Below are 60,958 nucleotides of genomic sequence, written 5' to 3'. Positions count from 1 at the left end.
AGAAAATGAGCAACACCTGGACCGGTGATCAGTCCTAGGTACGTGAATCTAATGAGTCCGGGTAGGAACGTTAAAACTCGGGCGAAGGTTCCCGCTGATGCCGGTCAGAGAGAGCCACTGAGGAGCGGCGCACGACATTACCTTAATTCTGGTCTCCTCTCATTCCTCAGCAATTACTCCCTATACCTCCACAGTCAAACATAGTGATCTTCTGATTTGTACATTGGTCCAAATAGACAGAAAGGAAGAACTATATTTGTAGTTATACAACCCGTTACATTAAAATTATGTGAATGTTTTTGAGAAAGGCAAAAGCAAAAAAAGGTAAAGAGAGGTTTGATCAAAGAAATGAGGGATTAAACAATTATATGAATTCCTAATTTTACTTCCAATAAGGGAAAAAATCATATCATTCACATTTATTACAAAATGTATTCACATTTACTCTTTTAATGCAAAGGATTTCATTGTCACTGAAAACTGTTAAATCCTTAGTGAGAAACAATAAAGAGGCGTTCTCAAATAAAGAATCCTTTAATTAACTAGATGAAGCAGTATAACGGTACAGCGCATGCAGAACAGGAAAAAAGGACGAGTCCGACGTCTCGCTTACACCTTGTACCCACTTACACTTAGTACATACTACTGCCGCCACCTATTGGCCAATATGTACAAAAGAACTAAACACAACATAAACTATAGACGAAAATCAACAGGCTTGCCTATATGTTTTAAAAAATACCATAGCAACAACAACCTTTGTTTAACCTCTTATTCTTTTAAGATATATATTTTGTTAAAATAGCATAAGTAATAACATTAATTAACGGCAATTTCCTTTTTCTGTTGATCAGATGGTGTGTATAAGGGAAGCTTCCTCCTGCTGTTGTCTTCTCTGCTCTTCTACTTCCTGTTTCAGTGAATCAGATTCAACAGCTGCAGCAGAAACTGAATATCACACGTTTCTATTCTTCAGTAAATAAATAAAGCTTGTCAGTCATGAAAATGTGTTTTTTTTTTTTTTTAATTGTTCAATTAGCAAGGTTAACCAATCAAAGTATTGAAAAGCTCAGAAACAATATACTATAAACCACAACAAGACAACTCACAGTTGTCATCATCTGTTTTTTGAGTGATTGCAATGTAATCTAAATATAAACGTGTTCTGTCGATCAGCATCATTTCTGGGCAGATCATTCAGTGGTTTATTACGAGTTTAAAAGAGCGACGCTTTGAATTGGAGTGTACAATGAAACACATCACGTCGGGAGCTGACTATCAAAATAGCTACAAAAGTAAAAGCAAAAAAGTTTGTATTTAAAGTCAAAGAGCAAACAGACTAGAATATGTTTTATAAAGATGTGTGTGTCTGTGACAGTGTCATGTATGTGAATGGCAAATTCAAAGTATTTTCGTTTTTCTCAACAAATACCAGCACTTCATGTAACAAAAACAAATAAAGTAACAATCTGATTGTGTATTTTCAGCAGGACTCTTTACTGATTCAATTCCAGGTATGGTTCAGGATCACCAAGAGTATCACAGACACAAGTCGACAACTTTTAAATGTGTATTCGGACAACGGACAATGTAAAAAAACAAACACACAAACAAACAAACAAGAAGATCAAACAAGCCCTTGCGTTCAGGCAATAAAGATCGAATGTAGTTGTTAATTTGTATTAACAGGCTCCGGTGTCATGGCCATTACCACTTCAGAAGTGCATCATTTCTCTAATAATTTTAAGGGCCTGGAGTGACCATCACACCTCAATACATCGTGTAGATGATTTATTTTAAGACATCTGTAATGTTTCCGTCCTGTTTGTTGAGCTGCATCTGTGCGTCTTTCAGCAGTGTCCAGCAGCGTCTACCATAGATTGGAAGTAACGAAGTACAAATACTTCGTTACTGTACCTGAGTGGATTTTTTTGGTATACATTTTCAGCTGAACTAACCAACAAACTAGCTAACTAACACCATCAACATAAAAATAAATAAATAAATAAATAAATAATAGCAAACCATTTTTCTGTACTACAACACTGGTTATCTTTAACATTTTGTGAAGAGCATTATTCATTTTTATTTTTGTGCAGTGATGTAGTGTACAATAGTGAAACAGAAAGGTAAATATGCATTGCACAATAAGGAGCTTTATTTTTATAAGAATTATTTTGTATTTTATCTGAAATGTCATATATTCTTTCTTCTGTTGAGTTCATGTTATCTGTTATACAGATACATTTACATTTCATTTAATTATCAGATGCTTTTATTCAAAGAGACTTACAACTGAGGACAATAGAAACAATCAAAACTGACAAAAGAGCAACAATATGCAAGTGTTGTGATAATAGTTAGCCTAACACAGTACAGTTTTTAAATAAACAAATAAACAAATTAATTAATTAATAATCAAATAAACAAAATAAAAAGTAGATAGAAAAGAGATCAATGTACATCTGAGTAAATGAGACATGGGCATTAAAAAGTTAATTTAAACAAACCTAGAGCTGCAGGGAAATTACAATGACAAGAACAAACTCAAAGTCTTATTACTGACCATCACAGACAACAGACAAGACATTTATCTGTTTTTATTTTAATCAAATGACCGTCACACTTCTAAGATCCACCAAAAAACATCAGAAATTAAACTCTATTTATGATTATTGATTTAAAAGCACATTTTTAAAAGCACACATATTTCTCAGTGGCTGCCAGTGATGCAATTACATATTTATGTACAGTTCTAGACCTGACGTGACACATTTTACACATGACATTTATAGCTCAGTCTGATGACTGACCTCAAATCATTATGTGTTAAATACACATTCTATTTTAAATAACATTTTCACAACATTGTGTACTAATATTGTAAGTGTTTTTCAGTATCACTGTCAAATTCAAATTTATGTATGTGAAGGAATTTAGACATTTCTAAAATAAACAGTGCAATATTCCTCTTTATCCAGTTAGATTTGGGCCTGTATTCACAAAATATTTTATCTCACCAGTAAGAGCTCTCCTAAGTAGCAGTAAAAGTTTTTAGCTAAGAGTTTTCTCTTAAACCTATTCACAAAGCTGCTTAGACTTTCCTTTTCCTAAGGAACAGAGAGACGTCTTAAGCTCAGAGTAAGTGTGGGGTTCACCTCATTGCTATGGATGATGTCAGTATTACTAACTATGCACACTGTGAAAATAAGGTTTAAAAATAAAAATGTTGCCACATTCAAATAAAGATTTTAAAATGCAGTAATTAAACAAGTACATGTTCAGCTAATTGTCAGACTCTTACATGTGTGCTTCTTGAAAACAGCAGATATGCATGTAAACATGGCTGATAGTAAGACATGCAAACGTAAAAGAAAACCAAACTGGATGTAAGAACAGCACTTCTTGCCCAATTTGTTAATCCTTGTTAAAACAAAACCAAAAAAGATGGGAAAACACATGTGCAAATAAATGCAGCGTTCACTCTGAGGCAGATTGCCTGTGTTCTGACACCATTTGTGGTTTGGTCTTAGTGACTAAGGAGCCCTCTTACGTTTGACAGATTTAGGAGTTCGTTTTAGCACTAAGATGCCTAAAATTTAGTCACACCCATTATTTTTAAGATTTTCTCCTAAATTGGCAAGTTATGAGCTACTTGTAGACTTAATATTTTGTGAAGACGGGCCCTGAGCTCCTGTGATACAGTGCTGTGTGGCCCTCTACAGGTGATCATCACAATAACAGCATTTAAAACACAGCTATGAAAATTCTGCACACCCAATTTCACTGGCCTTTTCTTAATGCAGTCAGAGGTGTTTGGGCTCCCAAGAGCGACCCCTAGTGTCATACACTCGACACAATGTCTCCATCAGGGAACGAGGGTTACCCTACTGCATGCTTTCTTTTATAGTGATGTTTAAGTGGTTTATCAAACTTCTTGATGTCAAAGATCTTTAAATATGATGATCTTCTTGTGAGGGAATCTCTTCCTAAAATATAAAGACAGGACAAGAACATCTCAAAATCAACACATCTGCTGTGCTGAAACTGTTGTTGACCTTGTTATTTAGAGATTGTGATCAAATTAAATATATTTAACTCCAAATTAAAAATCTGATGTAAAACTATTTGCAAAGAGCAAAACACTACAAATTTACAGCACAAATATTTGTGAACTTGTAGAACTTTTATATTATCATTAACACAAATTGCAGTGGACAATAAAATAAAATACTGAAAACAATTTTTCATGTAAATGACCACCAGGTGGCGAAATTAGATTATAACTGCAAACTCAAAAGCCTTTAGTTCAGAGACAGCATGATGATGATGATGATTTGATAATAAGAGATCTGATATGAAGACAAACAATAAAGTGACTCTAATTATGTTATTATTAAGTATTCTTATGTTATTCACAAGTTATATATAACTAGTGATAACTAGTTATATATACATATTACCTACATAAGCTATATATATTTCAAACTATAATGTGTCCAAAATGTTGACGGTACTATACATGCATGCTAATCAAACTTTATCTAAAGTAATCTCTTTATTGTTTGTTGAGGATGTTATTATAGCTGTGACATTATTATTATTATTATTATTATTATTATTATTATTATGCAGTCATTTTTTCAGTAATTTATTCACAGTTCCTAAATACCACTTCATTCCCCCTTCATTTCTGAATATCCCCTCCCATTCAGATATTAACTACAGATATTGTCATATTGACCAATTTCAGCTGCAGCTTCAGCATCTATTTATAGGAGGGTGGGACGCTTACATTTTTAAAATTACTTGATTAGTATTTTGACAATCGAGTGGTACATTTTTTAAAACTTAGTACTAATCTCACAACAGATGATCAAAAATTCCAAAGTATCCTTTTCATTAGTCTATGTGTTTCATCCGTAAACTATAAACCTCACAATGAATAACTGTCAGTTTTATAATGACTGCTTTCCTGAAATAAGGAAATAAAGATCACACTGGTAAAAAGGTTCTCAAATCCCAAGTGTTTTGCTGCTCTAATGTCACTGTATTATTTGAAATAAAGCACTATCAATCATAATGTGTGAGCAGTGTCAATCTGTAAATTGTCTTTTAAGCCACTGTAACATAAAATGATGTAATAAATTGTGTGTATTAACAGTATGGTGGAATTTTTTCACAAATCCATTTTGCTCAAATGAGACCAGATTTGCTAAAATTTCTAATTTCTTTCAGTTTGTAACAGTAAATGTCGTAGGACCTCACAAAGTTTCTTCAGTTAACCTGCCCCTTTCTGAACAGACATAAGAAGAAACGAAAGCATCGTTTTTTTTCATTCTGTTCCTGTTCCTGACACACGATGGATCTGCACATCTCTGTTGTTCTTCTTCTCATTTTTCTCACTGGAGGTACAAAAAAAATAGCAAGTATTTAATAATGTATTATCTGGTATATATAGAGAGGTCACTAAATGTCTGTTTGTGTGTTTAAGGACACTCTCTCAAGTGTTACACATGCTATACTGTTCTGACGGGTTCCTGTGATGGCACAGTGGAGATGTGTAGATATGGACATTCCAAATGTAAAAGCATGACAGGAGAACAATCCTTTGGTAAGTCCAGTATGATGAGGAAATCTACAGTCATTACTGAAAATAATAATATACAGTACAAGCATGTTCATCTCATTTTTCTTATTTACAGGTTCCGCTAAGTTAACTGTCACAAGTAAACAGTGTGCAAGTACATGTGAACCTGGAATCCAGTAAAAGTCCACTGCTGTGACCCTGACTGGAGCAGCAGGATTGAGTAAAAGTCCACTGCTGTGACACTGACTGTTCATCTAGCCCTATATAGCTCTATACAGCCTTAAACAGGCAGTTTTGTCTCTCTGTTTATTTGCAGCTCCGACTGGAGAGACATTAACCGACCAAACTGGAGGGAGCAGGTATTGTGCTTTATATGATCATGTGCTAATTTACATTTGCATGCCCCCTCAATGACTACTACAATAATATAAAGACTGTTCATAAAAAGCTAAATTTTAAATTTCAGTAGTTAAAAGTCAAGTGCTCTCCTTTTTGTACAGAACTGATTGATTTAGAGTTAATACAAATTTAAATACTATTACTATTAATTAACAGCAATTTCCTTATTCTGTTGATCAGATGGTGTGTATAAGGGAAGCTTCCTCCTGCTGTTATCTTCTCGGCTCTTCTACTTCCTGTTTCAGTGAATCAGATTCAACAGCTGCAGCAGAAACTGAATATCACACATGTTTCTATTCTTCAATAAATAAATAAATAAAGCTTGTCATTAATGAAAATGTGTTTTTGGTTATTCAACTAGCAAGGTTAACCAATCAAAGTATTGAAATGCTTAAATTCAATTTAACTATAAACAACAACAAGACAACTTACAAGATAAGCATGTTCATTTGATACTCAAGTGATACTCACACAACCACAGGCACACACCACACACGCACACGCACACACACACACACACGTTCTGTTTCCATGTTTTATGGGGACATTCCATAGGCGTAATGGTTTTAATACTGTACATACCATATTTTCTATCACCCTACACCTACCTTATACCTAAACCTAGCCCTCACAGGAGTCTGTGCACACTTTTACTTTCTCAAAAAAAAACTCATTCTGCATGATTTATAAGTCTGTATCCTCATGGGGACCTCACAAATGTCCCCACAAGGTGGAAATTTACTGGTATTAATATCCTTGTGGGGATATTTGGTTCCCATAACGTGATAAATACCAGGTGCACACACACACACACACACACACACACACACAACATAACTGATGTAACAGAAGTACGTGTTCTGAGAAATCATGTGTTTGTGACAAATTTGTATTGGTAATGTTTCAGACAGCGGCAGCATCTCTACTGCCTCACTTGAATTGAAATGACTCAAAATAATGATCTGAAATTAAGATGCAAAGTATGATTAGTGGCTCCTCAGTTTAATAAGATTAAAGCTGCACCGTTTGGCCTGAGATCATCATAACACATAATACAAATATCCAGACCAAAAAAAAAAAAAAAAAAAAAAAGAGAGAGAGAAGAAATGGCAGCAATTTACAATAAAGTCCCATTAGTTAACATTAGATAATGCTTTAAATAAATTAATTTAAAATAAATCTTTGTTAATGTCAGTTAGTAAAATATGACTGATCATAGTTTGTGTAAGCTCAGGTCCGTTAAATAATATTTACAGATACAACTTTTGATTTTAATCATGTAAATGTCGAAATTAATATTAAATAAGATTAATAAAATGTATAAATATTGTCAAAAAACTGAATATCACTGTAAAGTGAAATACAAAATTAAGAGACGATAAATAAAAGATATAATAAATGTGCTTACTGTAGTATTAAAGTTACTTCTGAAGCAATGATCATTTAAAAATATTCAAAAACATAGTCATAAATATAATCAACATATACATTTTACATGTTTATTATGAAGTAAATGCTGTTCCATGTGTTTTTAACTCAGAAACAACAAGCTGAAATAGAACATAAAATGCACCAGGACTGCAAAAAGAAGAAAAAAGTCACTTTTTCAAAAATCTTCTCCTAAGTTTGTCACAGCAGTTCATTTCTCATCAAAAAAACACAAAAAATTCAAATTCTTCCAAACAAATGTTATATCACTATTGATTTTATACAAATGCGTAAGTTAGATTTTTAAGTGAACAAACGTTTACCAAAGTGATGTTTCTCTATCAGTATTTAATATTTAGTCATATTTGTTCTGTATTTATACATTTGAACACTATTATACCCTATATTCATATGCTTTATCTCATATGAAACACACACTACATGGCCAAATGCATGTAAACACCTGACCACTCATGTTCCTGTGTCTGCTTAATGCTTATATTAAAGCAGCACCACAAGTGCTTTGCTGTTAACAGCTTCCAGTCATCTAAGGTTTTCCAATAGATCAGGTCTGAGCTTCTCGAGTCCGGTCTCGAGTACAATTTTTAGGCGACTCGGACTTGTCACGGACTCGGATGCATTTTTACTCGGACTTGACTCGGACTCAAGCCTTTCGGACTCGGAAAATATCCCGAGTCCGTCCGAGTCCAGAGACAGTTGACGGAAATGTCACTGACTCGATGCATTATCACGAAAGTCTTGTCCAGTAGCTACTTGAAAGCCGACGGGTTTATGTGCGCACTAGAGATGCGCGGATGAGCTCAAACGTCACCCGAATCCGCAGCTTCAAATAAATTATCCGCCCGCCACCCACCCGCACCTGTATTTTTCTCTGATTTAGATAACCGCACCCGATCGTCGTTTACGATTATTCTAATTCTTAGTTTTGCATGATGATATGATGAATGGATGGTTCATTTTTAACAGCAGATTGATTCAGCTGATCTGCACATCGCTGCACACTTATATAAGCTTAATCGTTCGTGCTTTTAAGCCAAAGCCACGCTAAAAAGAATAACGTTAACTGACATCTGGACGTGACTCTCCGCAATCTCTGATGAAATCAGTTGGGTGTTTGAACGTCTACTGGATCCTTGGACAAAAGATTACAGGGGTTCACCCAGTTTAAGAAATTTCAGATCATAAAAATCTAATTCTTTTCATTTTTAAGGTATTGTTTTCGTTATAATGTACTGATTCAAATTAGTAATCAATAATAATTGTTAATTTTACTACTCGGCAAATCTGGTGCTGGCGCGGACGGAGCGGGCGCGGGCGCGTGTCAGGCGCAATCATCAAACATATTTCAAAGGAAGCCGGCGCCACATTCCCTACCGTCTTTACTATGTGTTTTGAGCGAATATTTGCATTTATTCACATACGATTGAATTAGAAATGGTGGCCTGTCATGATTTTGGCTAATGCAGGACACTACTGAATGATGCGCATCAGAGGGAATTTAGAAGTGGGTATACGCAAAGCCGACGGATTAAAAAATGGGTATCCGCAGGTACTGCACTACACCACTAAATATTACCCTACTCAATAGCATTAACACAGGCGTAACTCCCTTCAAACTTGATCTGGAATGTCTTTTTTTCTGTCACAACTTCTCGAACAGGTGAACACACAGACACACACAAAAATGAAATCGTTTGCCTGAAAAAAAGTATTTAGAACAGGTTCATATTTTAGAAAATGTAGTTAATATTTGCCTCATTATTGATTCATCTCATCCACCCGCGACCCACCCGCAAATAATCAGAATGCATTTTTTTTTTTTTTTTATTACCCGACCCCCCGACCCGCGGATATAACCGCCATCCGCGCACACTCAAAGCGCGATCACAGAACGCGCCTCTCAGTCAGTGTGCGAATACAGAGTTCTCTTTCGCTTTTAATAGGTTCTGTTATTGCTACACACATGCTCGTATTGGAGACTATTCATGTAAATGAAGTCGGTTTTGTCTTAAGTAAACCTGAACAGCTGGGAGAAATACTGATGCGTCAAAATATTTGATCTGTGCGTCAGATCTTAAAGCGACAGCAGCGTAAACCTGCAGCAGCCGACCACGTCAAACAATAATCAAACAACAAAAGAAAAGAGAAAATCACTCACTGTTCTTGACTGAATCACTTATTAACTGTAATAAGAATTATCTTTAATGTATACAGTGAAGATTTTGCAGTGTTTTATTTTAACATTTATTACTTCATGAAATGTCTGTAGTCTATTTCTGTAATAGCCTTTATATAGACCTACATAAAAAAAAAAAAAAAAAAAAAAAAAAAAAAAAAAAAACCTACAATTCTATTTTAAAAAAAGATTCTATTTTAAAAAATATTATTTCATTTGTATTTTTGATTAATATATGTATTAATACTTTTGCTTGTAAGTAATACTTGGAGTGTTTACTTGCCTTGAGCTCGAGAATGTTTTACTTACATTAGTTGATTAGTTTTTTCTGTATTGAAATTATTATTATTTAAACATGGTGGCAGTTTCTAGCTTGAAAGAAAAATATTTTTCTAACATCTTTGCAGCAACAGTTTTTATGGGTCCAAAACCATCTTGGGTGTGCATGATTTTCTAATAATTAAATGGCCCATCATCAATTATTCCTTATATAATGTAATTTATTGTAATTAATGTAACTATAAATGCATTCAAAAATAAAACAGGTGTGAGTTTGCTGTGACTTATGGAAAGTATATGTAGGGCTTTATACACAGTGTGTGCCATTGTAAAGACTAGGTTTATCCCTCACAACCTCATTTTCATTCAAAAAAAAAAGTCATATAAAACCCAAAACACACACAGCCACAATCAGAAATAAAAGAGGTGCATTTTCTGCTCTTAAGGTCCCATTCACCAAGATACCTACTCCTTTACCCCCACCCTTGAATTTATACATTTACTACATTGATGAATAAAGTCAAGTCCCGCCCTATAATTTTTCACATTCTAAAACCTGTTTCACTCTAAAATATGTCACATTACATAGATCAGCCATAACTTCTGTCACATGACTTTAAGTTTGCTAAGCAGAGCATGGACACTAATTATGAGATGTTGTGAAATCAAAAATCAAAATGGCAAGATCCACTAGAGGTTTGCTTTTCTTACATTTCAACTGACATTGCATTTTTCTAGTTGTAAAGGTTAAAATCAGGGGTGCCCAAACTCAGTCCTGGTCCTTGGTTTAGCTCCAACTTGCCTCAACACACCTGCCAGGGGGTTTCTAGTATGCCTAGTAAGAGCTTGATTAGCTGGTTCAGGTGTGTTTAATTGGGGCTGGAGCTAAAATCTAGGACACACCTCCCTCCAGGACCGAGTTTGGGCACCCCTGGATTAAAACAATGTTAAGATACTGACAAACAGTAGTGTTTCCTTGGACTCGGACGGACTCGACTCGGACTCGGCCCTTTGGGACTCGGACTTGAGTCCGACTTGGCCCATTTTGGACTCGGACTCGACTCGGACTCGACTTAGGTGGACTCGAACCCAACACTATCTGTATGTAGGTAAACACCTGAACCAGCTCGGACTCGAACTCTCCGGACTCGACTAACTATTTGAAAATCTGGAATCTGAGGGTGCAAAAATAAATCAGTCAATAAATAAAATAAAGTATTGAGAAAATTGCCTTTAAATTTGTCCAAAGAAGTTCTTGAAGTTTTGATATATTTACAATAGGAAATTTACAAAATATCATGATCTTTACACAATATCCTAATGATTTGTGGCATCATTTTAAGAAAAATGTGTAATTTTGACCAAAACAATGTATTTTTGGCTCTTGCTACAACTTTACCCACACTATTTAAGACTGGTTTTGTGGTCCAGGGTCACAAAAATGTAAAGAAACAGCAAGACTTAATAAGGTCACATAGTAAATGCATTAACATTAACTGAGCAATACATTTGCTGCAGAATTGATTAATTTTTGTTAATGTTAGTTAATAAAAATACAAACGATTAGTTCACGTTAGCTCAAGTCAGTTAAATAACAATAACACATACAACTTTACATTTGAATAAAATATTAGTAAATCCTAAAATGAACATTAACAATAAGATTAATAAATGCTTTTGATGTATTTTTCATTGTACATTCATGTTAACAAATGCAGTTTACTAACTGAACCTTACTGTAACGTGGTACCAAATAAATTAAGAAAAGATATAATAGATAAACTTCTTACTGTATTATTAGTTATTTTTGAAGCAAGGTTCATACAAACATATTCAGAAATTCATAGTAACTCAAATGGGTTAAAAAAAAAAAAGAAAAAAAAAAAAAAATCTGGCTACCCATGAAAATGATCAATCTGTAATCACAGCTCGAGACCACAAGAGGGAGCTGATGGTGCAGATAAGTTTGCTAGTGCATCATTTTGTTTGTTTAAAATAAAACATCAACATAATCTTCTTTCTGCATGTGAAGGTTCATTTACTCACCCTCATGTCGTCCCAAAGCTGAATGGTTTTCATCTTGTAGATTAGACTACTGTTTTTGTTGCATCTGTTTAAAATGAAATAATAATTATGACATTATTTAGATTTTTTATGGTTAAAATTATATTATACAGTTGCTATTATATTAATTTGTAAAACTGGGGTGTTTGGGGTATGTGTTTTGCATGCTACAGATTTACAGGTGGTCTGTGACTGTATAATAATGCTTTTGGCCATTAAAGAATACCTCCATTTCTGTGTCCAGCAAAAAGTGTTTTTAAATCAAATTCTTAACATTGCAGAGGAGACTCAATTATATCAATTATATCATACAGTGAGTATCTGGATTATACAGTTTTTTCCTGCTCAAAATAAAACTTTTCTTGCATAGAGACTGTTTTTCATACATAACTGAGAACTGAGACAAATAAAGAAGAAACTGATATCAGTGATTGAACAACTGAAAATTAAACATATCATCACAGATTTATTCAGCATTTAAGGACTGTGATTTAGAGTTGGTTAAATCTGATATCTTACATGGTAAATGTATTTTTCTGTTGTGTGAAACTGACAGTGTTTTGATTAAGTTTTTTCTTCTTCACTGAATTGCTTTACTTTGAAGTGTTTATTTCTTTAGATTTTATTTTATTGCAAGTGTTTAGTTGTGTTTTAAAGGCCTACAGTTAAGGAAACAATCATTAAAACAACCCATACTAAATACTTGATTCTGGTCTCCTGTCATTCCTCAGCAATTCGTAACCGAGATGTTTTTACGGCATGCTTTCTTGTATAGTGATGTTTAAGTGGTTTATCAATCTTTTTGATGTCAAAGATCTTTAAATATGATGATCTCCTTGTGAGAGAATCCTTTACTAAAATATAAAGGCAGAACAAGGACATCTCAAAATCAACACATCTGCTGTGCTGAAACTGTTATTGACCTTGTTATTTAGAGATTGTGATCAAATTGAATATATTTCACACCAAATTAAAAATCTGATGTAAAACATTTGCAAAGAGCAAAACAATACAAATTTACAGCACAAATATTTGCATGTAGAACTTTTATATTATCATAAAAAACACAAATTGCAGTGGAGACAATAAAATAAAATACTGAAAACAATTTTTCAATGACCACCAGGTGGCAGCATGATGATGATGATGATGATGATGATGATTGTGATAATAGGAGATCTGATATGAAGATGGATGAAAATCATCATGTCACAAAAACCATAAAGTGACTCTAATCATGTTATTGTTAAGCATTCTTATATTATTCACAACTATAATGTGTCCAAAATTTGGACTGGTACTATACATACTTGCTAATCAAATTTTATCTAAAGTAATCTCTTTATTGTTTGTTGAGGATGTTATTATAGCTGTGACATTATTTCTTCCATGACAACTCTCTGGAAGATTTTATCATGGTAATGGATATGACAATGTTAATGTATTTGGTCTTGGCGGAACAGATCTGCTACGCTGCTGCTGAATTGCTGCTGCTGTTGGTTATTGCTGTAGTTGTAGATTATTGCTGCTGCTGCTGCAAGCAAGTACAGGAACTTGCTACTGACAAAGCATATGGTGATATGGTGCTGTGAGTATTTAAGACATACTGCTGCTGCACAATAGCAGACAAAATAACCCCCAACAAAGCTGGAAGGAGAAACAAAACAGCTAAAATATGCATGCTGCTGTAAGCATGAAAGCATACTGCTGCTATACAATAAACTGCTTGTAATCATCCTCATAAAGGCAAAATAGAGAGACAAAACCCCCCAGAATAAGCAGATCTATTGCCAAGACATATGTACTGCCGCTGACCGCTGTACTGGCCTGAGCAAATAGTTTTAAAATAGACTTTAAGAGTCTGCTTTGCAGCGACTATGCTGTAATGTTATTGTTATAGCCATCTTGTTTCACTATACATACTGCTGCTATTTATTTTAATTGTGACCAAATAAAATTTGTGACCTGCTATAAATGCTGCTGCTGAGAAAATTATTATTCTTGATGATTGAATGCCTATGCAGGCTGCTATGAGGCACCACGTAAAATTTAAATCAAACTTTGCTTGTCAATACACACATAAAACACGTGCATATACACCTAGAAATCACTTGCGTATACATGTATACTATTGGATGTTCAAGATATATATGTATGAAATACATGTGCACACTAATATGAAATCCATACCAATACATCGTTTATTAGTAATGAATACATATACACTTGTGAATAACTTGTATATACATATAAACTTAACGCATGAATACGCTAATAGACACTCGCTTATACGTATAAACTTGATCCATGCATATACACCTACAACAACACGCACATATACATATAAACTCGCTGCAAGCAGACACACCTGTACACACTCGCATATACATATAAACTTGATCCATGCAGATACACCTAAAAACACTCGCACATACGTATAAACTCGTTGCGCGCATATACACCCATAAAACACTCACGCAAACATACAAAATAAATTTCAGGTAAGACGCATGCTTTAGTTGTGTATATACATATATGCAAGTGATTTCAATTGTGGATGTGCGTTAACTTTTCAGTGTAAACGGAAGCAGCGGCACTTCCGGCGGAATCTCCAGATGCCGGGGCATTTTAAAACGCTTAACGTGACTTAATGCATTAAAATAGCGTTTTAAAAATAACTTTAATATAGCATACGATGTACCAGGGGCGAATTTCCAGTGGGCACTTTTCAAAATCCCGTTCAGCACCGCAGAGAGTTCGCGCGATTGTTCAAACAAAACCGAAAGTAAAACGCGCACGCGCCTTCAAAAGCAATTTTAATACCCCGCGTTTAGAGCGCGACTCCCCAATGCGTGCAAATTAGGCTACATAACATATTTAGGATGTTATTAGTATGTAGGCTATAATAGGTTGTGTAGTTGTCTATAGTTCTGTATCATGTTTGAAAAATTTGCACTTTGAATATTGAGAGAGTAGCCTACTTGGCTACTATAACTAGGACTGTATAAACTAGGACTGTTATATATATATATATATATATATATATATATATATATATATATATATATATATATATATATATATATACATACTGTCTTTATTTATATGTTAAATTTGCGAAAAAGAGCTTTAGTTAGGAGGTCAAACATTCAAGAAGCTCATAATTCATGTACAGTTCTAAGGTCTGAAGAGACTTATGAAATCATGCAGGAGAGAATTAAGCCAGTCAGTTGAGTTTGTAGCAAAACTTTTTATGGTGCTTGAGTGTTGTTGTCTTTTACTGCATGTGATAATTCATACTCAGAAAGTAGAACAGAACATAGTTAAAACAATTCAAATAGAGACCAAAATTTTTCGAGCATGATACAGAACTATAGACAACTACACAACCTATTATAGCCTACATACTAATAACATCCTAAATATGTTATGTAGCCTAATTTGCACGCATTGGGGAGTCGCGCTCTAAACGCGGGGTATTAAAATTGCTTTTGAAGGCGCGTGCGCGTTTTACTTTCGGTTTTGTTTGAACGACCGCGCGAACTCTCGGCGGTGCTGAACGGGATTTTGAAAAGTGACTAATGGAAATTCGCCCCTGCTACATCGTATGCTATATTAAAGGTCTTTTTAAAACACTATTTTAATGCATTAAGTCACGTTAAGTGTTTTAAAATGCCCCGGCATCTGGAGATTCCACCGGAGGTGCCGCTGCTTCCGTTTACACTGAAATGCCTTCTGTTTGCACTAAAAAGTTCACGCACATCCACATATGAAATTACTTGCATACACAACTCAAGCATGCGTCTTACCTGAAATGTATTTTGTATGTTTGCCTGAGTGTTTTATGGGTGTGTATGTGCGCAACGAGTTTATATGTATGTGCGAGTGTTTATAGGTGTATATGCATGGATCAAGTTTATATGTATATGCGAATATGTAATGTATATGCAAGTTCTATTTTACACTAATACAGTGTCGATGCCAGCGTGAGCTGTTAATGCTATTCACAATGTTGTAGTATGATATAGTGTGCAAGCTGCTATGCAGTTATGATATTTAATCAGAATCTCCTAAGCATAATCTAATGTAAAACTTGTTAAATAATTAAAAGAAATAAGATGCCTACTGCACTTTAAAGAGTTAATTTACCAACCGTGAGTTATCACTAAAGCACTTTCTGCTGCCATTGCTACAGTATATTTGCAATAACAACTTGACTTGCTATGCATGCTGCTATTACAGTATAGTCAAAGTACTTAGAATTGCTATAGCCCCTTTATTAAATAATGCAATGAAATAATACTTATTTCGCTTTGGAGAGTTCACAAATCTGCTATAAGCCTTGTTAAATAAGCAAAAGTAATCAAATATCTATTCACTCGCTTACCATCCATGCGTTATGGTATCAATAAATTTCAATCAACTAGGTACTTCCTACTGCCGCTGCTAAACTGGAAACATAATTGGTTTGCTATGCAGATGCTGCTAATATTTTTCTTACATCACATCTGAATTTGCTATACATGCTGCTGCTATTAAAATTCACCAAATGTGATCCAAATAGCTTAACATACCGCTGATACAACTGCACAAAAGTACTTAGAATTGCTATAAGGCTCTTATTAAACAAGCGAACGCGATCAATAATGTCCGTTTCACTTTGAAGAGTTTGCAAAGGTACTGAACCCCTGTTAAATAGCAAAAGTAATAAAATACCTATTTCACATTACTTACCCCATGCAATTCACTGGAATTTCATGCAACTAAAAGTACTATATGCTGTCACAGCTATATTAGAAACAATGATAATCTAACTTGCTAATCATGACGCTGATAAAGGTTATTTATCATTGGTTATTTATCACTGCTCTGCATGCTGCTACTATTAAAAATTAGCCAACACTGTGATCTAAACGGCTATGCACAAGAACTACGAATAGCTAAGGGCTTTTATTAAATGAGCTAACACAATGGAGTCTGAGTCTGCAGAATCTGCTGTAAACCCTAGTGGATAAGCAAGTAATAAAATGCCTATTTTGCTTAGAGAGTTCACTGATCTTCCATGCGTAATCTGAAAATTAAACTGAAAATTTTATGCGACTAAAGCACTTCCTGCTACCGCTGCTATATTATCGATAATAATTTGGCTTGCTAAGCATGCTGCTGCTATTTCTAACATTGCATCTGAATAGCTATGCATACTGCTGCTACAGCTGTACAAGTACTTATGATTACTATAGCCCCTTTATAAATAAACAAAATGCAAATAATTCCTATTCACTTGAAGAGTTCATGCATCATCCATGTTTAGCCATTGAAACTTCAGCAACTATGGTTATGGTTTTATAGTTGCATGCAATTGTTTATTTAATACTGACCTGAATAAGATATTTCACATAAAATATGTTTACATATAATTCACAAGACATAATAAAAGTTGAATTTATTACAAAAAAAGTTTACATTCGCTTGATTCTTAATACTGTGTTGTTTCCTGAATGATCCACAGCTTTTGTTTAGTGATAGTTATTCTTGAGTCCCTTGTTTGTCCTGAACAGTTAAACTGCTGCTGTTCTTCAGAAAAATCTTTCAGGTCCCACAAATTCTTGAATCTTCTGTAATAGTTGCATATGAGTCTCTCAGTTGTCCTCAGTGTGAAAAGATGGATCTCAAGATCATACAGTCATTGTATGAAAGGGTTCAAATACACAAAAATGCTGGAAAACCAAAGAATTTCTAGGAGCTGAAGGATTTTTCTGAAGAGCAGCGGGTAGTTTAGCTGTTCAGGACAAATAAGAGTCTCATGAACAACTATCACTAAACAAAAAAAACACAGCTGTGGATCATTTAGATAACAACACAGTCTTAAGAATCAAGTGTATGTAATCTTTTGAATGTTATTTTCTCTTGCAAACATCTTTTATGTGAAACATCATATTTATGTCAGTACTAAAAAAAAAAAAAAAAACATGCATTTTGTGTGATAAGCTCTCTTATTTTGGCAAAATAATGAACATTTTGCAGATTCCGCAATTTGAGTTTAACTGTAAATAAAAAGTAAATTAAATTAAATTATATATGTGTGTATATATATATATATATATATTTATGCTTGACATTGCTGTAGATTTTGGCATGCAATTTACTTATCATAATCACTTCCAGTATTAACCGCGACCGTGAAGTGGACTGCAAACTTTTTTTTTTTTTTTTTTTTTGCGCACCGAAATGTATGTATTAAAAAGTGCTCGGTTTGTTATTGACAGGCTCGAATCGTACATTATAAAAGAGATCCCAGAGAGATAGCCAATTGTTTTATCGTAATATATATCCCTTTGTTTAAACTCAAACTGCCGTTTATCGAGCTCCTCACCCCCAGCAGACTCCATTGATAAACGCGCTCATTTTACCTCATATACCATAGTAAAGCAAGCATTGTTCAAAGTCGAAACAGTTTCAACAATCATCGACTCTAATTTTGGTCGAAATAAACCATAAGCTAATTCACTAGATGTGAAAATGTGGTGATTTAGTGCTGAGTTTTGACTACAGCTTTGAGGGAGGAGATTATAACGTTCGCGGCTAAACTTGCGGATTTTATTCCACACTAAAAACCGTGTACACTATGTGATAAAAGCTTGGTAATCAAACGAACTCCTCTCCGGTCAGCAGCAGTTGTGTTCTGTCTGTGTGATGTGACGACAGGTGGCGTGCTATTTACAGCAATCCTGTATTATTGCCCAACATATTACAGTCAGGCTACAGCAAGGTTACAGCAACACTAAAATATACTGTAAAATATTCCCACCAAGTCAAAATTACCCAGAATGCAATATAAATGACAGTATATTACTGTAATGTATAAATGTGGTATTGTACTGTAGGTTTTTACTGTACTGTGATGTTAAATCTACAGCGATTTCTAACAGTGTGTAGGGCCTCACAAAGGTAAACCCACCCCTTTCTTAACAGACATAAAAGGAACGAAAGCATAGTTTTTTTTTTTTTTCATTCTGTTCCTGACACACGATGGATCTGCGCATCTCTGTTGTTCTTCTCATTTTTCTCACTGGATGTACAAAAAAACAGCAAGTACTGAATACTGTATTATCTGGTATATATAGAGGGGCCACTAAATGTCTGTCTGTGTGTTTAAGGACACTCTCTCAAGTGTTACACATGCAAGCCTGATGACATCGGTTCCTGTGATGCCAAAGTGAAGACATGTAGAAAAGGGCTTTCCAAATGTGCATACGCAACGTTAGAACAACCCATTGGTAAGTCCAATATGATGTGGAAATCTACAGTCATAGTTTACTGAAAATGATAATATGCAGTACAAGTATGTTCTTCTCATCACATTTTTCTTATTTGCAGGTTCCAATACGTTAACTGCCACAAGTAAAGAGTGTGCAAGTACATGTGAACCTGGAGTCCATCATCTCCCGACTGGAGTGACAGTAACTACCCATTGCTGTGACACTGATCTCTGCAATGCAGCAGGTATTGTGCTTTATATGATCATGTGCTAATTTACATTTGCAAGTTTTCCCCCTTCAATGACTACTACAATAATATAAAGACTGTTCATAAAAAGCTAAATATTACATTTCAGTAGTGAAAAGTCAAGTTTGTACAGAACTGATTGATTTAGAGTCAATACAAATTTAAACACTATTAGTAAAAGCATTAATTAACAGCAATTTCCTTATTCTGTTGATCAGATGGTGTGTATAAGGGAAGCTTCCTCCTGCTGTTGTCTTCTCTGCTCTTCTACTTCCTGTTACAGTGAATCAGATTCAACAGCTGCAGCAGAAACTGAATATTACATGTTTATATTCTTCAATAAATAAATAAAGCTTGTCATTAATGAAAATGTGTTTTTGGTTGTTCAACTAGGCAGAACCTGATTTTACCAAGCACCACATGTTCCTGGATCAATATCTTTGTTGAACCTGGAACAACATTGTGATTAACCAGTCAGATTTGAAAAAAAAGTTTATAGTTTTAGTGAAGTTTAGGCTTACAATCAGTGTTTGGTGCTGTAAATCAGTGTCATTCATCTATCATTTCCTCTGATTTTAGGTATTACTCATGGGTAGGGTAAGGTTTAGGTGTAGGGATGTGGTCAAGATTACATTTTTGGATTAAAATGTTGTTTCAGGGTCAACATATTTTGAACACATCTAACTCCGCAAAATCAGGGTGTGCGTTCAACTAGCAAGGTTAACCAATTAAAGTATTGAAATGCTTGGATTAAATTTAACTACAAACAAAAAGACAACTTACAAGAGTGTACTTACAAGTGTGTGTTCTGAGAAATCATGAGTTTGTGACAAATTTGCATTGGTAATGTTTCAGACAGCAGTATTATCTCTACTGCCTCACTTCAATTGAAATGACTCAAAATAATGATCTGAAATTAAGATGCAAAGTACCATTAGTGGCTCCTCAGTTTAACAAGATTAAAGCTGCACTGTTAACACCAATAGTGATCACTGAAGATCTGAGGAATGATATTAAGAAGATCAGAGAAGGTGGTGATATTAATACAAATGTCCAGACAAAAAAATGAGAAGAAATGGCAGCACTTAACAATAAAGTCCCATTAGTTAACATCAGATAATGCTTTAAATAAATAAGCATTACAGTATTTATTCATCTTTGTTAATGTCAGTTAATAAACATACGACTGATTATATTTCATGTGAGCTCAGGTCCATTAAATAATATTTACAGATACAACTTTTGATTTTAATCATGAAAATGTTGCAATTAACATTAAAAAAGATTAAGAACTGTAATAAATAATGATAAAAAAAACAAAAACAAAAAAAAAACGAATCTTACTGTAAAGTGAAATAAAAAAATTAAGAAGAGACAATAAATAAAAGATCAAATAAATATGCTTACTGCAGTATTAAGTTTTTTTTCTGGAAATGGAACATAAAATGCAATGGACTACAAGAAAAAAAAAAAACTAGGAGATTTCAGAAGACCACCCATGCAACTGAAGCATCTGCAAACTGCAAACTGCATTTGCACTATGACCTAAATGACACACTGATGCTTTTCTTCTGTTATTCTGAACTCTCTTTAACGTGTAAACTGTAACAATTAATCTTTAAAAACTGTTAAATGGATTAAAGGCTTTATGATTTTTTTTTTCTCAGAAAACACAATGTAGCAACAAAAACCACAACACCACATCCTTAAAGACCTGTCTGTCTCTATGCTCTGAGAAACTGTTCACAAGACCATAGCATGCAATGACTGAGGTCTTTTTTTTTTTTCTACAGTCCCTAGGACACATTTCCTCAGAACTGAGGTCATTTTTTCAAAACTCTTCTCACAGTTCTCCAAACCAACACTCAGCTTGGTACAGCAAAAAAAAAAAAAAAAAAAAAAAAAAAAACTTCTTGTGGTCCATTGCATTTTATGTTCCATTTCCAGAAATAATTTTTAATGACCACTCATGTTCCTGTGTCTGCTTAATGTTTATATTAAAGCAGCACCACACGTGTTGGTAGTAGGGAGTTGATTCTCCCTTTGCTGTTAACAGCTTCCAGTCATCTAAGGTTTTCCAATAGATGAGGTCTGAACTTCACTCCTGCCTCAGGGTAGCGGTATATTGAATTATTTGGAATAAAATTGAGTCATTGAGGGACTGAAGTACAGTGCATTTAATGGACATCACTGTCTAGTTGTAATAATAAAATATATTTAAGTGAAAAGCTAATCTTGACTTGTTTTTCCAATAACCGTCCCACATCACCCAACATAGCTCATATCTTAAACATTCATATGTAAACTGAAATCAAAGGTTTATGATGTAAACATGTCCTAATCTAAAACAAACTAATGCGGTACAGCTGGTTATCAAATTTGTGCATCAGGTTGTGTGTAAAGGAGTTTATGTATTTACCCTTATGTCATTCCAAACCAGTATGTCTGTCTTTCTTCTATTAGACTGTTACCTGTTCAAAATGAAATCATTTTAGCAAGTGCTTTTAGCGGGGTGGGTTCATGTTCATTGTCTATATATTTTGTAGTATAACCCTTATAAACTTGTCAATACAACAACATTCTCCTGAGAACCGTAGAAAAAAAGCAGTTTTGTTAATTTCCTGTTTTTTTACATCATGACATTGTTTGGAGCATGAGAAACAAAGGGCGATTTAAAAAACAAAAATTATTATTAATCATAATTTTATGATATGCCCTACATAGAGAACACCATGACTCAGTTCATATAAAAATGAAAACAAGTTTGTATATTCAAAATATCAGTCAATTCTTGGTTCCAGGCTATTTTTTTGTTCTCTGTAAAATTATATAAGGTATTTACAGAATATTTATTATATATATTTTGCATTTTGTATGCATACTAGTGCCTGCATTTAATAGAAATCAGTTTTCAGGACATCTCCAGGAAAATTCCACCTGAACCAAACTTTGGGCAACATGCAATATTATAAAATATTTATTATATAATTTTCAGATGTAATAACTTGGCAATGAAAAAAATTTTTATATAAATCTTGCCACATTTTCATAGAAATATTGAAATATTGAAGATTTATTTTCCTATTACTTATTATGTTTATCTAAAATGCCTGGTAACCATAAAAAGTCCTGGTGAAATTCCTCTAGAGTGGACATATGAAACAGATGGATGTCTCACAACAGAAAGTCATATTCTGCTTTGAAACCCCACTAAAGTTGTCCTGAGATAATCACAAACAACTTGAAAAATAGTCTGATTTAAATAATTACAACATATTATCATATTTCCACAAGACTGCTGAATTTAGTCATACAGACAATGTCGATCATATTTAAAGACCAAGTAGCAGGAATTGTCGGTCAAATCTCCAAATATTTGGTATCTTTGAAATACTCTGAATGTTGTGACATGGAAACTGAAAACTGTGACATGTATGGACTCGAAGAAAATTGTTAAAATATAATGTCCTCTCCAGAGGACAAATGTCTATGCCTGGGTCCCATTGTGTTAAAGAAGAAGTTCACTTCCAGAACAACAATTCACAGATGATGTACTCACCCCCTTGTCATCCAAGATGTTCATGTCTTTCTGTCTTCAGTTGTAAAGAAATTACGATTTTTCAGGATTTTTCTCCATATAATGGACTTCATTGGTGCCCCAAAATTTTTTTCGAAAAATAAACATTTGTATCCTTATTAAGCACAAAAGCTGGTGTACCACAGGCTCTGGGATGTGCATCCATGATGCTACGTACTATCGAATCACGTGGTTATGCGGAATGTGGAACTACAGACCCAGTGTTTACAAAGCGAACGTGCAAAGACTAAGAAAGTGCAAGTAAGTCAAACACTGTTTAAAAACAAAAAGGTAGAAACAAAAAGCTCTCAAGTTGTAGGAGAAAATAAGATGGAATTTTTCGCCATACTCTACCTTTTTGAGCCGGAGTACACAGACGATGAACTTACACGGGATTCGTAGTAGTGATGGGAAGTTCGGATCATTTCATCGACTCTGACCTTTGAGTCTCGTTCAGCAAAATGAACAAATCTTTTGAGTAATTTCGTTCATTTTAGCAAAATATAATTAAAATGTTACGTGTTACTTCTCTAACACATCTACTGCTTAAACAAACGTTGATCACACTACAAACAAGACAAAACTATAATGCTATAAGAAACAGAAAAAAATTCATTCCTAATAGGATATTGCACATGACAGTGACTCCAAAAACCGAAAATCACTAATTCCGCTGAGAACCTAATAGTTCTTCCATGACATTAAAGATTCATTCAAAATGAAAGAATCGTTCAAGAATGACCCATCACTAATTCGTAGCATCGTGGACATGCATCCGAGAACCTGTGCTACACAAGCTTTTGTATACAAATTTTTATTTTAAAAAAAAAATAAAATAAGCGATCGTCTCGCTAGATAAAACCCTTCCTCCTCGGCTGGGATCATTTAGAGCCTTTGAAGCTGCATTTAAACTACATTTTGGAAGTTCAAAATCGGGGCACCAATGGAGTCCATTATATGGAGAAAAATCCTGAAATGTTTTCCTCAAAAACCATAATTTCTTTACAACTGAAGACAGAAAGACATGAACATCTTGGATGACAAGGGTGAGTAAATTGTTTGTAAACTGTTGTTCTGGAAGTAAACTTCTCCTTTAATTAAATGAGCAGTGAAACTAAAATATTCCATTTACCTCCTGATCAAAGATGGATCTGCACATCTCAGTTTTTCTTCTGTTTATTCTTTTCACTGCAGGTATAAAGACAAATCATGCTTTTATTGTTATTGAGTAACATTCAATACAAGACAAGCAGGGTTGCAAAGGTTTTCACAACAAAATCCACCTAAATTGCTACTTAAAACTACCACAAAACTAGCCCATATTGAATTTTAACTGCGTTCGGGGGGATAAAATACACATTTTTGTTTGTCTGGGTTCTCCTGGTAAATGCATATTTCCAGGGGCTAAATATGGTGTTATTGGGGTCGCTTCAATCCGCAGACATCAAAAACAACCCGGAGCAACAGTGTTAAAGTAGCCCAGTTCCACAGGAAAACCACAGATTTGGCAACACTGATGACAAGAGGTAATGGTCACATGACATAAAGCAACCAATGAGTAACAAGACAAATGACTACAACAACCGATCATAACATGACACATAAACAAGGCAGTGGCATGATCAAGTTCAAACCAACGTTTTGCTATGGTTTCTGGGTTAAACGTCATGTTTCCTGAAAACGGTGTGCAATGGGATACGTTTTCTCTTGTTTGGTTGGTTTGTTAAAAATGTCAGCCCAGTCAGCTGCAACATGTTTACAAACCACGTGCTATTAAAGTGAGACAGCTCTGGCCGTTGTTTACACACTGATGCACATACTGCTATATACAGTGGGAATTTGTAAGTAAATGTAATCAACATCAAAATAAATTCACAAGAGCAAGTATATTGTTTGCACATGTTTACTTACATTAAAGGCAAAATACCTAAAATAATAAGAGCACATCAGGTTCCAAAAATTCTTCAAAAAGAACACAAAGAATGGCCTTCTCCACTGCCACAGTTGCAACTCTTGTGTCATGAGAACAGGGTGTTCAACGCACCACCGTTTCAGTTTGAAAAACGTTTTGCATTGTTTTGTCAGGGCTGAACGCAGGGCAGGAATACATGAGGAAAAAGGGAAACACATGATAAGACAGGACATGAATAAATATCAAAATATAAGGCATAAAAGCATGAACATGAAACAAACCCCAAAAGCTGTAAAAGATGTAATATATTATACGTTCTGATTCTTTCTGGACCTAAAAATGACAAAAATATATTCACATCTAATGCAGGTAAAAATGCAAACTATGAGAAATATGTAAAGTTTCAACATCACAAATTACATAATAAATATAATACCCTGGAAAATAACCTGAATTTCTAATGAAGTCTTGTAAACATGGTCTTTTTGTGTTGCTGGGTTAGTGGTTTGCATGTGAACCGTTAAAATAGATTATTTCAATTAACTGATTTTTATTTAGGGTTTTTTCATAAGCATTTTGTTTTGCACGTAAACATAAATGTGACCCTGAATAAATAAGATTTCCATTGATGTATGTTTAGTTAGGACAATATTTGGCAGAGATACCACTATATATATATAGAGAGAGAGAGAGAGAGAGAGAGAGAGAGAGAGAGAGAGAAATCACCTTTAAAGTTGCCCAAATGAAGTTCTTAGCAATGCATATTACTAATCAAAAATTAAGTTTTGATATATTAACGGTAGGAAATTCTTAATATCGTATAGTACTAAATATCTTCACGGAGCATGACCTTTACTTAACATCCTAATGATTTTTGGCATTAAAAAAAAAAAAAATAATAATAATAATAATAATAATTGTTGGTTCTTGCTACAAATTTACCCATGCTGCTTAAGACTGGTTTTGTGGTCCAGGGTCACAAATATACAGACAAAAATGTAAAGAAACAGTAAGACTTAAGGCATTAACATTAATTGAGCAATACATTTGCTTGCAGAATTGATTAATCTTTGTTAATGTTAGTTAATAAAAATACAAATGATTAGTTCACGTTAGCTCAAATCAGTTAAATAACAATAACACATACAACATTAGATTTTAATTAGTAAACCCTAAAATTAACATTAACAATAAAATTAATAAATGCTTTTGATGAATTTTTCATTGTACATTCATGTTAACAAATGTAGTTTACTAACTGAACCTTACTGTAACGTGGTACCAAAGAAATAAGTAAAGATACAATAAGCTTCTTACTGTATTATTAGTTATTATTGAAGCAATGTTCATACATGTTCAGAAATTCATAGTAACCCAGAAACTATGTAAACCACAAATGAAAAAAAAAAATATATCATCCATGTTAAAAAAGAGTTTCTGGCCACCCATTAAAATCTAAAGACCGATGCCCCGAAATGTGCCAATATACAGCTACACCACACTGTACTGAAGGCAAAACACAGACTACTGAAAGTGTAAAAGTGATTACACAGAATATGACACATCGTCCACTTAAGTGGTAATTTTCAATAAGAAATATTAAAAATATTCAATATGCAGAAATAGTCAAAACTCATTCATTTTGGTAAATCTTTGTGCCCCATCTACAGGTGAAGAGGGTAAATGTGATCAATCTGTAATCACAGCTCGAGACCACAAGAGGGAGCTGATGGTGCAGATAAGTTTGCTAGTGCATCATTTTGTTTGTTTAAAATAAAACAAACATAATCTTCTTTCTGCATGTGAAGGTTCATTTACTCACCCTCATGTCGTCCCAAAGCTGTATGTTTTTCTTCTGGTAGATTAGATACTGTTCTTCTTGTTGCATCTGTTTAAAGGGAAATAATAATTATGACATTATTTAGAATTTTTATGGTTAAAATAATATTATACATTATAATGTATTATATGCATTTGTTAAACTGGGGTGTTTTGGGGTATGTGTTTGCTACAGATTTACCGGTGGTCTGTGGGTGTATAATAATGCTTTTGGCCATTAAAGAATACCTCCATTTCTGTGTCCAGCAAAAAGTGTCTTTTTAAATCAAATCAATTTTTTTTTTTTTTCACATGGCAGAGGAGACTCAGGGTGATCAGTTATATCATACAGGGCCCAGAGAGTATTAAACAGTTTTTTCCTGCTCAAAATAAATCTTTTCTTGCATAGAGACTGTTTTTAAATACATAACTGAGAAATGAGACAAATAAAGAAGAAACTGATATCAGTGATTGAACAACTGGAAATTTAACATATCACAAATTTATAGTGTTGGGTTCGAGTCCGAGTCTTTCACCAATCGAGTCCGAGTCCAAAATGGGCAGAGTCGGACTCAAGTCCGAGTCCCAAAGGGCCAAGTCCGAGTCGAGTCTATCCGAGTCCAAGGAAACAGTACTGTTTGTCAGTATACATTGTTTTAATCCAGGGGCGCCCAGAGTCGGTCCTGGAAGGAGGTGTCCTACAGATTTTAGCTCCAGCCCCAATTAGACACACCTGAACCAGCTAATCAAGCTCTTACTAGGCATACTAGAAACCCCCTGGCAGGTGTGTTGAGGCAAGTTGGAGCTAAACCAAGGACCAGGACTGAGTTTGGGCATGCCTGATTTTAACCTTTACAACTAGAAAAATGCAATGTCAGTTGAAATGTAAGAAAAGCAAACCTCTAGTGGATCTTGCCATTTAGATTTTTGATTTCACAACATCTCATAAGCGTCCATTCTCTGCTTAGCAAACTTAAAGTCATGTTGACAGAAGTTATGGGTGATCTATGTAATGTGACATATTTCAGAGTGAAACAGGTTTTAGAATGTGAAAAATTCTTGACTTTATTCATCGATGTAGTAAATGTATAAATTCGAGGGTGGGGGTAAAGGAGTAGGTATCTTGGTGAATGGGACCTTAAGAAAAAACATGTAGCTTCTTGCAGCACCTCTTTTATTTTGGATTGTGGCTGTGTGTGTTTTGGGTTGTATATGACTTTTTTTTTCTTGAATGAAAATGAGGTTGCGAGGGATAAACCTAGTCTTTACAATGACACAAACTGTGTATAAAGCCCTACCTATACTTTCCATAAGTCACAGCAAACTCACACCTGTTTTATTTTTGAATGCACTTTATTTTTCTTTCAAGCCAGAAACTGCCACCATGTTTAAATATTAATAATTTCAATACAGAAAAAACGAATCAACTAATGTAAGTAAAACATTCTCGAGCTCAAGGCAAGTAAACACTCCAAGTATTACTTACAAGCAAAAGTATTAATACATATATTAATCAAAAATACAACTGAAATATTTTTTTTTTAAATAGAATCTTTTTTAAAAATAGAATTGTAGGGGTTTTTGTAAGTTTTTTTATGTAGGTCTATATAAAGGCTATTACAGAAATAGACATTTCATGAAGTAATAAATGTTAAGAGAAAACACTGCAAAATTAATAAGTTAATAAGTTAATAAGTGATTCAGTCAAGAACAGTGAGTGATTTTCTCTTTTTCTTTTGTTGTTTGATTATTGTTTGATGTGGTCCGAGTCAGTGCTGGACTGGTAATCTGGCACACCGGGCATTTTCCCGGTGGGCCGACGCACTTTTGGGCCGCTACATTTCCCCCCACCCCCGCCAGGGACAGCGGCCCATCACAAAGCACTACAGAGTGATAAAGGATCTTGCTTCGCCTATGTTAAAATATCGCTTCACCTCCTCTCAGAATGTACAGACCAAAGCGAAACGGTGGTGCTGAAAAGTTCATGGAAAAGTAGCTTCAAAATTTGAAGGCGGATGCCGCAAAATGTGCCTCGTCGTCAGCAATTCCGAAATGTACACAGCAGCGTTATCAAGAACAGACTTGCTCTGCAGTGAGTAATGCGGGCGAAAGCGACAGGCAGGAGGCAGGGCTGGACTGGGACAAAAAATTGGCCCTGGCATTTTTTGGTTCAGGTGGCCCACCCCAACATATACCTATAGGTATAGCCTAGCATATCCCCAAAGAAAGAAACTAAATGGTCGAAGTGTCATTTTTTTTAAATAATAAAAATAAGTATGCAACTGTGTACAACATATATGTTAAGACCTCCTCAAAGATTGTAGCCTTTATAAGAATAAGAGAGGAAGGCAAAGCACAAGTTAATAAATTAGGTTTTTTTTTTTTTTTTTTAACACATTGATTACAGTACTGGTATATTTAATATTGAAAGTTAAGTATTTGAATCATGGGCGTCGCTAGGCCATTTTTAGGAGGGCTATTGCCTATTTAAATAAAACATTTTCAACCAATAACTATACTATTGATATTGTTTTTAATATTAAAATGTAGACTAGAATGTAAAATGTATAATCTTACAGACTTTATAGACCCCCACCCCCCACACACACCCACACCTTCCCGGGCCCCTCCTTCTTTTGGTACGTTCCGCGATCCATGTGTGTGTTTATCAATAGATTGTTATAATATCTGCATCCCTGCGGGTCATTGTCATAAAAGGAGCAAACGGTTCCCCATCTACTGTAGTTTTCTCTGTGTTCACCCCTCCACAGCTTCTTTTGAAAATTTAACGTCCAATATAATGCATATTCCAGTGCATGTGGAAATAGGGTTGTACTAGAAATGCAAACCGTAATTTTGTGTATAATATATATATATATATATATATATATATATATATATAATATATATCATATATACACACACAGTACTGTGCAAAAGTCTTAGGCCACTAGTATTTTCATCAGCTAAAAAATGGTTTAAAGTCAGTTAAAGTCTGTCTTTGGCTGTAGTGTGTCAGTAGGAAATATCAGATTACATTTCTAAACATTCATTTTGCCATTAATTATAATAATACAGTGAGATTTTTGGAGCACAGGCTGTTGTCAGACTCCTTGTGCAAACAAAAATCTCACTAGATTATTACAATTAATGGCAAACAGAATGTTTGGAAATGTAAACCGATATTTTTTACTGACAAACTACAGCCAAAGATAGAAATAACTGATTTAAACCATTTTTTAGCTGGTGAAAATACTAGTGGCCTAAAACTTTTGCACAGTACTGTATATATATATATATAGCCTCATTGGGGGCTGAGACCCCTAAACTGAAAATCGCCCCTTATTTGAATATATTGCAAATTCACAAAAAAAAAAAAAAAAAAAAAAAAAAAAAAAAAAAAAAAAAACATTTGAATTGCCTATCCCATCTCATTGTTTTGGATACAAACAAAACGTCAGATCATATTTAAATCTAGATTTATTCGCATTGGCCCATGTCATGAAATACTCTCTGTGAACACACTTGACTTGGCCAAAAAAGCGCAAGGGACGAAATTTCGTTTTATTAAAATACGTTTACGTATTCTACACTCCTGGCGCGCACGCGCATTGGGACAGGTTAGATCCCTCCGTTTCCCTTTCATGCGAGCCCCTGTTATCAAGCTCCTTGCCGATTAAACTCCTCTCCTCCTCCTGCCTGTCCCTTTCGCCCGCATTACTCACTGCAGAGCAAGTCTGTTCTTGATAACGCTGCTGTGTACATTTCTGAATTGCTGACGACAAGGCACATTTTGCGGCATCCGCCTTTAAAATTTTAAGCTACTTTTCCATGAACTTTTTTTTTAGCACCACCGTTTCGTTTTGGTCTGTACATTCTGAGAGGAGGTGAAAAGAGGTGAAGCGATATTTTAACATAGGCGAAGCAAGATCCTTTATCACTCTGTAGTGCTTTGTGATGGGCCGCTGTCCCTGGCGGGGGTGGGGGGAAATGTACCGGCCCAAAAGTGCGTCGGCCCACCGGGAAAATGCCCGGTGTGCCAGATTACCAGTCCAGCACTGCTTGAACTGTTTTATATCTATATCATATATATATATATATATATATATATATATATATATTATTTTAGGCAAGTCGTGATGCTTTGAGAAGGCAAAATTGATCGAACAGACTATGATTAGTCTTCTGCTGGCCGCTTTCAGCATATAATCCATCATAAATATGTAGATGTCATCCCGAAACATTGCACCTTATAAAACGAACGTTTCAAATTCTGAACGGATTATAGACTAGAAAGTGCTCACTTTATCGCTCACTTCATTATCACGTAAAAGCGTCATTCATCTCAGTTCATCGCGATCTCACAAGTTCTGTTATAATCAATGAAGCTCTCTAAACTGCACAGTGAATCTCTTATTTACATCGCGTCTGCGCTTAGTCCTGAGATGATTCACGAGCAAAACTGCACTTGGAAAAATAAAAACGATCGGGTGCTTTTAGAGGTGAGTGAATTCTGACAAACTAAAACGTTTCTGATTGGCCATTGCGTTCAAGAAAACAGCAGATATGTCTGCATTCCTCAGCCCTGCAGAAACATGTTGCATATGTGACGGAGCGGTACAATTATGAAAACCAACCTTTTACCAGTAAGAAAATCCGACTACGCCACCCTAGAAATTAGCTCTAGGGAACAATACTCAAAACCCAAAAATGGAGTAATTAAGCACACAGGTTCGGTTCCCTCATGCAAGTGAACAAGAGACGTGGGTATAATAAAAAAATACAAATGTTTATTAATACAAGAATGTTTTAAAATGGACACTAAAATGTCAAAGCAGCAACAGGAGATCCCACTTTAAATGAAAAAAAATGAATTTACAAAAAGAATGAATGTAGATAATGACACAAAATCAACTTTAAATATGAAAGCAAAATAAATACCAGCAGGGCTGAGGCTCCCAACGGCAGGAAACAAATGGAGTCTGGTTTTACAAGGGCACACTTTCACGCGCACACACACCAAGGTGCACTCAGATCACACTACCACACACTCAAAGTGGTACACAGCACGCAATAAAGAAGAACCACCACCACAAAGAGGAGGATCCGTTTACCCGTGGGACCCCAGCTCCTGCAATAAACCAAAAATAAATAAATAAACTATAACAAACAATTAAACACCATTAACTTAAAACAAAATACAACATAAACATCAATTAACTAATAAAACAACTCCAAACAAAGGTGGGTATCAATACCACATAAGACTAGAAGAAAACATTAGGAAAAATCAAATAAATTCAAACAAAATTACAAAGCAACTTGAGGTTAGATGTAAACGGCATGTAAATCAAGTTGCATTAATAAAAGGAAAAATAACATACAAATAAAACAGCAAACACAACAGTATATAATTGCATAATATATATATATATATATATATATATATAGTGTACGAGAACCAAAAAGAACAAGACAAACTTGACTCCCACAAAATTAATCAAAAGAAAATAAAAGGACAAAACTAAACAGTTATTCTCTCTCAATAAAATGAGATCGTCATATTCTCCATGTTGATGCACAAGCAGGAAACGAAACAATAGGAATCAGACGAACAATCCCCTTTCGACAACGATGATGGCGTCTGCACGACAGTGTGAACAGCAAAACCGTAGGATTGTGAGCAGAACGTCAGCAGCGCAAAGCGGAAAACAGCAGTAAATACAATATAAAACAAGAAAGAACGAGAGGGAGAATCCTATAACGAACACAAAAAGAAACGTTACAAATCCTCATACTTTTTCATTCATGAATTATAATTATACTTAAAACACTTACCGTCAAGGTATCATGCAAAATAGAAAATGTACAGGCACAGATCTATAAATCATGCCCACCGATAGCACCCTGGGGTACAGGAAACGCACCTATTCAGCATGTAACAATGTTAACAGCACATCGAAGGATCACAATACAACAAGCTTATACAAATACACATACCTGAGAGGCAAACAGTCATTAAATCCACCAAGCAGCACCGACAACACACTGACACCAGGCCAAAACGACACTATAATTTACGGAAAAAAAGCGCTTTAAAAGACCAACCAATTTTAAAATAACCACCTGTTACAGCACAGCGCGCTTACCTGCAACCACCGTAAACACGGGCACAAAGGGGGGAAAGTCGGACGTGACGCATCACGGGTAACAACCAATCAACCTTTATATTAAGGATACTAGTCGCTGATAGATAAATTCGGCTGTCAGTCACCTAATTTCATTACACATAGTTTGCCAGATCTTCGGTTGCTTTTGCTTTCGTCTGAGGGTATTTAGCACCGTCTATATCCTCCGTACAACAATCAATAGTCAGTACACAAAATCCCAAAGTATCATTTTCATTAGTCTACGTGTTTCATCCGTATATTATAAGTTTCAGTTTTAGAATGACTGCTTTTTAAAATAAGGAAATAAAGATCACACTGGTAAAAAGGTTCTCAAATCCCAAGTGTTTTGCTGCTCTAATGTCACTGTATTATTTGAAATAAAGCACTATCAATCATAATGTGTGAGCAGTGTCAATCTGTAAATTGTCTTTCAAGCCACTGTAACATAAAATGATGTAATAAATTGTGTGTATTAACAGAATGGTGGATTTTTTCAAAAATCCATTTTGCTTTGGTGTCAAATGAGACCAGATTTGCTAAAAATTCAAATTTCTTTCAGTTTGTAACAGTAAATGTTGTAGGACCTCACAAAGTTTCTTCAGTTAACCTGCCCCTTTCTGAACAGATATAAAAAGAAACGAAAGCATTGTTTTTTCATTCTGCTCCTGTTCCTGACACACGATGGATCTGCGCATCTCTGTTGTTCTTCTTCTCATTTTTCTCACTGGAGGTACAAAAAAACAGCAAGTATTTAATAATGTATTATCTGGTATATATAGAGAGGTCACTAAATGTCTGTCTGTGTGTTTAAGGACACTCTCTCAAGTGTTACACATGTGTGTCTGATCTGACGGGTTCCTGTGATGCCAAAGTGGAGACGTGTAGAGATGGAATTTCCAAATGTGCAATCATGACGGGAGAACAATCCATTGGTAAGTCCAGTATGATGTGGAAATCTACAGTCATTACTGAAAATAATAATATGCAGTGCAAGTATGTTCATCTTATCACATTTCTCTTATTTGCAGGTTCCGCTAAGATAACTGTCACAATTAAAGAGTGTGCAAGTACATGTGAACCTGGGACCAAACAGCTCCCGACTGGAGGGACAGTAAAAGTCCACTGCTGTGACACTGATCTCTGCAATGCAGCAGGTATTGTGCTTTATATGATCATGTGCTAATTTACATTTGCATGTTCCCCCCCTCAATGACTACTACGGTAATATAAAGACTGTTCATAAAAAGCTAAATATTAAATTTCAGTAGTTAAAAGTCAAGTGCTCTCCTTTTTATTACAGAACTGTGATTTAGAGTCAATACAAATCAGTCGGAGCATTAATTAACCGCAACTTCCTTATTCTGTTGATCAGATGGTGTGTATAAGGGAAGCTTCTATGGAGCTCATATTATGACAATACTTTTTGAATTTGAATTGTACAAATTTGAATTATTGACAAGTGTCATTTAACAAAACTGAATATTATATGGCATTTAACAGTTCTGAATTCGATTTTTTTAAACTTGAATATTGAACATTTGAAATTGAACAACTGAATTTTCAAATCGCACATTTTCAAATAGACATGTATTTTCAAACAGTAGATTTTTCTTCTGATTTCTAAGACTTCAAATATTCAGTTTTTAAAAATACAACTTCAAGTTTTCAAGATGAAGAAAAATTCGGAACATCAAATTCAGTGTTCAAAATTCAAAGCGCAGAAATTCAGATCATACAGAAAGTAGCTCAGAGGTTATGCACAGGGAAGAGTAGATGATCCACGAAAAGTCGAACGAAGCATTTACTGTGACCGAGAGGGGACATGTTTGGTTCACTTAGGCTAGTTTGTCATGGCCACAACATATTAACTCCTGGGTACATGATAACACGCCTTGGTCACAAGATATAAGGGCTCGTTTGAGATGAGCAAAATCCGCGCACAATCGATCACCGGTGATCAACGCAAGATTCATGCCGGTTAGAAAAGTGACATGATGCTGAGGGGCCTTGTCGGATTGAGCAGTCGGGCGCAGTAGCTCTCCAACACTGCACTGACCAAAAGCACAATGGGAAACGACTGGCTGACGACACAGCTTAAAGCTCATTGGTTCAAACAACTGTGATGTCGCGTTCTCTTCTAAAATGTTTTATTTTTAATCTAATATCATGTGGTTATGGGTTTAAATTCTGCATGAATATTCACACTATGACAGTGCGATCTCTGTGTGTGATATGTGATTGTTGTAATATTCCTATAAAAATCTAAAATACATGCTTATATTAAAGTCAAAAATGGATGATAAATACGTCTTTAGTATGGAATTAAATAGCAAGCACTTTGAGTGTCTTGTGCATCCTATTTATTTTCATATAGAAGCAACGAAACTGAAATTATACCATGTTTATCAGCAACACAGCACATGAGTGTAAAAAACGCGATATCAGCCTTTGATCTCGTAGGTTTCTGTTCAGAACTGTCCGTCTTGACTGCGCTTTTTTTACTCCTCCCTTCACTGCAGTTCAGGTGAGGCGCATCTCAAACGAGCCTATTATCTCGTGGGAACATCATATTAACTCGTGGCAGTGTGATATGTCGTGGCCACAAGATCATTTTGTGGAGATAATGACATGCAGGAATCGCCGCGCGGCTGCTGCCTTCTCTCGTAGTGGAAGCGTTTTGTGCAGTTGAGGTGGTGTTCGTGTCTCGGTGCGGACGCTGCCGCTCACAAAAAGATTTTAAAAAATGATCTTTGGCTGCGCTGCTGCGAAGCGCCATGTTCGTGGAAGCGGCAGGATTTTGGGTGCAGCAGCACCACTTGCGCTTCGCCTCCGCGCCGCTCCCATTGAAAATGAACTGGACACTCGCGACTGCCGCGTCCCGTGTGAAAAAGCCTGAAGTGATTTGTGCTGTTTTGGGAAAGACAAAGTTGCAAACATAGTTGCAAACAACAAGGTCACATTTGATTTCATTAAAAATAAACAAAACATAACAGCAATGTATTATATGTGTTTTTCTATTTATAATTCATAGTCCCTATTCATGGGATTATGACTTCATGTCAGGCACATCTCTGTAAAGTTTTTTTGATTGATCATAGGGGAATTCCATTACATGATCGTCGTTTTCAACACTACCGACAAATGTTCTATCTGTTGTTAAAAATCTGGTTAAAGGACATAACATATTTTTATCTCTGGCGGCGCCTGACGCAAAGAGACGTAAGTGTCAGTATTTTGGCTGCAGGAGCACCGCTTGCCTGTTAACGGATCGGTTCCTTATATTTCATATTTGTATATTATTATTATTAAACAGTAGGCTAAAACAATAGGCCTAATTTTATAATAATTATATTAACTGGTTAGGGCTATATTTTTGGGCTATATTTATTGTTTTATATGCTTATTTCCCTTTCAGTTCGTGTAGTGCTTTAACTTTCTGTATAATTATTCTAATATTATTAATATGCTAAAATATTTTGCAAATACTGTAAACGCCTGACAATTATGCCAGTGAAGTTTTTACTTTATTAATGTATTTACCCCAGTTGGTGATATGGAGTGAACACCACCTCAACTGCACAAAACGCTTCCACTACGAGAGAAGGCAGCAGCCGCGCGGCGATTCCTGCATGTCATTATCTCCACAAAATGATCTTGTGGCCACGACATATCACACTGCCACGAGTTAATATGATGTTCCCACGAGATAATAGGCTCGTTTGAGATGCGCCTCACCTGAACTGCAGTGAAGGGAGGAGTAAAAAAAGCGCAGTCAAGACGGACAGTTCTGAACAGAAACCTACGAGATCAAAGGCTGATATCGCGTTTTTTACACTCATGTGCTGTGTTGCTGATAAACATGGTATAATTTCAGTTTCGTTGCTTCTATATGAAAATAAATAGGATGCACAAGACACTCAAAGTGCTTGCTATTTAATTCCATACTAAAGACGTATTTATCATCCATTTTTGACTTTAATATAAGCATGTATTTTAGATTTTTATAGGAATATTACAACAATCACATATCACACACAGAGATCGCACTGTCATAGTGTGAATATTCATGCAGAATTTAAACCCATAACCACATGATATTAGATTAAAAATAAAACATTTTAGAAGAGAACGCGACATCACAGTTGTTTGAACCAATGAGCTTTAAGCTGTGTCGTCAGCCAGTCGTTTCCCATTGTGCTTTTGGTCAGTGCAGTGTTGGAGAGCTACTGCGCCCGACTGCTCAATCCGACAAGGCCCCTCAGCATCATGTCACTTTTCTAACCGGCATGAATCTTGCGTTGATCACCGGTGATCGATTGTGCGCGGATTTTGCTCATCTCAAACGAGCCCTTATATCTTGTGACCAAGGCGTGTTATCATGTACCCAGGAGTTAATATGTTGTGGCCATGACAAACTAGCCTAAGTGAACCAAACATGTCCCCTCTCGGTCACAGTAAATGCTTCGTTCGACTTTTCGTGGATCATCTACTCTTCCCTGTGCATAACCTCTGAGCTACTTTCTGTATGATCTGAATTTCTGCGCTTTGAATTTTGAACACTGAATTTGATGTTCCGAATTTTTCTTCATCTTGAAAACTTGAAGTTGTATTTTTAAAAACTGAATATTTGAAGTCTTAGAAATCAGAAGAAAAATCTACTGTTTGAAAATACATGTCTATTTGAAAATGTGCGATTTGAAAATTCAGTTGTTCAATTTCAAATGTTCAATATTCAAGTTTAAAAAAATCGAATTCAGAACTGTTAAATGCCATATAATATTCAGTTTTGTTAAATGACACTTGTCAATAATTCAAATTTGTACAATTCAAATTCAAAAAGTATTGTCATAATATGAGCTCCATATTTAATCTTTATTCTGTTGATCAGATGGTGTGTATAAGGGAAGCTTCCTCCTGCTGTTGTCTTCTCTGCTCTTCTACTTCCTGTTTCAGTGAATCAGATTCAACAGCTGCAGAAGAAACTGAATATCACATGCTTTTATTCTTCAGTAAATAAATAAATAAATAAATAAAGCTTGTCATTAATGAAAATGTGTTTTTGGTTCTTCAACTAGCAAGGTTAACTAATTCAAGTACTGAAATGCTTAAATTCAATTTAACTATAAATAACAACAAGACAACTTACAAGATAAGCATGTTCATTTGATACTCAAGTGATACTCACACAATCATAGGCACACACACACACCACACACACACACACACACACACACACACACACACACACACACACGTTGTGTTTACATGTTTTATGGGTTCATTCCATAGGTGTAATGGTTTTAATACTGTACATACCATATTTTCTATCGCCCTACATCTACCTTATACCTAAACCTAGTCCTCACAGGAGACTGTGCACACTTTTACTTTCTTAAAAAAACTCATTCTGTATGATTTATAAGCCTGTTTCCTCATGGGGACCTCACAAATGTCCCCACAAGGTGGAAATTTACTGGTATTAATATCCTTGTGGGGACATTTGGTTCCCATAACGTGATGAATACCAGGTGCACACACACACACACACACACACACACACACACAAAACATAACTGATATAACAGAAGTATGTGTTCAAAGTACGATTAGTGACTCCTCAGTTTAATAAGATTAAAGCTGCACCGTTTGGCCTGAGATCATCATAACACCAATAGTGATCACTGAAGATCTGAGGAATGATCCGAAAAGGTGGTGATATTATTAAATATATATATATAAAGAAGAAATGGCGGCACTTTACAATAAAGTCCCATTAGTTAACATCAGATAATGCATTAAATAAATATTTGTTAATGTCACTTATTAAAAATACGACTGATCATAGTTTGTGTAAGCTCAGGTCCATTAAATAATATTTACAGATACAACTTTTAATTTTAATAATGTAAATGATAATGTTAACATTAAATAAGATTAATAAATGTAATAATGTTAAAAAAAAATAATCTTACTATAAAGTGAAATAAAAAAGAAGAGACAATAAATAAAGTATATAATAAATGCTTACTGTAGTATTAAAGTTATTTCTGAAGCATATAAAAATATTCAAAACATAATTATAATCAACATATAATTTTTGCTGGATTATTATAAAGTAAATGCTGTTCCATGTGTCTTTAACTCAGAAACAACAAGCCGAAATGGAACATAAAATGCACCAGGACTACAAGAAGAAGAAAAAAAAGTCACTTTTTCAAAAATCTTCTCACAGTTCTCCTAAGTTTGTCACAGCAGTTCATTTCTCATCAAAAATGCACAAAAAAAATTCAAATTCTTCCAAAACAAATGTTATATCACTATTGATTTTATACAAATGCATAAGTTAGATTTTTAAGTGAACAAACGCTTACCAAGGTGATGTTTCTCTATCAGTATTTAATATTTAGTCATATTTGTTTTGTATTTATACATTTGAACACTATTATACCCTATATTCATATGCCTTTTCTCATATTAAACACACACTACATGGCCAAATGCATGTAAACACCAGACCACTCATGTTCCTGTGTCTGCTTAATGTTTATATTAAAGCAACACCACAAGTGCTTTGCTGTTAACAGCTTCCAGTCATCTAAGGTTTTCCAATAGATCAGGTCTGAGCTTCATTCCTGCCTCAGGGTAGCGGTATATTGAATTTTTGCAATAAAACTGAGTCTGGGAGGAACTGAAGTACAGTGCATTCAATAGACAGCCCTGTCTAGTTGTAATAAAAATATTTAAGCGAAATATATAACGTAGATCATTTCTTAAACACTCATATGTAAACTGAAATCAAAGGTTTATAATGTAAACATGTCCTAATGTGCTAACAAACTAATTTTTGCATTTTGCATGCATCTGTAATCACAACTCGAGACCACAAGAGGGAGCTGATGGTGCAGATAAGTTTGCTAGTGCATCATTTTGTTTGTTTAAAATAAAACATCAACATAATCTTCTTTCTGCATGTGAAGGTTCATTTACTCACCGTCATGTCATCCCAAAGATGAATGGTTTTCTTCTGGTAGATTAGATACTGTTCTTCTTGTTGCATCTGTTTAAAGGGAAATAATAATTATGACATTATTTAGATTTTTTATGGTTAAAATTATATTATACAGTTGCTATTATATGCATTTGTTAAACTGGGGTGTTTGGGGTATGTGTTTTGCATGATACAGATTTACAGGTGGTCTGTGACTGTATAATAATGCTTTTGGCCATTAAAGAATACCTCCATTTCTGTGTCCAGCAAAAAGTGTTTTTAAATCAAATTCTTAACATTGCAGAGGAGACTCAGGGTGATCAATTATATCACATAGTGAGTATCTGGATTAAACTGTTTTTTCCTGCTCAAAATAAATCTTTTCTTGCATAGAGACAGTTTTTTCATACATAACTGAGAAATAAGACAAATAAAGAAGAAACTGATATCAGTGATTGAACAACTGGAAATTAAACATATCACAAACTTATTCAGCATTTAAGGACTGTGATTTAGAGTTGGTTAAATCTGATATCTTACATTGTAAATGTATTTTTCTGTTGTGTGAAACTGACAGTGTTTTGATTATGTTTTTTTTATTTTCTTCACTGAATTGCTTTACTTTGAAGTGTTTATTTCTGTAGATTTTATTTTATTGCAAGTGTTTAGTTGTGTTTTAAAGGCCTACAGTTAAGGAAACAATCATTAAAACAGCCTATTAGAAAAAACTTGATTCTGGTCTCCTGTCATTCCTCAGCAATTCGTAACCGAGATGTTTTTACTGCATGCTTTCTTGTATAGTGATGTTTAAGTGGGTTATCAATCTTTTTGATGTCAAAGATCTTTAAATATGATGATCTCCTTGTGAGGGAATCTCTTCCTAAAATATAAAGGCAGGACAAGAACATCTCAAAATCAACACATCTGCTGTGCTGAAACTGTTATTGACCTCGTTATTTAGAGATTGTGATCAAATTAAATATATTTAACACCAAATTAAAAATCTGATGTAAAACATTTGCAAAGAGCAAAACAATACAAATTTACAGCACAAATATTTGCATGTAGAACTCTTATATTATCATAAAAAACAAATTGCAGTGGTGACAATAAAATAAAATACTGAAAACAATTTTTCATGTAAATGACCACCAGGTGGCGAAACTAGATTATCACTGCAAACTCAAAAGCCTTTAGTTCAGAGACAGCATGATGATGATGATGATGATGATGATGATGATTGTGATAATAGGAGATCTGATATGAAGATGAATGAAAATCATCATGTCACACAAACCATAAAGTGACTCTTATCATGTTATTGTTAAGCATTCTTATGTTATTCACAACTATAATGTGTCCAAAAGTTTGACTGGTACTATACATACTTGCTAATCAAACTTTATCTCAAGTAATCTCTTTATTGTTTGTTGAGGATGTTATTATAGCGCTGACATTATTTCTTCCATGACAATTTGAAGATTTTATCATGGTAATGGATATGACAATGACGGAACAGATCTGCTACGCTGCTGTTGTTGGTTATTGCTGTAGTTGTAGATTATTACTGCTGCTGCAAGTACAGGAACTCGTTACTGCAAAGCATATGGAGATACAGTGCTGTGAGTATTTAAGACATACTGCTGCTGCACAATAGCAGACAAAATAACCCCCAACAAAGCTGGAAGGAGAAACAAAACAGCTAAAATATGCATGCTGCTGTAAGCATGAAAGCATACTGCTGCTATACAATAAAAGGTTTGTAATCATCCTTATAAAGGCAAAATAGAGAGACAAAACCCCCAGAATAAGCAGATCTATTGCCAAGACACATGTACTGCCGCTGCTCCAAAGAGCCATGAGATTGTGTGTTTGCTATCTATGTGAGTCTGGGCCAGCTTTGCCGAAAGGCTTAACGCTAGTGGACTATTGCTGTGTGTACCTGATTGTTTGACCAGATAGCCTAAACTAGTGACCTGAGTTCATGTGTTTCTGGGCTAGTGAAGCCCAGATAAGTTAACTAGTGGTTTAGCAATGTGAACCTGGGTGCTGTACCCTTAGGTTTATTTAACTAATGACCTAAACAACTATGTGTGTCTGAGCCAATAGCTCAAACTTACCTAGGTTGAAATGCGCACTATGTGTGTCTTTAACAAACAGGAAGTACGCTGTAGGCTGATAGATGAAGTGATCCCCAGCAACCCCCTGTCTCAAGCTCTGGTGGCCTGAGCAAATAGTTTTAAAATAGCCTTTAAGACTTTATTGTAATGCAGAGTCTGCTTTGCAGCGACTATACTGTAATATTATTGTTACAGCCATCTCGTTTCACTATACATACTGCTGCTATTTATTTTAATTGTGACCAAATAAAATTTGTGACCTTGAAATGCTATAAATGCTGCTGCTGAGAAAATTATTATTCTTGATGATTGAATGCAGGCTGCTATGAGGCGCCACGTAAAATTTAAGTCAAACTTCGCTTGTCAATACACACATAAAACACGTGCATATACACCTAGAAATCACTTGCATATACATGTTGGATGTTCAAAATATATATATGAAATACACATGCACACTAATATGAAATCCATACCAACACATCTTATGTTAGTAATGAATACATATACACTTGTCAATAACTTGTATATACATATAAACTTATACGTATAAACTCTGCATTCAGACACACCTGTCTTCGGTTTAGTTTGAACGATCGCGCGAACTCTCTGCGGTGCTGAACGGGATTTTGAAAAGTGCCCAGTGTTTTTAAAACACTATTTTAATGCATTAAGTCACGTTAAGAGTTTTAAAATGCCCCGGCATCTGGAGATTCCACCGGAAGTGCCGCTGCTTCCTTTTACACTAAAATGCCTTCTGTTTACACTGAAACGTTCACGCACATCCGCATATGAAATTACATATATGTATATACACAACTCAAACATGCGTCTTACCTGAAATGTATTTTGTATGTTTGCGTAAGGGTTTTATGGGTGTATATGCGCGCAACGAGTTTATATGTGTGTGCGAGTGTTTTTAGGTGTATATGCATGGATCAAGTTTAAATGTACACTACCGTTCAAAAGTTTGGGGTCAGTAAGACTTGTAATAGTCTTTAAAGAAGTCTCTTATGCTCATCAAGGCTGCATTTTTTTGATTAAAAATATAGAAAAAAACAGTAATATTGCAAAAATGTTTTTACAATATAAAATAATGTTTTTTATTTTAACAAACTTTAAAATAGAATTTATTCCTGTGATGAAAAGCTGAATTTTTATCAGCTGTTACTCCAGTCTTAAGTGTCACATGATCCTTCAGAAATCATTCTAATATGCAGATTTATTATTAGAATGATCAGTGTTGGATAATATCAACAGTTGTGCTGACAAATATTTCTTGGAACCTGTGATTTTTTTTTTTTTTTTTTTTTTCAGGATTCGTTCATGAATAAGTCTAAAAAGGACAGTGTTTATTCAAAATATAAATATTTTATAACAATGTAAATTATTTATTATTAACTTTTAATAAACTTTTAATTATTAACTTAATACATCCTTGGTGAATAAAAGTATTAATTTCTTAAAAAAAAAAAAAAAAAAAAAAGAAACAATAAAAATGTACTGACCCCAAACTTTTGAACGGTAGTGTATATGCGAGTATGTACTGGTGTGTGTGCATGCAGCGAGTTTATATGTATAAGCGAGTGTCTATTAGCGTATGTATGCGTTAAGTTTATATGTATATACAAGTTATTCACAAGTGTATATGCATTCATTACTAATAAAATATGTATTTGTATGGATTTCATATTAGTGTGCATGTGTATTTCATATATACACTGTGTGCAGAATTATTAGGCATGTTGATAATCTGGTCATATTTTTTTCCCAAGAACATTTTACCAATTCCAAACCACAACAATCTTAATAACTTCTATTAATTTTCTATTTAATCATTTGTAAGTGATATATAACTGTCTGTGAAGGCTGGAAGTGAAAAACTCCTTATATTCATGTGTGCATAATTATTAGGCATGTTTTCTTTTACAGATAAAATGAGCCAAAAAAGATATTTAATCCAGACTGAAAAGTCCAAATTATTTTTATTTTTTTTTTAAACTTTTATTTTTAATTAAATGCCCATGAGATGAATGCAATACTAATGCATTACAAGAATTTGCAAAGTTCAGGCTTGACCATTGGACAGAGAAATGCTTGTTGAGTCTGCATGGTCAGAAAAAACAGGTGGAGAAGAAAAGATGCATGTTAACTGCAAAAGAATTAGGAATTAAGGTGAAGAATTAGGTGTGACACGATCAGGAACCATTTAGTCTCCAGCGCCACCATTTTCCAGAACTGCAACCGACCTGGAGTCTTCAGAAGTGCAATGTGTCAGGTTCTCAGAGACTTTACTTGGGAAAAAATCCTAAAAAATGCCCCTGACTTCATAAGAATAACAAGCTGACGAGTTGTGAAATACATTAAGACAGTTTTTTTTAATTTATTTTTTTTTTTATAGCTTTATAGACAGATAAGTTGAGAGTGACTCTTGAAGGACAAGCATCACATTCTCTTGCACCTCTGATTCAAGAATTTATCTTCCAAAATCTGGCAGTACATTTTGGGAGTTCATGTTTAGTCTCCTATCCTGAAAAGTCTGACTTGCAGAGATGGACTAAAATGAACTCCCAAAACTTACGAACAAATTTACAAACAAATGTAAAAATAATTCGTTAGTGAACTGGGCCGCGCTTTGTGTTTTTGACTCAAAAAGAACCGGTTCATAAGAGTCATTTGAACCGTGAACTGTTTATTGAAAGACGTGTTTTTGCCATTATTTTGCTTTAAACCGTCATCACCGCTGCTGAAAAGTAGCACATGAAACACTGCTTTCATTTATATTTTATTCTGTGATAATTCTGGAGTGGCAGAGCTTTTTCTTAGGGTGGCAGTTGCCACCCCGTGTCATCGGTATCGGATCGAAAATAAAATACGAGGTATCGCCCTTCCCTACTGTCTAGGGCTGGGAATCGATTCCTCGATTCCAAAGCCCTCCTCCTTGCTAATAGTGATTGAAGTCTGATTCGTTGCAACGACACGTTTCTTTCGGATAGATCATTTTAATCAACCAGTTCGAAAATGTTTCCGAAGTTATTTTACGGTAGATTATATCGTCCACAGGGCCGGCCCTGGCCAATTTGCTGCCCTAGGCAAGATTTTACCTGGTGCCCCTTGCTTCACAGCCCATTCCACCAATAATACATTTTCTCATAATTAAAAAATTAAATAAATAAATAAATAATTGTAACAGTATAAATTTGAAAAGTGACTTCCAGTAGATGGCAGCAATGTTTTACTAAACTAGCCCTTGCTAACAGTATCACCTCGAATTTAACTGAGAAACGTACATCTTTAAAGTGAATTTTACATAAAATGTTGCTATTTTAATAAGCCCAGTTATATACAAATATTAGTAAATTAGCCAATTCCATTAGCCAAATACCATAGATCCCCAAATACTACACACTACTACTAGCATAGAAATATTATTAAAATATGTTATCATGCGACGCGAAAAATGACACGATTATATTACAAAGTTTCGGATCTCTGGTACTCCATTGTTATTACCCCATTTTAAACTTTTAGACTAGGCCAACATTAAGTTTGTTCACAAACTTTTACCTCATGTAGTTTATTTATATGATCATCATTCATTACATCATATTACCTCTGTCTTTGTCCCGGTTTTCCTCTTCTTCTCTTCTCTTTTTTTTTTTTTTTTTTCTTCCCTATGCACCAGAGGGCTTCGGTCTTTTTGACATACTGATAATTTATTAGTGAAGTGAACATCTATCACAATCAGGTGACTGATGTATGTGGAAGTGCGGCTGTGCGGGGGAAGACTGATCATGCGTCGAACCGAATAGTTATGTTTTTGTCGGATAATCGCTTGTTTGTAATATTTTAAATTGATAGCATTGAAGTAGTATTGGTAAAAAAAACAAACAAACAAAACAAACAAACAAAAAAAGACACTTCACTCATTTTGGCGCCCTAGGGATCGGCGGCGCCCTTAGCATTTGCCTATTTCGCCTATGCCACGGGCCGGCCCTGATCGTCCACATGAGCACTGCACAGCAGAATAGATCATGACGTGATCGAGGGTCTTGGTCCTATTTCCATCTTAAACAAAAAAGCTGTGATAATTTTGAAAGAAAGCTCCGAGAGCTCAGATCAGTGGTGAAGAGTGCACGACTCACTGACAGTGTTGTTGTCAGTGTTGTTGTTAATGTTCTGGTTATTCTGTTTCAATGTCCAGTTTGTTAATTTTGTGCAAAGAATATGGTCGAAGAAAACATCATTCAGCTGAACTGTACATTTTTTATTTCATTCATGCAATAAACGCATGTCCACTACTGAGCTGTGGGTTATGACTAATTTCATGGGCAATGCAAACAAAATTATAATTTAAATACAGAAATGTATCATCATTTTTAAAAACAAAGCTTCATACTATGATAAGGTTACTTTCTAAGACCTTTATCCTACAGTCAATGCGAAATTAGGTTCCTCCAATCTAAAAAAACAGGAATCGAAAGGTTACAGCAACTAACTAAACTAACTAAAATATACTGTAAAACATTTCCACCAATTCAAAATTATCCAGAATGCAATACAAAGTATTTAAAAGTATTTTACTGTAATGTATAAATGTGGTATTGTACTGTAGGTTTTTACAGTACTGTGCTGTTAAATCTACAGTGATTTCTAACAGTGTAGTCCCTGGTTTAAGCTGGTCCTTTGCTGGTTCTTGCTGGTCATGTTGCTGGTCAAGGACCAACATAAACCAGAAAAGGACCAGCTTAAACCAGCATCAAAACATACCTACCAACAATGCTGTTTTTTTTCACCAGGGTTGTGTAGGACGTCACAAAGGTAAACCCACCCATTTCTGAACAGACATAAAAGGAATGAAAGCATAGTTTTTTTTTCATTCTGTTCCTGACACACGATGGATCTGCGCATCTCTGTTGTTCTTCTTCTCATTTTTCTCACTGGAGGTACAAAAAACAGCAAGTATTGAACACTGTATTATCTGGTATATATAGAGAGGTCACTAAATGTCTGTCTGTGTGTTTAAGGACACTCTCTCAAGTGTTACACATGTGTGTCTGATCTGACGGGTTACTGTGATGCCAAAGTGGAGACATGTGGATACGGACTTTACAAATGTCTAAGCAATACACATGTAGAACAATTCTTTGGTAAGTCCAGTATGGAAATCTACAGTCATAGTTTATTGAAAATGATAATATGCAGTACAAGTATGTTCATCTCATCACATTTTTCTTATTTGCAGGTTCCCCTAAAACAATTATGACAATTAAACAGTGTGTAGATAAATGTGAATCTAAGACCCAACAGCTCTCGACTGGAGGGACAGTAAATATCCACTGCTGTGACACTGATCTCTGCAATGCAGCAGGTATTGTGCTTTATATGATCATGTGCTAATTTACATTTGCATGTTTCCCCCCTCAATGACTAATACAGTAATATAAAGACTGTTCATAAAAAGCTAAATATTACATATTTACAATATTACAATATGCCATTGCATGTAAACACCTGACAGATTTTAAAGTTTTATTGTTACAGTTTGCCATATAAAAGAGAGTAACAGAATAACAGAAGAGAAGCATCAGTGTGTGATTTGGGTCATAGTGCAAATGCGGTTTGTGTGGGTATTACTGTGTAGGAAAAAAATCATGATGCTTTTCACACAGTGGCACGAGTTGTCTTCCTGAGAACCATAGAAAAAAAGCAGTTTTGTAAACTTCCTTTTTTTTTTTAAATCATGACATTGTTTGGAGCATGACAAACAAAGGACAATAATAATATATATATATATATATATATATATATATATATATATATATATATATATATATATATATATAAACACCTGTCTGTCATCCCCGTTGTCAGACATACTGCAATTGGAGCGGTTTGCCATGCCCAGGCCCGGTTGTACGGAAGTACCAGACGGTGTTAAATGCCCTCAAACTAAAGCAAAAGCAACTGAAGATCTGGCAAAATAGCCAGACTCACTGTGTAGTTTTGATTATAACAGAACTTGTGAGATCGCGATGAACTGAGATGAGTGACGCTTTTATACGTGATAATAAAGTGAGCGCACTTTCTAGGCTATAATCCGTTCAGAAATTGTATGAAACGTTCGTTTTATACGGTGCAATGTTTCGGGATGACATCTGCATATTTATGCTGGATTCATTATTCGCCCGGCCCGAGTCCAACCCGAGCCCGTCTTTTTTCCCTCTTCTCCCAAAACAGCTTACGCTACTGTTTCAGCTATTAAAACAGTCCAGTTTTGTATGCAGTGGCAAAGTGATTGTAATGGAGACGGCAGGGAAGCGTGATAGATCCAATTGCGAGCTTTTATCAAACACAACATAGTAGACAGGCAGGGTCGATCTCCAAACAGACAGTAATATCCAGGGCAAAAACAGTAGCAAAATCCAGAAAAACAGGCAGAACGTCAAAATACCAGTGAGCAGTCCAACGTAGCAAAACAAAGCAATGAAACAAGGCAAAAACTATGGCATGAAACTAGACAAAACTATGGCAAGAAACAAAACCGTGGCATGAACAAAACAAGGCAATGAAACAAGAGAAAACGCTTAGTAGAGTCCACACAGCAAAACAATACTTCGCAAAGCCTGTTTGGTTTAGGCCTCCTTAAATGGCAGTCAATGGGTGAGGGCTCCCTCTGCTGGCTTGGCGTTACAGAGATTATATTTCGTCAAAAATATCAAGTTCATTTAAACGTTTTGAAGCATTTTTATTTTTGTTCGTTAAATATAAGTTTTTGTTTTTTAAAGTAAGGACAAAGCGGCCAGCGGAAGACTGATCATAGTCTAATCAATTTTGCCTTCTCAAATCATCAGGACTTGCCTAAAATAAAATATCTATAGACATAAAACAGTTCAAGTATAAATTAATGTTAGTTTAAACGTTAAACCTAGATAAATGTGTGCTATTAGGCGCATTTCCAATCATTTGTGTGGAAGCTAAAACCGCTTTGCAGAACATGGAGGCGCCAGCGCCATCACTTGCATTTTTTTTTAGTGGAAACCATTTTAAATATTCATTTTTGCTGATAAAAGTAAGAATAATACATCATTCCAAACTGTAAAGGGTCTACTTTTATTTGTGTGCACTCACAATATCAACAAAACGCTTCTAAAATAAAGAAAACAAACATGATGCGCTGTTTGTGGTCTCAAAGCTTCACAAAAATGAACCGAAACTCATCGAATACATAACTCACAGACATGATACATATATCTGTAGAAAGCTTTAAATTACAACTTAACGAAACGAAGCAAATCGAAAAGAAAAACGATTTCATTATGTAATCTTTAAGGATGCATTTCTCTCTAAAGGCGCATCCAAAGAGGAGATGGCGAGTCAGGATCGGCAACTTCATCCTTTCCACACTGACTCAGAAAACACTAGTTTATTAATGAATAATTCAAAAATCTCCTTACTATTTCCCCCCGACACATAATAACTTTTGCCGGTGCTTTGCTGCAAGCTTTAGCCTATTGCGTGCGCTTAAACGCGGAACTGTTCCAGCTGCGCTGAAGGCGCTCGCTGCTGCTGACTAAGACACTAAACGCCTTCCGAGCCGGTCTCGAAAGTGAAAGCAAAAGTGAAGTCTGATGTTGTTTCCACCAGAGGGATTTTTTTTTTCATCGCCATATTTGGTGGATGTCTAAAATATAAAAATAAGAAGAAGCCTAAAACAGGGCCGAAGCCCGTCCTGCGTCTGAAGTGAAGTCCGGCCCTAGGGGCTTAAAAAAAATTCGGGGCCTGTCGGGCTCGCGCTGCAATGCAGGGCTCTATCGGGACATATCAACCAGTAGCCTAATTTCATTACCAGTAACTGACGGTCAAGTTCAGGAATGAATAATATGCGATTTATGACAAAACAGTCACATAACTGATCGTTTATTTTTTCTTAACTTGTTTCACCTTTAGTAACAACGAATCAAAACGGATACATTTCACGTGACACGGGAAAAAGACACGGAAAATCAGAAAAGCAGCGTGCACATTTGGTAATGAAAGGCTGTCAGCTGACACTTAAAACGGGAAGCTTTGCCAGATTCGAGAGTCAAAAGCTCGTCCACAGTTCAGAAATGTTGGCAACCTCTTCACGTTATTCTTGACTGCGCTGTATAGACCAATTTCGAGTAGACGTCACAGTGACGTCATTTGCAGCTGCGCGCGCATAGTGGTTGCAGAAAACACTGGTAGCAAGTGGAGGTGAACGGGTAAACTCCATGAAATAAGAGAAAAAAATATATTTTTGTGCCTTTTGATGTCAAACTCTGAATGCAAATAATTTTTATACAATACTGTAGTCAAAGACGCCATTTGAAGCTAAACGCAGACGTTTAAACGAACATACTATGGGTGAAAACTGCTGTGATTACTTTTAAAGCATAAATTTGATTTAAACAATAAGTCTACATAATATTCACATATGCTGTTCATAGGGGATGTACTATTAGCCCTACAGTTACAGCATGAAATTTTATTTAAACCTATTACTGTTAACATTTTGCATAATATTTTTTTAAATTTTATCTCACAATTCTGATTTTTTCTCAAAAATGCAAGTTTATATCTCCTAATTCTGACTTTATATATCTCCTATTCTGACTTTTTATATTTGGAGTTTGTTAATTCTGAGGGGAAAAAAGCAGTAGTGTGGGACCCAGGGCCGGCCCGTGGCATAGACAGTATAGGCAAATGCTAAGGGCGCCGTACATCCAGGGCGCGCCAGAAATGGAGGAAGAAAAAAAGTGGAACTTTCACTATTCTTAAAACTATTTGGTATTATGACTTCAGAAAAGAATAAGCCCACATTAATTTAATTTAAGTAGTAGTATTAGTAATAATAATAATAATAATAATAATAATATAGCCTAATAATGTCAATGAAATTATTTTGCTGTTTCCGAACGATGATTGATAACGCCATTAACAATTAGCATAACATGGTTTGCTAATCAATAAATAGCTAGCGCTATCTGTTAGTTTTAACGTCAGCTAATGTTATGGAAGGGCCTAGTTGTTATGGAAAATAGTAATGTAACTACCCCCATCATTCTTTCCTCAGGCAAATGTGTAAATATTAAATCTATTCAGCAGGTGTTATAACGTTAATTGCATTGACATTGTTATCTGACGTTTTCCCAGATTGTAATAGTCAAAATGCTCTTCATTTTCCATAGTTGTAAGCCTAGTTGTTTGTTGTGTTACAGTTCATATTGTCTAAAGTGCGTTTATCATGTTAAACTTTACATCAGTGTTAAAGCGCACATCATTAATGTTAAAGCATAACTTAGCATTCCCACATGGTATAGTATACTGTAGTTTACTCTTTTTATTCTTACTCAGTTTATTCTTTTCATTCTGCTAATTAGCACTGTAATGACAATAAAATTGAAATTGTTACAAATATATGAATTACTAATATAATTTGTATATCAGAAAAAGTACATTGTATATGCATATCTCTAGGTTTTTCATTTGTATTATTTCATTTTATTTTATTCTTGAAATCATGTGTTTACTATTAGACTGGTGTCACATACTCCACCTTGCAAATCCTCCTGTCGCCTCCACATCAGCAGCACAACCCAGCAGCTAAGCTATTTATATTGTATTTCATGTTCATTATTTATTTTTTTTTTGTATTTGTTTCTTTAATTCTTTCTAAGCATTTTGAATGTGCAAAATGCTTTATTTAAATAAAATAATGTCCAAGACAAAGCTATTAAGTTTCTTATGAGTATATGTACACTAGCAGTGGAATTTACTGTGATGCAATGGGGCGCCACCTGAAATGTTGCCTAGGGCGCCAAATTGGTTAGGGCCGGGCCTGGTGGGACGAGTTGTTTTTCATCTAGATTTGTGGGATATAATCTCTGATTTGCGAAAATAAATTCAGAATTTTGAAATATAAAATGAAATTTACATTTTTTATTCTTTTTTTTCCATGGCTCCATACACTGCCACTTGAACCGCCCATAAAAAAAAACGTCATCCCTGTTTCGGGTCTGTAAGACTATCCCACTATCTAACGCCAATTTCGCTGAATAACATTGCTTATGGCTGGCTGACAAGCTGTTGTGATATGCGAAAAACATTTTGAAAATGACATCTAATCAATATAATCTATACTCTTTTTAAATCCAAGTATTTTGTGCCGTATCCTTGTAATTCTGTAGCTGTAAAGGCGATCTCTCCAGGTTTTCTGCAACCATGCCGCGCGCGCATCCCGGATGTTTACAAACAGATAATTGGTCTATTGACTGCTTTGGTGCGTTGCAATACGGCAGGGGATTGTTTTGATGCTTATCCGAATTTTTTTTTCTTAGAGTAGCAAGACCATGGTTAATTTGTGGTTACCATGCTTTAACTATAGTAACCATGGTTTTTTGGTTTTATTAAAACCACTCTGTTTTTTTCATCAGGGTTGTCTCTCCACCACTCTCCACAATTAAAAATTACACTGTAAATGTCATCGATGTAAAAATCAATGCATAATATGCTGTAATGTTTACCAAAATTGCTGCAAATACCTGTATAGTGAAGCTGTCGTCTCTATCCTACTTCAACACATTCAAATATACAGTCAACGCTGGTTTGTTTTGAGAGCTTCGTGAATCATGTGACCGGGTGGCGGCGACGCCGGCGAGATCAAAGCTTGCCGCAGCTCTCTGTTTTTTCGGTATTTATTGTTTGAATTTAGTAGAATTGCTAGCAGTTTAATGCTTAAACTACAGCAGTAGTACTATAAACTAAACTAAATTACTATCATCACTCAAAATACTCTGTGCTAAAGGATGACATTATTATCTTCTGTAAAGTTACAGTAGCAATTTAGCAAACAAATATTCTAAAACATTGTTCAGAGGGAGCTGGGGCAGATGACAACACAACCCTTATGAAAAATAAAAACCAAAATCCAGGGTTACTACAGTTCAACCATAGTAACCACAAATGAACCATGGTTTTGCTACACTAACCATAGTCTAACCATAGTCTAACCATGAGATGTGTAGTGAAACTATGGTTGTAAAAAAAAACAGATTGTAATCAATCCGCCAAAAAACAAACAAAAAAACATAAAAACATGATTACTGTATGTTTACTGCAATAAACCAACAAAAATATGACTTTTGATAATGCAATAACATGTTCAGTATTAGAATTTTTCTGTACAGATAATGTCATCATGTAATCATTATTGTACTAATTTGATATTTAGGCAATTTAGAAAATTTAGTTTTGTTAAATCTATAGTATTTAACCAAGTCCACTTCCAAAACAACAATTTACAAATAATTTACTCAACACCTTGTCATCCAGGATGTTCATGTCTTTCTGTCTTCAGTTGTAAAGAAATTATGGTTTTCGAGTTAAACATTTCAGGATTTTTCTTCATATAATGGACTTCATTGGTGCCCCAATTTTAAACTTCCAAAATGTAGTTTAAATGCAGCTTCAAAGGCTCTAAATGATCCCAGCCAAGGAAGGAGGGTTTTATCTAAACGATCAGTAGTTTTTTTTTACGAAAAATAAAAATTTGTATACTTTTTATGCACAAAAGCTGGTGTAGCACAGGCTCTGGGATGCGCGTTCACAACGTACTATTGAATCACGTCAAAAGGTCACGCGGATTCTCCAGTGTTTACAAAGCGAATGCGCAACGACTAAAAAAGTGCAAGTAAGTCAAATGCTGTTTACAAACAAAAAGGTATAACGATGTCGGACGATTCTGAAGTTGTAGGAGAAACTAAGATTGAGTTTTTTGAGATACTCTACTTTTTGTAGCCGGAGTACACAGATGATGAACTTGCACGTGATTCGTAGTAGTGATGGGAAGTTGGAATACTTTTTCTGACTCTGACCTTTGAGTCTTGTTCAGCAAAATGAACAAAGCTTTTTTCAAGTCTTTTTTTAGTACATTTTTAGCAAAATCAGCGTTATGTGACAGCCCCATAAGATGCTTAAAAAGTAACACACGTATTTTTCGAAAAACTAGATAAGACCCTTCTTCCTTGGCTGGGAAACAGGTGAATTTTAATTCAAAATCAGTACAGAACTTAATAGAAATGTTTTCCTCAAAAAGCATAATTTCTTTGACTGAAGACAAAAAGACATGAACACTGACCCAAGATTTGATTGTTGTTTGGAAGTGGACTTCTTTAAGATAAAACAGCAACACATGGTCATAATGTGATTCTTCAAATTTAAATTATTACTGCAAATAGAATTTAATGAGGTGGTTGTTTTGCAACAAGGTGGAGACAGTTCTGCTCATAACAGTAGATGGCTGATGGGAAAAGTGACAGGTACAAGAAAATCAGTGAAAAAGCAAACATGAAGAAAATGGAAAATGAAGAGACTGAAAATGAAAATGGATCTGAAGGTGCAGTTCAAGAGAGAGCCCTTTTCTTATTTTGGTTTTAAACGTTTATTTAAATGTGATGGCTATACAAAAAAAGGGTTGTCCATGGTTTCAGAATTTGTTAATTTGTGTTAATATGATGTGAGGTCCAGTTACCAGCGTGACACTAAAAGCTAGTAACTAGTAATCTTAAGTACATGTCTGAGCCCATACTTCTTTACCTTAACTTAAGTAAAAAAAGTGTAGTCAGTACTTCTACTTTTACCAGAGTATTTTTAAACGTGAGTATACTTCTACTTGAGTTTGAGTTGACTGAACTTAAAATTTTAAGGCAGCCAGGTTACAAATCATTTTAAGTTGACTCAACAAATTGTTTTTTACAGTGTGTGTGTACTTTTGCCATCTCTGGTTATTGGGGTTGCTTCAACCCACAGACATCAAAAACAAGAGACTTGTTGAGACAACAGTATTAAAGTAGCCCAGTTCCACAGGAAAACCACAGATTTGGCAACACATCTTTCTCAGCTGCCTTAGTTGCAACTCTTGTGTCATAAGAACAGGGTGTTCAATGCACCACCGTTTCAGTTTAAAAAACATTTTGCATTGTTTTGTCAGGGCTGAACGCAGGGCGGGAATACATGAGGAAAAAGAAAAACACATGACAAGACAGGAACATGAATAAATATTAACATAAGACATGAAAGCATGAACATGAAACAAACCCCAAAACCAGGTGACAAAATGTAACCTCACATGTATTTTTCATTGTACATTCATGTTAACAAATGTAGTTAACTAACTGAACTTTACTGTAAAGCAGCATCAAAGAAATAAGTAAAGATATAATAAATAAACATCTTACTGTATTATTAGTTATATTTGAAGCAATGTTCATACATGTTCAGAAATTCATAGTAAACTATGTAAACCACAAATGGAAATGGGTTAAAAAAAAAAAAAAATTATTCATGTTGAAAGATTTTCTGGCCACCCATTAAAATCTAAAGACTGATGCCACCCGAAATGCTGTGATTGACAGAATATGAATATGCATACACTAATATACAGCTACACCACACTGTACTGAAAGCAAAACACAGGAGACTATGGAAAGTGTAAAAGTGATTACACAGAAAATGACACATTGTCCACTGAAGTGGTCATTTTCAATAAATAATATTAAAAATATTCAATATGCAGAAATAGTCAAAAGTCATTCATTTTAGTAAATGTTTGTGCCCCATCTACAGGTGAAGAGGGTAAATGTGATCAATCTGTAATCACAGCTCGAGACCACAAGATGGAGCTGATGGTGCAGATAAGTTTGCTAGTGCATCATTTTGTTTGTTTAAAATAAAACATCAACCTAATCTTCTTTCTGCATGTGAAGGTTCATTTACTCACCCTCATGTCGTCCCAAAGATGAATGGTTTTCTTCTGGTAGATTAGATTACTGTTCTTCTTGTTGCATCTGTTTAAAGAGAAATAATAATTATGACATTATTTAGATTTTTTATGGTTAAAATTATATAATACAGTTGCTATTATATTAATTTGTTAAACTGGGGTGTTTTGGGGTATGTGTTTTGAATGCTACAGATTTACAGGTGGTCTGTGACTGTAAAATAATGCTTTTGGCCATTAAGAAATACATCCATTTCTGTGTCCAGCAAAGTGTCATTTTAAATCCAGTTCTTAAAGGGGTCATCGGATGCCCATTTTCCACAAGTTGATATGATTCTTTAGGGTCTTAATGAAAAGTCTATAATATACTTTGTTTAAAAATTCTCAATGGTTTTGTAAAACAACACTCTTTTTACCTTGTCAAAATCAGCTCTGCAAAAATCATCTCATTCTGGTCGAGGTTGCTTTAAATGCAAATGAGCTCTGCTCGTCCCACCCCTCTCTTCTCTCTGTGGAGTGATGAGCCTGTTTACTTTAGCCACATTTAGCCATGTTTAGCAACTAAACTTGCTAATTAGCACATTATTAGGAAAGGCGATCACAAAGATTCATAAAAAACACTTATACTCACTTCTGCTGTAAGTGAATCTGGATCATGAATGATTTGTGTGAACACAGACGGATATATGTAGATCAGGAGGAGCATTCCCTTCACAAACAAACATAATCTACTGCATCTTCAGTGGCTCAGATGTCGGGAGTAAATGACGACCACTATGTTCATTATTACATCCAGCAACACAACACCTCAATCACTCAATCTGACATATTCTTGTCTAACTTACATCCCTGCTCCAGCATCAAAACAAAGAGGTCGGACTGTTACAGCTGATCTGAGATAAGACGCTCATGTCAATCAACTATTGTGGGAGTGGCCTCTGTCATGTGATGCCACAATGACAGGCATCTGAGAACGGCTCGATTTGAAAAAGGGGATATTATTTTTACAGATTAATTAAAAACCACTGCATGGATTTTTATCATTATAGTGTAGATTTGTACATACACTGACAACACACATTAATGTTCAAACAACATGAAAAAGTGAACTTAGCATCCAATGACCCCTTTAACATTGCAGAGTAGACTCAGGGTGATCAGTTATATCATACAGGACCCACAGAGTATCTGGATTAAATTGTTTTTTCCTGCTCAAAATAAAACATTTCATCCAATAAGGAAAAAAATCATATGATTCACATTTATTTATTTATTACAAAATGTATTAACATTTACTCTTTATGCAAAGCATTAATCCAAAGTAGTCTAGGGGTTCTGGGCTCGAACATTTAAAATATAGACATTAATAAAAACATACACATACAAGCAATATGCAGGACAAAGACATGCAATAGAGTGATTTATGAAGGGTGGAAATGAAATAGCTATGAAGGTTTGGTGGAATCAAAGAGAGTGATATATACAGTATTTACAGTATTAAATGAACAGTAAAACACCAGACAAAGGGAACAGGAAGTAGGGACGTGGGCGGTGCTAAATCAAAGAAAATAACAAAACCAAAAACCCTAACTTCTCAATATATTAAATGCGGTTCCAAAGGCTCTAAATGGTCCCAGCTGAGGAAGAAGAGTCTTATCTAGCGAAAACGGCTCATTTTATTTAGAAAAAAAAAATTTTTATAATTTTTAAGCACAAAAGCTCGCATAGCACAGGCTCTCAGATACACATCCACGGGTTGTTCTTGAACGATTCATTCATTTTGAATGAATCTTTAAAGTGATTTGTGAAGAACGAGTCATCTCGGGAGTCTGTAGTTCCGCGTGACCTTTCGACATGATTCAATAGCATGTTGTGAATGCGCATGCCAGAACCTGTGCTACACAAGATTTTGTGCTTAAAAAGTATACACATTTTTATTTATTTATTTTTTAAAATGACTGATCATTTGCTAGATAACACCCTTCTTCCTCGAGCCTTTGAAGCTGCATTTAAACTACATTTTGGAAGTTCAAAATCGGGGCACAATTGAAGTCCATTATATGGAGAAAAATCCTGAAATGCTTTCCACAAAAACCATAATTTCTTTACGACTGAAGACAGAAAGACATGAACATCTTGGATGACAAGGGGGTGAGTACATTATTTGTAAACTGTTGTTTTGGAAGTGAACTTCTCCTTTAAACTATCAGTGCTACAGGAATGATTCTCAAAGTCTTTAAAACAGGCAAAGTTACATGTTTAAATATACAGACGGTAAAATGGAACAACAAACGGTAGAAAAAAAAAACTGTGAAAAAAAAACTGTAAAACACTGGGCAAAAAGCAGCCTGGTTTTACATGTTCAAATATACAGACGGTAAAATGGAACTGTAAAACTGGGTATTTACAGCCTAGTGTGAACATACAATTATTCTCTTGTTGAGTTTTGTCTGTGGATGTGATCTGTAGACACACTACAATAAAGCTGAACAAATGCACACAGAAATAAATAAATAAATAAATAAATAAATAAAATAAAAAAAAAAAAAAAAACGCACAGAATAAAAAATTAAAATCTGATTCAGTAACTGTATGAAATAATGAAAGACTGATAAATCAGCTGATATTTGGCTATTTAACTCTCTGTATAAATTATGTTTCAATAATTTATATGCCATCATTAAATGGGTAAAATACAGTTCTCTTCACTGTATCAACAGTAGCTGTTTCAGTCATTGGAAAACATATTGGATGAACACTACAAATAAATATCGTGCCTAATACAATATAGTACAATAATATACACTAAAACTTCATCCTTTCAATTCAAGAATGTTTGTGTTGTAAAAAGCAGCTCATGCCTTTAGAATGATTGTCACATGAGTCACTTTTCCACCTGTCTTTTCCAATCTAATGAACTCTCTTAAACAGTCAAAATGAATTAATGTCTGAACTAATAATAAGCTATGCATATATATATATATATATATATATATATATATATATACATATATTTTAAATTAACATAAATATATATATATATATATATATATATACACTAGTTCAAAAGTTTGGGGTCAGTAAGACTTGTAATAGTCTTTAAAGAAGTCTCTTATGCTCATCAAGGCTGCATTTATTTGATTAAAAATATAGAAAAAAAAAACAGTAATATTGCAAAATGTTTTTACAATATAAAATAATGATTTTTATTTTAACATACTTTAAAATAGAATTTATTCCTGTTATTAAAAAAACTGAATTTTTATCAGCTGTTACTCCAGTCTTAAGTGTCACATGTCTTCAGAAATCATTCTAATATGTGGATTTATTATTAGAATGATCAATGTTGGATAATATCAACAGCTGTGCTGCCAAATATTTTTTGGAACCTGTGATTGAAGTTCAGTGTTTATTCAAAATATAATTTTTTTTATAACAATTTAAATTATTTATTATTAACTTTTAAACTTTTAATTATTAACTTAATACATCCTTGGTGAATAAAAGTATTCATTTCTTTAAAAAAAAAGAAAAAGAAAGAAACAATAAAAATGTACTGACCCCAAACATTTGAATGGTAGTGTATATTAAATTAACATAAAATGATTGTTAGTTCATGCTGGGTAAAGTTAACATTCTAACAAGTGAGACCGTATTGGAAAGTTTAGAAAAGATGTAGAAACTTTAAAGATGAGCATAAGAGATTCAGTTGAGTGACAATAATACGGTGTTAAGCCAAGATTGTCTCACGCAACCATGAATGAACTGATCACAAACTGAAAATTATGTGTGTGGGTGTGACAATAATGTGATTATGTGAGCAAGAGCAGCGGGGGCGGACATTTGGTGTGTCTGCATCTGGATCAAACTCATTACAGCGACAGAGTTATTTTGTAAATATTATCAGCTTCATGAGCATACAAATAATCCTCAATGAACAAACCCCAGTTAGTCCAAAACGCAGCTGCTAGAGTTTTTATACCAGGTCAAGAAAAAATTGTTCGATTTTGCTGTATTTGGTTGACCAGTGGTTTGGATGGCTCGCCATATGTATTAGATTTCTCTAATACATAAAATAAGTAAGCTTGACCAAAGTTCAGGGGAAAAGAGTTTATTGAGAAAGTCGTCTTCTAGATCTTAACCCGTGTAAGGGTCCGAAGCTTCTTCCTAGTTTCTTCCAAAGTTCTTCATAGCTTCTCCTTAGCTTCTCTCTAGCTTCTGCATAGCTTCTCCCATAGTTCTGTCTTTAAGACCTAAAGACAAATGGCTAGAAACAATAGATACTGTCAGGACCTCCCGCGGAGGATCCTGTAATCTACAAGAAGTTCCTGAGGAATGCTGTTCCTTTGTTGTTCTAAATGTATGGACCATTTGGTTCACACCTTTACAGAGACAGTTCCTGTTGATTGCATCTGGGGCACAGTCACAATGTAAATGCATCTGTCTAAAATTACACATAATCTTTCAATATGATCATCACCCCAATGTTATAATTATTTGTTAATGATATCAGTGGACAAACAACACAGCCAATGCAACCAGTCTGACTAAATCCAGTTTCAGAAGGTGTGGATTATGGAGACTGAGACGATACACACCCCTGTATGTGGGTGGTGAAACTTGTATCATTGGATCCTATGTAACTCAGATCTCAACCTCAGAATCACACAAGAAGTGGAGATTCTGTCTTTCCAGCTCATCACAGGTAATTAAACATTCACAAGATAAAACACACTTTCATCTGAAACCATTTTGTAATTATATATTATATACATATATTACACACCGACTGTTATAATATACATTCAGCATGAGTTTATAAACACTTTGGATTGTTTTACATCTTTCTTATTCTCACAGGTGGGAAACATGTTTCTAAATACATTTTCATTTTTTAAATGTTTTATTTTCTTTTTGCTGAGTTCATGTTAGATGTGTGGAGGATCTGAATCTACAGCGCCAGTTCATACACTGTATTTACAGACTGGTTTTTATATCAAAACACTAGTACTAATATTACAACAGATGATAAAAAGTATACTTTTTTTTTTTCAAACATTTTAGCATGTTTTCAAATGTATGAATACAAAACACAAAACCACCAAGTGT

At 34.8% G+C, this 60,958-nt stretch overlaps 2 protein-coding genes and 1 long non-coding RNA gene across 9 annotated transcripts in view; 2 read left to right on the top strand and 1 right to left on the bottom strand.

Annotated features, from left to right (window-relative positions):
* Positions 1 to 5,286: 5,286 nt before the first annotated feature.
* LOC127159036 (weak neurotoxin 9) lies at positions 5,287 to 37,976 on the top strand. Of its 3 annotated transcripts, none has more exons than XM_051101989.1 (4): positions 5,287 to 5,411; positions 19,115 to 19,234; positions 19,335 to 19,460; positions 37,829 to 37,931. In XM_051101989.1, exons 1-4 carry the CDS (start codon positions 5,363 to 5,365, stop codon positions 37,894 to 37,896), a joined length of 363 nt encoding a protein of 120 aa, XP_050957946.1. In that variant the 5' UTR covers positions 5,287 to 5,362; the 3' UTR covers positions 37,897 to 37,931. The 3 variants fall into 3 exon arrangements, with proteins under 3 accessions (XP_050957946.1, XP_050957945.1, XP_050957944.1); XM_051101988.1 differs by lacking the exon at positions 37,829 to 37,931 and adding an exon at positions 19,682 to 19,829; XM_051101987.1 differs by lacking the exons at positions 5,287 to 5,411; positions 19,115 to 19,234; positions 19,335 to 19,460 and adding exons at positions 33,579 to 33,670; positions 33,753 to 33,872; positions 33,969 to 34,094 and having other exon boundaries at positions 37,829 to 37,976.
* Positions 31,539 to 32,958, bottom strand: LOC127159037 (uncharacterized). Of its 3 annotated transcripts, none has more exons than XR_007826343.1 (3): positions 32,920 to 32,958; positions 31,712 to 32,840; positions 31,539 to 31,623 (listed from the first exon to the last, which is right to left on the bottom strand). It is a non-coding gene; the product is annotated as an uncharacterized LOC127159037 (long non-coding RNA). The 3 variants fall into 3 exon arrangements; XR_007826342.1 differs by having other exon boundaries at positions 31,539 to 32,528; positions 32,609 to 32,840; XR_007826341.1 differs by having other exon boundaries at positions 31,539 to 32,840.
* Positions 37,977 to 46,897: 8,921 nt separating the features above from the next.
* LOC127159035 (lymphocyte antigen 6B) overlaps positions 46,898 to 60,958 on the top strand; it is a 77,876-nt gene continuing 63,815 nt past the window's right edge. For 2 of the 3 annotated variants that reach the window (XR_007826340.1, XM_051101981.1), the window contains exon 1: positions 46,903 to 46,994. Coding sequence is in view for 2 of the 3 variants with exons in the window: in XM_051101981.1 (XP_050957938.1) it covers positions 46,946 to 46,994 (49 nt within the window). In the remaining variant the exon portion in view is untranslated. Of the gene's footprint in view, positions 46,995 to 60,958 lie in introns of all 3 variants that reach the window. The other variant, XM_051101983.1, reaches the window with a different exon arrangement.

Source organism: Labeo rohita, unplaced genomic scaffold, assembly GCF_022985175.1.
Source record: "Labeo rohita strain BAU-BD-2019 unplaced genomic scaffold, IGBB_LRoh.1.0 scaffold_187, whole genome shotgun sequence".
NCBI classification, from domain to species: Eukaryota; Metazoa; Chordata; class Actinopteri; order Cypriniformes; family Cyprinidae; genus Labeo; species Labeo rohita.
The sequence above is the reverse complement of the archived record's forward strand: the minus strand, read 5'-3'. Positions and strand labels throughout refer to the sequence as shown.

Bases quoted from the DNA above. Each gene is read 5' to 3' on its own strand.
- LOC127159036 (XM_051101987.1), top strand. From the start codon at position 33,622: ATGGATCTGCGCATCTCTGTTGTTCTTCTTCTCATTTTTCTCACTGGA. The intron at 33,671-33,752 runs GTACAAAAAAAC...TGTGTGTTTAAG, and splicing joins TCTCATTTTTCTCACTGGAG to GACACTCTCTCAAGTGTTAC. The intron at 33,873-33,968 runs GTAAGTCCAGTA...TCTTATTTGCAG, and splicing joins GACGGGAGAACAATCCATTG to GTTCCGCTAAGATAACTGTC.